Here is a 72,089-nt window from a genome sequence, read left to right as displayed (position 1 = left end):
TCATAAGTTTCATCGAGAGGACAATATGGGGTTTATTCCACGGCAAGAGGCACGCTCCCACTCACTACAGCTAAGGTTATAGAGCTGTATAAAGGTGGTTCTCGGAGTGGTCCTGCTAATTATAGGCCACCTATCTGTTTTTAGCAAAATTTTTCAGAAGGCTATGCTATCTAGGCTTCTTAATTTTCTGGAGGTAAAATAATTTTTGGATGATTTCCAGTTCGGATTCCGAGCGAATCATTCTACAGAGCATGCTTACACAGCTCTCTTGAATTCCATTCATTCGGCAATATATTCTGATCTTATTCCGGCAGCTATATCTTTGGCAGTTAGGAAAGCTTTTGATTCTTTGACACATCGGAATTTTCTCTGGGAACTATCGCATATTGGTATAAGATCAAATACTTTCTCTTGGTTTGAATCGTATCTTTCTGGTAGGCTTATTTCAATTGATCCACTTTTCCGAAGCCCTTCTGAAGTAGATTATGGTGTCCGGGATCTATTCTTGGTCCCGTTTTATTTCTGATTTATGTTAATGATCTGATTTCGGCAGTCAAAAACAACAGGCCTCAAGCATGCTACAATCTGTGTTATTTTGGTGCTCCTTGGTGTTCCAATGCTGCTTCCAATGAAGATGGTCCCGTTGCTTTTGCTGATGATACCATTCTTGGGACCCTTGAGAAGACGGAATGTGATATCACATCTAACCTTGTGGTAATATTCAAGAGAGTAATTTCATGGTTTGATGCGAATTACTTGGCCCTGAATGTTGGTAAGTCCCATTTTCTTATTTTTTCTCGAATGAGTATAGCTTTCCCTCCGCTTACACACCTTTAGGTGTCACAAGGCTCCTTGTGCAGACCAGAGAATCGGGTGGTCCGGCTTCTTGGTATCCTGCTTGATGAAAACCTACCATTTTGTCACCATATAGCCAGGTTAAGGTCTCACGGAATTTGGGTATCATTCAAAAACTCGGACACACGTTTCCTGGATCTATACTGAAGCGTCATATTTTCTGCCTTGTCCAGTCATATGTTTCATATTGCTCCATTGTATGGATGTCTGCTTTTCCTTCTACACTGCGGTCCCTCTCTGTCATGCACAATAAAGTACGGCGTCTGGTTACGGACACTAACCGTTCCTCACCAAAACCGCTCTTGAGCCTAAGAGCCCGTTTACATTATTTTTTGTGCTTCTTTGGTCTTTTATCAGCTTCATGGAAATCTTCCAAAATCTCTTCAAAAATTCCGGTTTTTATTTCTGATTCACCTCCATATAGCCTTCGTTCTTCACATAGTATCTGCATTCCTTCTACCCCTGCTGTATGGTCCGATTTTAATCCCCTCATTGCTTGTCAACAGTTTGTCACTCGTTTGGGATTTTTAAAAGGTGTCTTAAGGACCATTTAGTTAAGAATCAAACAGAATAGAATTTCGTTCTAATTTATATATTTTATTTTTTCCTTTTTCTCTGTGGAGTTGATGTCCCCTGGGTGCTTATTCCATGGTTTATGGTGGTCTTCTCTGCACTTTAACTGCCAGGCCTCAGGTAATCTAATCTTATATGTTAGTTTTTAAATATGTTATGTACGTTTTAAATCTTATACGTTGTTTGGCTATTTCTCTCTTTTATTTGGTTGTTGCTTATACTGTATTTTTTTCCCCCTTGTATCCCTGGCCATTGAGCATTTCGAAGGGGAAAAAGAGTATTGTATTTCCAATCTGTATTTATTGGTTAATAGACTCTGAACAAAAAAAAGATGAATTTTCATGCTTAAAAGTTGCAAAACGTATTTTTTTTGCCCTCTTTCCTTTAGGTTACATGCCCTCTCTTGCGTCTACCCCCCCCCCCCATACCGATCACTATAATGGCAACTAATCGCTATTCACGAAGTATAATCTGGTGAAAATGTGTCCCGTCAAACGCTATGGGTAGCCGAGTCGCATTATTATAACAACATACCACGTGAAACAACGAAGAAAAGGAGATAAAAAGAAAGTAACTTACATTTTTTGAAAAGATTGAGGTAAAGAAACTTGCAACGCCTTTTGAAGACTTTTTCAGAGAGACATCCAATGGCTCGGAAGATTTCAAGGAAGAAGAGGAAGAGGGTGTCTGTTCCCGTCTTGGTGTCAAGAGGCTAAAGCAGAAGAGAACAAGTAGCAAATTAAACCAGTGGTTTAAATTCAGAAAACATTTGGAAGGAGGGGGGGGCAAATTTCATGACTCAACAGCCAATCGGAAGTGACTGGAATTACCTAAACTCCTAACAATGGGAAAATTAAGCCAAATTGAGCAGTAGGCAACTTATGCTTCATGAATAATTAGGTATATACAACAAATCTGCATTCACAAATTTAAATACATAAACATATTAAGTAAAAAGATGATCATAATTTTGTTTGCAGTACAACTCAAGTATAAGTGAAGAGCCACTATTCTAATTGGAAATGCCATTGCTTCTGGGCAGCAACCTTGTTGACGCCATTATTATGTTCAGTCTTTTTGGCTTTTTCTTGCTGAGTTAAACTGACTAATAAATCCCAAAGTCGCTCGTCAGTCATATTTGGTTCGAGATACGGTTCAACCCCCTTAAGCGTTGAAAAGAATCTTTTATTTGAGGCAGTTGAAACAGGCAGTTTTACGGCAATTTAAAAACCACGTGTCATGAAGTTGAAGTGTTTTTTTTTTTTTTTTTTTTTTTTTCATCTCTTATGGGCAGTATGTTTTTCTTTCTTTTTCGTTTTTTGTGCTAAGCCATACCCAAAATAAACATTTTTCTGTCGGTAAAATAGAAAAAATAGAAAAATCAAGCAAATAGACGATACCAGGTTCTGGCAAAGGAGCATTTTGTACATATTAAAGGCAGAATTCCCATAGTAATTCCTAAGTGCTGATTTAACAATATAACATAATCTACATATCAATTATTAGCGGATAATCAGAAACAGATCCTGAGCCGAGGGATCCTTCGAATATTATTTCTGCAGTTTTTCCGACTACATCTAGGGACAGTGTTTCATTTTGTAGACGCGAGGGGTATCAGGTACCTCAGAGAGTGTAAGTTTATTGCCCAAATTGTTGAAATCCCCATGAACTTTAAAATAATCCCAGATGTCCAAAAAGTCTACAGCCAAAGTTTCAAATTTTCAAAAGCGGGACATTTGGTATTTTACCCAAGAATAATGCGTTTTTTCTTTTTTTGCCAGGGATGATCGTCTTGGAGAAATCGTTACAACATATCAGAAGCGGCTCATCTAAATGGAAATTTGAAGTTCTAATAACCATTTTAAGCGACAAAAGCGCCACGGTAAATCGTAAATTGATCCTTTTTCCACAAAGCGTGCCCTAGCCATCTTAACCTTTCTCTCATTACAGCCATAGAAAGCAGGATGCTATCTCAAATTTTGGATTGAAACATTCTGATAAAAAAAATTCTAGCTGTTAATTCCTTCCATATTTTTTTTGCATAGGCTACGATTCCAACTCAAACATAGGCTACTCTTGTAGCATACTTATATTTGAAGAAAGATCTGTTTTCACTTAAGTTGTGATCCTTTTTAAGATCATGAGGGATCCCAACGTGCGACAAATATTTTCGGGAAATCGGAAAATCCGATATATATATATAAATATATATATATATATATATATATATATATATATATATATATATATATATATATATATATATATATATATATATTTTTCTATTCATTTTTACAAGCTAGAAAAAAAATTTCTTAGGAAAACAAGTTAGAAAAACAGTCCCATCCCTCCAAAAATTTCTCCAACACAAAGACGTTTAAAGTATAAAACGTGTGAGATCCAACGTTTAATGTATAAAAAATTTTATGGTCAGGGGAAGTGGGATACGTGAGAGGATGTTTCTATGGGTGAGTTTACCACAGGGAAGAGCATTTTCATGAAGAGTTGCTGGATTTTACAGCATTATTTAAAAAAAAAAAAAACATTTTTGGTTACTTTTTAAGTAACCAAAAAAAAAATCGGAGGGAATCTAGGCCCCCTTCCACGCTCATTTTTCTCCCAAAGTCAACGGATAAAAATTTTGAGATAGCCATTTTGTTCCGCATAGTCGAAAACCATAATAACTATGTCTTTGGGGATGACTTACCATATCTACGTCTTTGGGGAGGGGCTGCAAGTTACAAACTTTGACCAATGTTTACATACAGTAATGGTTATTGGGAAGTGTACCGACATTTTCAGGGGAATTTTTTTGGTTTGGGAGTGGGGTTCAGGGGAGGGGGCTATATAGGAGGATCTTTCCTTGGAAGAATATTTCATTGGGGAAGAGAAATTCAATGAAAATTGTGCATTATTTTCTAGCATTACTATTAAAAAAAAAAAAACAATGAAAATATAAACATGAAAATTTTTTTTAATTGAAAGTAAGGAGAAGCATTAAAACTTAAAACGAACAGAGATTATTACGCATATTAGGGGTTCTAAAAATACTTTAGCACAAAGAGCGAGGTATTTAGGAGGAGATAAATACTTCGCTCTTTATGCTAAATTATTTTTAGTAATTTCAACTATTTATTCTACGGCCTTTCTGATTCAGGGGTTATTCTTAAAGAATTGGGACAAAACTTAAGATTTAGTGTGAAGAGCGAGGTATTAACGAGGGGACAAATCCCCTCATATATATAATCAAAAATATAAGAATATAAAAGTTTGTTACGTAAGTTAATTTTTAAGTTACGTATATGTTTTACAAATAAAAACGTTCGTTAAAAATTAAAAGTTCTAGTTGCCTTTTTAGTAACCGAAAAATTGGAGGGCAACTAGGCCTCCTTCCCCACCCCTCATTTCTCAAAATCCTCTGATCAAACTAAGAGAAAGCCATTTAGCAAAAAAAAAAATTAATATGCAAATTATATTTTAATAATTTATGTATGGAGAGCCAAATTCAGACATGCATCAATTCAAAACTTTCAGAAATTAAATAAAAAAAAAATAAGTTTTTTGAAATGAAAGTAAGGAGCGACATTAAAACTTAAAACGAACAGAAATTACTCCGTATATGAAAGGGACTTTTCCTCCTCAACGCCCCGCTCTTTACGCTAAGGTTTCTTACTGTTTTAAAAAGTAGAGTTAAGAGAAAAGGTCAAACTTCAGCGTAAAGAGCGAGGCATTGAGGAGAAAAAGCCCTTTCATATGCGGAGTAATTTCTGTTCGTTTTAAGTTTTAATGTCGCTCCTTACTTACCGTTACAATAAACTTTTTTTTTTTAATTTAATATTCAATGAGATCCCAGTGGTCGATTCTTCTCGGCGAGTTTATTTATATTTGGTTATATTGATGTTAATGATAGTCGAAGATCACCCCTTTTCACAATGTCAAGTCTATTGCGATCTTTTGATAACATTTGAGAAACACGACTAAATGCCGCTTCAACAAGATAAGACGTAGGAAAAGCAATAACGTAGAACTGCGCTTTATCCCAGAGCAAAGGGTACTTTGTAGCAATGTCGGTTGTTTTCCATATATTGTACTTTTCACCTTTGAATTTTGCATGCATTATTTCATCACTTTGTATTTCGTTGAGGGGCTCATGCAAAGATATGTCTATAAGGAGCAGCATTAAAACCTCGTCATACCTCACTCTTTCCGCTAAAGTATTTTAGTAATTTCAACTATTTATTCTACGGTCTTTGTGTTTCAGAGGTCATTCTTAAGGAATTGGGACACAATCTAAGCTTTAGTGTAAAGAGCGAGGTATCGACGAGTGTTGAACCCCCTCATATACGCAATTAAAACATACGAATATAGAAGTTTGTTACGTAAGTTAATTCCTAAGTTACGTATATTTTTTTACCAATGAAAACGTTTGTAAAAAATTAAAAGTTCTAGTTGCTTTTTTGAGTAGTCAAAAACTTGGAGGGCAACTAGGCCTTCTCCTTCGCTTTTTTTTTCTCAAAATCTTCCGAGTTAATTGCAATTAATTAATATGCAAATTTCGTTTTAATTATTTATGTGCGGAGAGCCAAGATAAAAAAATGCATTAATTCAAAAACGTCCAGAAATTAAATACAAAAAAACAAGTTTTTGTAACGGTAAGTAAGGATCGACATTAAAACTTAAAACGAACCGAAATTACTCCGTATATGAAAGGGACTTTTCCTCCTCAACGCCCCGCTCTTTACGCTAAAGTTTTTTACTGTTTAATAAAGCAGAATTGAGAGAAAGAGTCAAACTTTAGCGTAAAGAGCGGGGCGTTGAGAAGGGAACAGCCCCTGTTATTCACGGACTAATTTCTGCTCGTTTTAACTTTTAATGTGGCTCCTTACTTTCAGTTACTAAAAAATAGTTTTTTTTAATTTAATTAACTTGCAATTCAAATCAAAATATGGCTCATTCTTTTTTATATTTTTTTGGCAGGCCACACGACTCTACACAACTGCTCATTTATTTCATTTAACTGCATAATTACACCATGTGCATCTTTTTCATTGTCCTCTAACGCTTTCAACTTATTTTTTACATGCGATTCCAAGAGCTCTCTTTTAAATGCCTCAATATCTTATCTGTTAAATAATTTCTAATTCGTTTTTCTAAACCTACTTTTCTAAACCCCACATTGTAGAAATTTCTTACTCGTGGGACGCGGTCCTGAAACTGCCCAACCTTCAGCTGAAGCTTAATAGCTCTACGATCAGATCTAACTAAAGCTAATGTTCCCATATTAATTGATTCAGGTACAAATTGCGTTTTAATTAGCGCATAATCTACAACACTAGGAGTTGGTCCCGAAAGGCAAGTAATCATCAGATCACGTTCCCCACAAAGCGCCAGGAGCTTTCTTCACCATATATTTATTTTTGTTTTTTCATCCTTGTTACTTCGTGGTATTCTACAACAAATTGGGACAAAATCACCTAAATCTGGGATCAACACATCTAAGATCTCAGCCTCCATACCGGTATTCGCATTAAAATCCCCCATCAACACGCACTCCAGATCTCTCTAACTTTCTTGCATTAACGATAATTTTTCTTCAATAATTTCCCTAGTATTTTCTCGACTGTACGAACTATTCCGTGCACGTAAATTAATTGCTTTGGGAGTAAACCCAAAATTAATTGCTTCCCATATTCAAAACAATTACACAGTCAAAGCGTTTTCAGATCTACTATTAATTCTCTCACAACTTTCAATAGCAGGTGCTTTGACCAAACCCGAAATGCCACCCTAATATTTATTATTTCTTGATACATTACGCACAAACTTTATTCGTTATCTTTCCGGTCTTGTCGGTTTAAAACCATAACCTGTCATCGGATCTCAAAATGCAACTTAGAAGTCTATTAAAAGTTTAAAAAAAAAACTTGGGTTGGTTTATTTTAAAATACCATTTAAGGCTTGCTGGGGGGAGGGGTTGCAAAAAGAAACCTTAAAAAACAAATGTATTTTTAATACGTCTCTAAATAGTAGCCGAAACTAAAAAACTGAATTTTTATAACAATAGTTTCATCAAAAGAATTGCATTTTAATGCTGATTTTAAATACATAAGTTTTATCAAGTTTAGACTTACCCATCAAAAGTTACGAGTTTGAGAAAATTTACTTTATTTTAGAAAATAGGGGGAAGTACCACTTAAAAGTCATAGAATCTTAACGAAAATCAAACCATCAGATTTAGCGTATCAGAAAACCCTACAGAAGAAGTTTCAAGCTCCTACCTACAAAATGTGGAATTTTGTATATTTTGCCACAAGACAGATCACGGACGTGTGTTTCTCTTTTCTTTTTTTTTTCCCAGGGGTGATCGTATCGACCCAGAAGTCCTAGAATGTTGCGAGAGGGCTCATTCTAACGGAAATTAAATTCTAAGGGAATTAAGTGACCAGAAATATCGGAGGACACCAAGGCTCCCTCCCACGCGAACTTACCTTGGAGTAATTTTTCATGGTGGAAGAAAATTTCCATGAAGGATTTTTTGCATTAAAAAAGAAAAAATAAATATGAAAAAGTTGTTTCAACTGAAAGAGGACCAGCATTAAAACTTAAAATGTTTATGTTAAATTGTAAATGTAAATGTAAAATTGTAAAATTAATTACTTCAAAATAATGTAAAATTAATTAATGTCTTAAAATGTAAAATTATTACGCACATGAGGGGTTCACTTTCTCCTAATACCTTGCTCTTTACGCTAAAGTAATCAACTATTTATTCTACGGCCATTCTGATTCAGGGGCCATTCTTAAGGAATTACGACAACATTTAAGCTTTAGTGTAAAGAGCAAGGTATTGACGAGGGGGCGAACTCCCTCATATACGTATACGAATATAGAAGCTCGTTTCGTAAGTTAATTCGTAAGTTACGAATATTTTTACTAATAAAAATGTTTGTAAAATTAAAAGTTCTAGTTGCCTTTTTAAGTAACCAAAAAACTGGAGGGTAACTAGGTCTACTTCCCCGCTCCTTTCTTCTCAGAATAGTCCAATCAAAACTATGAGAAAATCATTTAGCCAAAAATATAAATTAATATGCAAATTTGTTCTAATTATTCATATGCGGAGAGCCAAAACCAAAACATGCATTAATTCAAAAACGTTCAGAAATTAAATAAAAAATAAGTTATTTTTAACTGAAAGTAAGGAGCGACATTAAAACTTAAAACGAATAGAAATTACTCCGTACATGAAAGGGGCTGTTCCCTGCTCAACACCCCATTCTTTACGTTAAAGTTTTTTTTTACTGTTTTAAAAAATGGAGCTGAGAGAAAGTCAAACTTCTGAAGTTTATTCATGTAAGCCTCCTCGTCTCAAAGCTGCTCAGTCTTCAAATGAGAGCTATATCTTTCAATCTGAACAGGGGCGGATCCAAGGAGGTTATGGGGGTGCAACCCCCATGCCATGGTGTTGGATCTGTGGTTGGAACTGCTTGCTCTAGTTTGGATCTGGACGAAAGTGATCTTTTTTTAAATTGATTTTTAATAGTTGAGTTTTTCATAAATTTGTCAATATTAAGACTGTTTCTTTTTGCAAACAAGTTTGAAACAAGATATTAATCACTTTGTATGGTCTCTGTTAGATTTCACTATTGTTGTATACCCTCAAAAAGTCTTTAATTAAATTTGCGGGTTTTGCGTATTACCGCAAAACCCAACTGCGAGGCAAAAATCTTCATTTCGTAATAACAAGGAGAAATTTAAAATCCTAACTTCTTTAGGCTGTCAAAATGATATTTCAGGATTGCGCTGTCACAACGGGACTGAAAAGCAAAATATTTTCTTCTTTTTATTGTCAAAAATTTGTTTTCGAGTCTTGCTATGGCACTGAGGCAAAGAAATTGATAGGCCTATCATTACTTTTTTGGCAGTCTGTTTTGGATTTTTGGGTTTGCTTTCGTGTGAAGTGTGGTGGCTTTTAAAACAGAGCCTAGTTGTTTTTTAGGGGATTTGTATAATAGAAAGTAACTGTATGAGAAGTGCAAAAATTATTAATTTAAGTTTTGGATTTTTGTGAGGAAACGGTGGCCACTTTACTGCCTATTTTCATCCAATTAAAGATCTGCATTATATGACATATCACCTCCTCTGTTCATCCTAAAACATTAAAATAAAGGCGAAACTCATTTAGCACTTCAGACCATTTCCAATACCTACGACTCATAATTGTCGAGGTTCGCTTTAAATTGCGGGTATTTCTTTGTTCGCAAGTTTATCTAAGTGATCGTAGACCTCTTGAAATGAAACAGATTAACAATAGCTCGTTGTCATTCCCGTTCATTCTACTGAGTTATAGATCTCATTATAAATTCATTTGTTTAGCAACTGAAAACAATCTTTTTTAATTTTAGTGTTGTCTGAGTAATTAATTAAATTTTAGCGATTGCAATTCAAACTTACAATTTGAAAGAGAGAACGGAGAACAATTTTTTCAAAAGGAAGTAAGGACCAACATTGGATTTTAAAACGAACATATATTAGCATATTATGTGAGGGGGGTTGCTCCAAATTGCTCCCTTATAGGGGGGTTGCTCCTAATAGGCTAATAAGCCTAAGCGTTTCTGAAAGTGTTTAAACAATGATTCTATTTTCTGTTCGGGGGGGGGGGGGAGTATTTACACCCAGAAATTACTTCCATGACTCATAGATCTCCAATCACTTTTGACTTTAAGTTCTTCATAAAATTTTCAATAGAGAAAATTTCTGTGAGAGAAATTTTTCATTGGGGAGAGGGGGATTTCCCGAAAATATTTGCCACACATTGGGGTCCCTCGTGATCTTAAAAAGGGTCATAACTTAAGTGAAAACAGGTATTTCTTCAAATATAAGTATGCAAAAGGAGTAGGCTATTTTGAGGTGGAATCGTAGCTTATGCAAAAAAAAATTCTGGAAGAAATCCAACCCTAGAATTTTTTTTATAAGAATGGTCCAATCAAAATTTCGAGAATATTATCCTGCTTTCTATGGCTGTAATGAAAGATTAAGATGGCTAGGGCACGCTTTGCGGAAGAAGGATGACATATTACCGAAGATTGTTATTTTTGACCGACCGTCTAGGGCTAAACAGAAAGCTGGTCATCTGTGGGTGGGGTGGGAGATTTCATAAAGACATATTTAAATGAAATGGGAATTTTCTGGGAGAGTGTAAAGAGGGAAGCTTTGAATAGATTGGGATGGAAGAGGACTGAGCTTAGCCGTGTCGACCTAAGGCGGCTTGGTGCTGCGGTAATTTGTTAGTAATAGAAGTATTATTCTGTTCAGAATAGTTGAAAAGCCAAACAATTATACCTTTCAAGATACCCCGATCCTCCTGGGAATTGGTCTAAGTTACAAAATTTGCCTTTTTGCCTACTTTGTCTATTATAGGGAAGTATACATACATTTTTTGAGTAGGGAGATTTTCTGCTAGTGAAATTTTTCACGGGGAGAATTTCCCATGTGAGGCAAGTTTCTAGGGGGTAAATTTCTCATGAGAAATTTTACAACAGGGGAATTTGCTAGAATTCTTATACAAAGTTTAACCATAAAGAGCGGGGCGTTGAGGGAGGGACAATCCCTTTCATATACATGTTATATGGTTTTAAGATATATTAATTTTGTTTTAAGCATCTGAAATTCATTCATGTAAGCATCTTCACCTCAAAGCAGCCCAGTCTTCAAATAACAGCTAGATCTTTCAATCTGAACAGGGGCGGATCCAATAAGGGCGAGGGGCGCACCCCCATGACATGGTGTTGAATTTGTGGTTGGGACTGCTTGCTCTGGTTTTGGTCAGGACGAAAGTAAATTTTCTTTGTAATTGATTTTTAATAGTTGAGTTTTTCACAAATTTTTCAATATTAAGACCGTTTCTTTTTGAAAAAAAGTTTGAAACAAAACTTTAGTCACTTTTTGTGGTCTTTGTTAGATTCTACTAATGTCACATACCGCCAAAAAGTATTTAATTAAATTTAGGTTTATCAACAGAATCTGTTCCTATTACCGCAAAAGCCAACTGCAAGGCGAAAATCTTCATTTCATAATAACAAGGAGGAGAAATCTAAAATCCTAACTTCTTTAGGCTGTCAAAATGATATTTCAGGATTGTGCTGTCACAATGGGACTGAAAAGGAAAATATTTAGTTCTTTTTACTGTCAAAAAATTTTGTTTTTGAGTCTTGGCACTGAGAAAAAGAAATTGATAGGCCTATCATTACTTTTTTGGCAGTCTGTTTTGGTTTTTTGTGTTGCTTTTTTTTTGCCAAGAGGGGTGGCTTTTACAACATAACCTAGTTGTTTTTTAGGGGATTTGTATATTAGAAAGTAATTGTATGAGAAGTGCAAAAATTATTAATTTAAGTTTTGAATTTTTGTGAGGAAATGGTGGCCACTTTACTGCCCATTTTCATCCAATTAAAGCCCTGCATTATATGACATATCACCTCCTCTTTTCATCCTAAAACATTAAAATAAAGGCGAAACTCTTTAGTACTTTAGACCATTTCCACTACCTACCTACAACACATAATTGTTGATGTTATTTTTAAATTGTGGGTATTTCTTTGTTTGCAAGTTTATCCAAGCAACCTATTATGCGCCCCCTCCCCCCTCCAAAGAAAATCCTGGATCCACTATTTTTTCTCGGAAAATCCAATTTTAAATAGCAAATTTCAAGACATGAAAATGTCTAATCAAACAGTTTGTGGTAACAAACTGTAGTAAGGAGCGACCCGGCTCAATAGAAACCAAAACTCTAAAAAATGGAATTTTGATACCAATAGCTACATCAAAAGAATCGCATTTTAATACTGATTTTAAATATTAACGAGACAAAGAGCCTGAGTCATAGCCAAGATAACAGCGGGGACTGACAGGACGAGAATATGTATTATTGCATAATAACTTTGTCACTAATTTTTCGTATCAACATTTTTATACCATCTTACTTTCAACAGATTTATTTGAACTTTATCCCTCACCCGATTTTAGATTAAATTTACGACCATTTCCACTGCCTACCACGACTCACAATTGTTGAGGCTCCCTTTAAATTGAGGGTATTTCTTTGGGTAGTACCTTTCTTTGTTTATCCAAGCAGCCTATTATGCATCCCCCCGCCCCAAAAAAAATTTCCTGAATCCACTATTTTTTCTCTAAAAATCCAATTTAAAATAACATATTTCTCAAATTTATCCATTTCTCAATTTGAAATAACAAATTTCAAAACATTAAAATGTCTAATAACAAGACAAAGGGCCTGAGTCATAGATCTCAGCAAAGAATGTTTAAACGGGTTTTTTGGAAGTGATCGAGAAATAGCAAGGCTCTGACTTAGATACTGTATTATTGCGTAATATCTTTGTCAATAGGAGAAACTATATGACGAGTATTAGCTGAACTGATAGCTTTTGCTAAATTCAAAAATATGTAGCGCTGTATAAGCAAAACTATTCAAATTAATGACCTGCTTGTTCAAAAAACAGAGACAATTTTAACTGTAGAAAAATCAAATTTCTAGGTGGTATAATAAAGTAGTTATAGTAGATTGAATGTCAAAAAGTGTGAAGAGTGAACAAAGTGACCGAGTACCGGTCGTCTTACTGGTATTATATGGCCATAATTAATATGGCTCAAAATTCTACTCAAATAACAGGAATTGAATTTTCAAAACTAGAGGCAGAGAAAAAGCAACTAGTAACAAAAGATGAAATGTTGTTTTGTCAAAATTTCAATAGGTAAAGACCTGTCATGTAGGCAAATTTCAGGACCCTCTAGAGGGAAAAGGAGCGGAGGTGGTTAATTTAAAATACCTTTGTAGGCCATACTTTAGCCTGTAGACCCATCTGTGAAAGTTTCATTTTCCTAACCTAAACCCTTTCCGAGATAGCAAGAAGTCAATTAACTAGAATTTTACCAGAATTTTATATTGTGTTTCTTTTTGAATAACCCTAGGGCTCAAGGCAGAATACTACCAAAATATATAGTTTGTGCTAGGCTACAGGCCTATATTTACGCATTAGGGGGGGGATAAAGTAATGTGAAGGACTTTCAGGAATGATATAAGTAAATACTATAGAATGTTTTCAGAATTTTACAGTGTTTCCTTTCGAGTGAGCCTAGGCCGACTTAATTAGGCAACTCACTTCTATCTAGACAATCCAGATTGGAAGATTTTTTCAAAATGTTTGCCTTATTAAGAGAGCTACATGATAAACATAAATTAGAGCCGGATTAGAGCTCGCAGCAAAAAATATCGGCTCAAAGTATTAGGATTCTATACATAGAATTTTAAGAAAAATTTGAGCGATAAATCTTATGGTAATTTAAGGAAAGTAAAGAAAGTAAAGAACCCATTAAAGTGTGAATCAGAGAGATGTTAGATAAAGGTTATGAACATAAATGTGATTTGACGGTGTAAAGGGGGGGGAGGGCACTTGCTCGCCAACAAAATCAGAATTTATCAAATAAAGCCGAAAATGAAAAACGATGAGAAATAACGATGAAACGATGACTGGTTAATGTGTTGCCAGTTTCATTCTTTCTAAAACATAAAATTGAACTAAGTTAAGAATACATTTTTAAATTAACTTTCTATTAAATCAGCGAAAATTGTGATAATGCTAGTTATATTGGGAGTTTGACAAGGAAAGGCTATTAATTTAACAATAATTAGAAAACAAGTTCTGCAGCTCTCCCTGGTCTTAAGAGGTGGTAGACGGTAAAGTTCCAGTGGGGGTTGCCAAAGAAACGACAATTTCAAGCCAGGAGAGGTCCAGTCAACAGCCGTGTTGTCTATACCCACAAATAGGTTCAAGGTTGTACCTGATCTGAATCTCATTTGATTGTGTTGGCTGTCAAGTTTTCTGTAGATCTGAAGTATTTCAGGTGAGAAATAACTATGATCTTCGCGGTTATGCTAATGAAGGATATACCACAATAGTTTTTGGGTTCAAATCTGTCGGCCTTTTTGAATACAAGGATGGTAGCAGAGTATTGCCAATCTCGGTGGAATCATTCTTGTCTCGAAATTGTATTTGAAAGACACTGAAGTAAAGGAGCTAAGCTGGGGGATACTTCGAAGATTTCCACTGGATAGAATTAATTATCAGGGCTTTCGGATTTTGAGTCCCAAGGTCTCCCAGGATCTTGCGAAATTGGTGGTTTAATTTCGACATCACTTTAGGGTTATTCTGGCTAGTTCCATCCTATCCAGTAGTTTGATTAGAAGAGCTGTCTACTGACAAAAGTGTTTTTGATGTTGGTGGATTATGATAGAGTTGCAGATGTCTTAGATTTCAGTAAATTTTTAAAGTGAGACATCCATATCTCTGTAATATTGTACCCACATGTGAAACGATGCTGGCAATACCTCTTACCGAAGTTGTGGGATTCTTATACTTACAAAAAGCCTCTTTGAGAAGTTGGTAGAGTTTCCTGAAGTAAAAGTGCCATGCAGCCTTCTCTATATCCGTTGCCATTTTATCTCAATACCTTTAGCGGTATTGGCGAGCGGATTTGTGGTATTTCTTTCTGAGGACCTTGAAGTCATATAATGCCCTTTTGTTGCCCAATCACTGTTTCTTTAATGTCATTTTGATGGTCTAATCAGAGATCCATTTTTTGTTTTAAAGTTTCGTTTTCTTTTCTCAAGAATCTTTCTGGCTACCTATATTATAATTTCTTTGATTGATTTTCATTCATCCTAATTACAGAATCGATTAGAAAGCCCTAAGCAGAATAGTTATATGATTTGTTTGTCTTCAAAACACCTTACATCCTTCCTCTATGGGGGGGGGTAACTTTTCTTGCGCTGCTAGTCTGAGGGTTAGGACTCCACTAGGATGAAAGCTGTAATTCAAGCCAGTGTCAGTGACTCTAAAGGCTCTAAGAATCATGATAGAGCTTGTCTAGCACCCATATATTAGAATGTGGTCAATTTGTAATCGTATTCTTGTATTTCTGGATCTCTAGGTGATCCTGTGCAACATTTTGTGCTTCAAAAAGTATCAGCTATAATTAGGTTTTGCAACTAAGGAGATTCCTTGAGTCTTTTCCCTCATTTGTGTCTATCATAAAATCAAATTTATCTCAAGGTCGTTCAACGTCGAGCTCACGGCTACCGACGCAGACATTGAAATCGCCTGCAATTATCACAAGGTGAAGCCTGCGTATGGATACAACTAGCTTTGTTATATTATCAAAGAACTCATCTATAATGAATTGTTGATCGATTCTCGTGGGGGTACAAGTGACAATAACAGTGATGTTAAATAAGTGGCTCTTAAACCAGGCCACACCCCATTACTAGGAAATATCTTACCAATTTAAGAGGCTTGGTGCGGCTCAGTTATTCTAGAAGAGTGTTAAAAACGGCTTGACCCGAACCGTCGTTGACCGGTAATTAAGAAGTAAAAGGGGTTGTGTCCATTAGGATTAAAGACAAAGTCATTTTCGATGGTTTTGTTCACTCTCATTTCATATAGACCAAGGATATCCTTATCCTAGTGTTTGAATTCACCAGCAATAAATTTTATCATTGTCAAACACTTCATCGAGTAAACATTACTGGGCCACACAATGATGGATTGACGTCGTTTAAATAGAGGGCCATTTTACTGACTTTTCACCGGAGTTGCCTGAGCCTCCAGTGTGTCACTTACCTGGCATTTCATAGATGAGCATTTTCATTACGAATGTCAGCCGTTTGCATAAGATTCATAGGAATATATTAAACCATTTTCGGTTTCCAATTTCGGACGGCACCCTTTCTGCATCTTAGCTGGCAAATGTCAAAGAATAGGTTGACCGAGTGATTGCCACCCTTCTACCACAATGAGGCCACGTAGCTGGATTTCTCGTCGAGGGGCTATGCACAGAAGCATCCCTATGGCTCATGCACACCATGCACAACGACCACAAGGAATCTGCCAGTGAGCCTCAACAGCTGGAATGGCGCACAAAGTAGGACTGTCAACTTAGTTTTATATTTGCTTGATCCGTTTGTACTGTTTATTATGTATTGTGAAAATTCTGTTTTAAATTTTCCCGTGTAGTACTTTGTTAAATAGTAACTTTAAATATATTACCGAAGACTTAGAGCAGGTCCACGCCACTTTTACTTTACTGTTAGTTGTTTGTTAGTTATGCTAGTTTTTTTTTTACTGTTAGTTGTTTGTTATCTATTATAAAATAGTTTCCTAAACTAGCTTTCAGGCAACTTAAAACACGGTTAGGCTTTTATTTTTCAAAAATTTCCAGGGGAGGTCTCCCCGAAACCCATCTTTCCCCTGAAGAGTATCCCAGACTGTGTAGATATGGACCGCGACTCGCTTCTTCCCAGTCAGAATGTTAAAATAATGCCCATTGCCATAGATAAAATTAACAAGCAACTGAAAGATACAGCAAGCAGGAATATTGGTAGGAAACCGCGTTGGCATGTTAAGAAATCGAGAGAAAAGTATCTGTCATCAGTAAAAGCCAAGGCATCTGTAGACATTCCTCCTCTATCCCAATCTATCCAAAGCTTCCTTATGTGCACCCTCTTGAGAAGTTCGTAATTCCTCAAAAAATTTCTTACAACCTCTCCCCATTCCATACGGGGACGACGTACTTTTTCTTTGAGCCTAGTGGATGACCGTAAAGAATGATTCTAGGCATTTGAATGATTCATTTCTTCCTCCTTCTTCTGCAAAACATATTCTACTCATCTCAATCTCTTTTTTGTTATGGCCTAAGAAAGAGGAATTGAATTATATTTTGGTAAGGATATTTAATATTGATATATAAGTTAATATCCGAATTTCTACCTATCTTTTTTCTACTAGACTAGACATTAGAATTCCATAAGAAATAACATATTTCTACCTGGTATCCTGTCTTTTTGTTTCTTTAACTTAAAATAAAATTCATCTTAGCCACTCTCCCAATCAGTTACTTCTGCAGAAGAATATACTACTATGACTAATACCTTAAACTTTGTAGTTGTAAAATGAGAAACTAGGATTCTATTATAGGATTTTATTATGAAGCAAGACTTAGGAGCTTCCTAGTTCATCATGAACCCTACTCCCTGTCTCTACATTTAATCCTTCCCACGCGAGTATATTCTGTATCACCTAATTTTATGTTTCCTTACCCTGGGATATAAATTTCTGAAGCTCATAACAAGCTTAGTTCAAAACGTCTGAATTCGTCTGTCAAAATGTGAATACAATAGATGCTTTTTAACTTAGTAGAGTTCCAATTTGCAAGTTTCACATTACTTTGATTATTGAAAATGGTATAACCTCAGGAAAAGCCAGGGGTTCGATGATTGTGGGTCAGGGACAAATAAATCTTCTCAGCTCTATACAAACCACTTAATCCAGCATAGAACAGGAAAAACAAGAAGTCACACGGACATCCAGTTGGAATTCGAGCCAGTTTGTGTAATTCGAGGACCGTCTTGGTCACTACATTGTTTTCCACTTATGGTGATGCTCCCCTATCAACAATAGTCGACGGCCTGCAGAAGTAGTCTCAAGCCTATTACCTCTGACTCATTACATATTCAGGCCTACAAACATTACACTATATTGTGGAGGCAGCCCATAATAGATGACATAATTAGGAAGAGATTTTTTAACCCCCTAAAAAATCAACAAAACAAGCAAAGCCTAGAAGAGGTATCCCTTAACAATTATTCCGTCCAATGCTGTGGTCATAGTCCTGGTTTTGCAAAATTGTGAAAGGTCCACCCTGACGCCGAAAACCCCTTTTTATTGGCAGCGCATTGGTGCTGCTCATATAAAGAGTGAAGTGGCCTCTATTTTCTTATTATTTTTTGTTACCAAGGCACTTTTGTATGAAAGGAGTTGCCGTAGAAAATTTGGAGGGGCCTCATTTGATTGAAAATTACAAAATCTAGCGACCTCCTTAAGAGTTAAAGGCAGACATGTCTGGTTCGTTTAAACCTTACAAATTTAAATCGAATTATTTGAATTTGGAAAAAAACATTCGCCAAATAAGTGAGCTTGAGATTGAATTCATCATCAAGTATATGTTTAAATATATTAAGTTTCCCTTCCAAGTAAATTGTAACTTCCTCACAAAATTCCATTAATCGTGTAATTACTGTTCCCCTGGATAGCCAGCGAACCTCGATATAAGGAAGAAGAAATGTATCGCGGATACTCATTTCTTCCCAGTTTCTGAAACAAACAGGCTTATAAGGGAGTTAGTATAATTTAATTTACAATGTTCACATCAAGTACTGTTTCTAAAAGAGCAAAAACGTGCGTCCCGAGATTAAGAATTTTCGCTAGATGGCCAGAGCCCAGTCCCATTTGGGTACCACTACCCTAGATCATTTCAGGGATATTACTGATACGCTCTTTTGACAACCTGCATGTACAGAATGTATTTAGATTAAATGCAACATCTCCTAAGTATTTTCCGAAAGCTCCACCTTCCTACTCTTCGCTTTAGCATTAGTAATCGTAATAATAGCGGTAATAGTTGCAGAAGTAGTGGCTGTAGTATTAGCAGCGGTATGTACAGAGTGCCTTTTCGTTAGTTGAATATCTCTCCCAACACGACCTGGGATTTTGAATATAACATTCTTAGCTATTCCTGTGAAATTGCCCATACATCCTTTTCACAACCTGAATGCACACAGTGTGTTTTGATTCAGTTTAATATCCCCCTAAAAATTACCTAAAAGTTACACCTTAATACCTTTAAGCTCAGTAGAAGTAGTAGTTGCAGCAGTCGTAATAGTAGCAATAGGGGTAACACGCACATAGTGCCTTTTTTTTAGTTCAAAATTTTCATCATTCCTTCAAAGTTCAACTTAATAGCCTCAGCTATTCTTGAGTTTCATCTTTTTACAGCCTGTATGTATATAACGTAGTTTGATTTACTGAATTGCTTTCTTCAACATTCTTTTATATCTTTACTCTAATACCTTTGATTTTTTTTTTACAGTAATGGTCAAACATCATTTCTTCCCAATAATCAATACTAAATATTAAAAATCGTTAAATACACAGCTTGTAGCCTTTGGTCTGAGGCACGTGGGGGGGGGGGGTTGACAGCCTCAACATTGCCAGAAACATAGTTTACTGGACCTCTTAACTGGCTGAACAAATCGATATCTGAAAAATTTGATTAGATGTGTTTGGAGACAAAAAGAATTTGGGAGCAGGGAGGCAGTGGGTAATTCGATTTCCCTGAAATTAAAAGATGTCGGTGTTTCACTTTAATTTAGTTTATGTATCAGTCTTTTTTCGCACACTGGACGATTTTGTCGGCACGTGATTCATACCCCCAAACTCAAAATCTGAGCTGCAACTCTGCTAAGGGGGGGGGTCCCTTTAATCACTTTTGACCCTTAAAAAGGAGCACAAGAACTGTTAATTTCCAATCGAATGAGCTCCTTCGGAAATTTCTATCCGAAGGGCCTTGGTAAAACAAAAGTAAAAAAATAAATGATACATTGTGTTCTTATCGCTATTTACTTAGGCGACGCTATTGGGCTGCCAATGGTTAATTTCGCACGACTGCAATTTGTAATTTGGCTCTTGACCACAGCAATAGAGCTTTGCGTCAGTAAAAGCCTTCCGCTACGTTCAAACTGGCAAAAACATATGAAAAAGGCAAGTGTTTTCAAAATCTGGAAATGCAAGGCACCAGAAAATTTTTAGTTTTCCTTGGGTTAGTTTTGAAAATGCTTTCTTTATTAACAAATATTAGCGATAACTCATAAACTAAAAGGGTTTTGGTAAATATTTTGCTGTTTATATTATTGACAAATGAAAGTTCTTAAGCCGAACTGGCCAGACATGACAATAAACAATCAAGAGAGATAAAACTCTACAAAAAGAAAACTTCAAACGAGACGACGGCCAGTCGTCTACTGGCCGTCGTCTCGTTTGAAGTTTTCTTTTTGTAGAGTTTTATCTCTCTTGATTGTTTATATTATTGACATGAATAAAGTGAACATACCACTTGATGCCTGTTTTAGGCTATGCTCTTTTTAAAATACAAATCACTTTTGCTGCAAATGAGTTTTACCCTAACCCTATACATACCGATTCAGATATATATATATATATATATATATATATATATATATATATATGTATATGTGTATATATATATATATATATATATATATATATATATATATATATATATATATATATATATATATATATACATATATATATATATATATATATTTACACTTTAGGGTGGGGGTAAAGTTTAAGCTTACCTCTCATTTCCATAAAAAAAGAACTTTACACCCCCCCCCCCAATTTGCAAATACATACCCTGAATTGGTATATAAAGGGATATTTCAATTTCATATTACAATAGTTTTTAAAGGTCATCAAAGGACACTGTCCTTTGAAGGGAAAAGAAGCAGAGGTAGGTACTTCAAAATACCTTCCCAGAACATTCTTTAGTCTGTAGACTTATCCCTGATAAGTCTAGGGGCTTCTTGCAATCATGAGAAGTGGTTGAGTCAGGTGAATGATATTATTGGGGATATATCCAGAGCCTTAATGATCTTCTGGGCAATGGTATAATTTCATCAAAATCCTAGGGGGGGGGGGGGTAAAGTTGGAGCCAGTTTCCTCAAATCAAGTGAAAACAACAGTCAAAACTAAAAAAAATGAGCCATTTGGTACAATGAAAGTACTGTAAAGATACTTTGTAATGTTATAACATGATGACTGTGAAATATGGTTGTGTGTAGAGTTCTTGGAAATGTCAAAATCAGACTACAAACTTCTCATCAAAATGAGTCATTACCTAGGGTCAACATGGTAGCCTACTGCCCCATTTGCAAACAAAAAGATCAGGAAACTACTCTTGAGGTTATTAGGAAGATTGTAATTGAATCTCTTGCTAAATTCAAAACAAATTTGCAAAACAATCTGGAACTCAAATTTCAAGCTCTACTGAAACTAGCTGTGAAAAAATCTCAAAATTAGATGCAGAAATTGCAGATAAATGCTCAAAAGGCAAAGTAAAAGTCACAGTTATTCTGGAAATTTCAAAAGTGAAGGAAAGCCTACATAAAAATCCCTCAAGCACCCAAGTAAAGGCTTATACATATTCCACTCTAGCAATGCAATATGAGCTCTGTGACAAAAGCAGTGTGTATGAGCTCAAGAGCAGTGGCCTTTTCATCCCCAAGCCAAATTGTAGTGATCCACTTTTGGTGCTTTACACTAATGCAGATTGTCTCTCCTCCAAATGGGTAGAGTTTAGTGAGTTAGAGGTATAGAAACCACATGTAGTCACTGTTATGGAAGTTTTACTGAAACATTTCTGTGATGCATCTATTTTTGCTCAGTAGTTACCATTTCAAAGTTTAGTGTTTAAGAAATCAGCTAAAAGGGGGATCTGTGTTTATATTCAGGAATCTATAAAGTTTTCTATGGTAATTGGTCTATTGGTAGATTCAGTATCAGAATGTGTTTGGATTGATATCATGCTATCTTCTCAAAGTAGTTATATGCATATTGCTATTTAATTATCTGAGTCCTACATCCAGTCTTACAAGCCCTGTTAACAATGCTAATATTCTTGCATGTCTTTCTTGTCTTGGATAATGTTGTTCCAAATTACTTATTATGGGTGACTTTAACTTACCATGCATAGATTGGTGTGTCCATAGTACAAGTCAGACAAGTCTGTGTTATGAACAGCAATTTTTAGATAGAGTGGATGATCTTTACTTGTACCAGCATATTGATAGGCCAACTTGAGCCAGAAAGAATGCTGCTCCATGTATTTTGGACCTTCTTATTAGTAAACCTGTAGATGATGTTTTAAACATAGATTTTAGACCACCTTTTGCTAAAAGTCATCATGTTGTATTTGAAGTTTATATGAATACTAATGTTCAGAGAAAGGGGGTTGACACTTTGAGGTATAATTATATTAATGCAGATTATGAATCTATGAAGAATTTTGTTTTGTCTCTTAATATCATGTGTGAGTTAAAAACTGGTCAGGTGTCTCTAGATTCAGCTTTTGAATATCTGAAAGAAGTTTTAAAGCAGCTTAGAGAGAAATTTGTTCCATTGATGAGTAAATGGTTCTGACCACAGAAGAAAGCTTAAGCTTCCATGTCAAGTACTCCAAGTAATTTGTGAAAAAAAACAATCTTTTGTAGTCTTATATTAAATTGCATAATAGCAAAAATAAGCCACAACAGTTACAAAGCCAACTGCAAAATAAGATAAATGGTTGTTTTACAAAAGAGCAAGAAATAGGCTTACTAAGCTTCTTAGAGTCAGTTGTGAAGAGATTGAGATGTACATCATTTAATCTAGTACTACATCACTAAAAATATATTGGAAGTATATAAATAGAAATAAACCAAACCTGGCAACCTCTATATCCACATTCACACATCCATCTACAAAACTAACAATTGATAATAATTTTGAAAAGGCCCAAATTTTTAGTGAGAATTTTGCTTTTGTTTTGTTAAGCCAATACCAGTACCCTCATGTTTTGAAATACCCATAACATCCCCTGAAACTACTTCATCCTTTAAGTATTCAGATTTTTCAGTAATTGAAGTGTTTGATACTCTTGAAAAATTAGACACATGAAAATCACCAGATGTAGACATATTTCAAATGAAATGATTAAAAAAATAGCTGCAGAAATTGCAGAGCCACTTACTTTCATATTTAATTTATCTTTTGCACATGGGTTGTGTCCCTCTGGCTGGAAGAATTCATTAGTAAAACCCCTTCATAAAAAAGGTTCCAAATTAGATTTTACAAATTATTGGTCAATTTCTATCACATCTATTTTTTGTTGTGATGGACAAATTGATTGTAGAGCAATTTCAGAAGTACTTTGATGACAATAGTCTTTGGAGTCCTGCTCAACATGGTTTTCGAAAATGAAGATATTGTACCCAACTTCTTGAGGTAATTGTTGACTTTCAGAGCTTTGCAGACCTAGGTATAGCATTTGATTGTGTTTATGTTGAATTTTTCAAAGGCTTTTGATAAAGTATTGATACCCTTACTTCTTTGTAAATGTGTTATACATAACCTAGGACCAAGAACAGTTTCATTCATAGACGATTATCTAGAAGAGCATACTCAACAGTTAGTTGTTGAGGAGGTGATATCATCTCTGATTGAAGTAATAAGTGGAGTGCCCCAGGGCTCTTGCCTAGGACCTGTTCTATTCTATTCTTTTGTTAATGGCTTGCCCTCTTCTACCCATTACTCATTTTCAAAGCTGTTTGCTGACAACATGAAAGTCTATTTACCCATAAAAGATCTAACAGATGTACAACTTATGCAAGAGGACCTGGATTCTCTGACTCAGTGATGTGAATTCAATTCCATGTTTATAAATCTGTCTAAGCATGTTATTTTACCTAATGTCATAGGATACCTCCCAATTACATATATCTTTTGTCTGGTACAAATGTTCCTTCTGAAGAAATTGTAATAAACCTTGTGGACTACCATCTATTATCTTTGAAGAGAAGTTTCAGAAAATTCAATCTTCGAAATTTCTGTTTACTTTAAAAGTCTATTGTTTGCCCACTTCTTGAGTATAACATTTCCATTTGGTTTCATTTAAATGTAATGGATGAGTTTTGTGTAGAAAAGGTACAAAGGAGGGCGTCAAGGATGATTCCTTACCTTTGCCTTCTTCCCTACAAAGAGTAACTCTCTAGGCTTGGTATTTGTCATTACATTTCAGACAGTGTTGTGGTGACCTTATCAATGTGTTCTCTATTATTAAAGGTATAGACAATGTAGATTTTGATTCATTTTTCAAACACAGTCACTATCACACAAACCACCAACATCATTACAAACTGTACCCTCTAAAATTAAATAAGGAAATAGGGCAATGTTCATTTTCTAGTAGGGCTGTTTCACCTTGGAATAGTCTACCTCTTGAAGTAATGGAAGCCAGGAATGTGCAGATACTTAAATGTTCTTTAGTGGAGACATCTTTCTATTTGGGAGTTTTTGATGTTTAGTTATTAGTTATAAGTTGATCTTTTGGTTATGAGTTTTTGTCTGAGTTTATGAGTCATGAGTTTTGGATATGAGTTGCTTTTCCCTGCCCCATAGCAAATTACACCCCTGCTTCTGGGCAGGTATTTTGAAGTCACTCCCTCTCCTTTCCAGAGGGCAACAACCTCTGGTGACCTTTTTTTCAATTTTGGTGCTATAAAAGTGAAAATCCCTGCAAAATAGATATTCTCCTCAGATGAGGCACAAGAAAAGTCATACAAGTCATAAATTTTCTCAATCCCAATTCACTAGGTTTTAACAATCTGTAAATCCATTTTTAAAATTTAAGAATTAACAGTTGATATAGCTAAAAAATTCTTCTGAAACAACAGAAACTATATTTTCAAATACTAAAGCCAATGACAGAGAGATTGGAAACACAAAATTAAGCCAATTTTTTTCTTATCAGAATTTCTATAGGCAATAGATATGTCATGTAGGCTATGTAATCTTTTAAGCCCTAGTTATAAAAACAAGGGTTGCTTGTCTATTATATAATACACACTCAAGAATATGTATGAGATAATACTTAATTTTCATTCTGTCTTTACCAGGTAATTACCTTTGGCTTGTTGCAAAACTACATTATAGCTATATTTTAAATAAATATTTAGTTGGTATTTTGGTTAGGTTACATATTTAATATAATGCACTCTGGGTGGCCCTTTCCATAATTCTTTGTGGTAGTTTTCATAATTCTATTACTGAAGTATTGTATTTTCATCATATTTAGTTTATTTCATTAGTATTCATCAAACTTCACTTCTCAAATTTTTATTGTATAATAGACATCAAAGCTAGGCATAGGCCCATAGATTCATTGCTTAAAGTTTTATTCACCTGACTCAACTAGGCTACTTACCAAGATAGTAAAAAGCTCCTACTAGAACTTTACCAAAAGTTATTTGATATAATTAGGCTATTCTTTGTTTAGAATGCAATTAGCCTACATAAAACTTGTTCTGGCAGAAGTAGGAACAGTGTACAAGTCTTATTTTCCTTTTATATATTTAAATAACTCTATGCAAATCAACCTGTAGTTAAAATGGTAATGCAAGTTGTATTCCATAACAACAGTTTCTAGTGAAAGCAGTAGCATACCAATACCTCATTTATGATTTGAAGGTGAAATCTGTTGATTATGTCAGGGATCTTGGCTTTATCTTAAATAATCAGCTGAAGTTTGATAAACAAGCATAAGCTGTGTAATATAAAGTAAACTACACTTCGTCTTGCATTTAAAGTATATTCAGATGGTATAATCCACAAAGCTTTAGGTTACTACGCTGCATAAGGCAATAGCAAAACCTGTTGTTGAATACTGCTCATCTGCATGATATTCAACAAGTAAATTCTAGAAAAAGGTCATTGAAAACTACAAAGATGAACTTCCGAATTTGTCAGCTATTTGAAATATTTTCCTTATGAGCAAAAGTTAGTTAGTCTGAGCCTGTTCTCTCTGCTTCAGGAGGGATAAATTAGATTTGGTCAAAACTTTTTGAATTGTTAATGGCATTGATGATTTTGAGAGAGAGAGAAAACATTTATTATTAAACCAAAACAAAAACAGTAATAGCAGCCACCCCAAGAAGTAAAAAATTTGTCCAAGTGGGTGGCAAAAATACATTAGAAAATAATACAGGACAAAGAATTTTTTTTTATAAAACCAACAGGTTTAAAACCAATATGGCCTAATCAGTACCATAAGCCTTACAACAAACAAATTCAATAATACTTATAAAATCATAACCCTAGAGGCCAAAATAAGTTACTTAATTATTTATTTGACCCCCCTAAAAAAAAAAAAACAAGAGCTAAAATTCATGCTTAGTAAAAAGGATTTCTTTTATTTCTCTCTTGAAAAAAGAAATATCACTATTATTTTTTAAATTCTGGTCTAGATTATTTCAACTTCTAATCCCCCTATGAAGCACAGAAAACATCAAACATCAACTATGTCAAAACAATCAGTGGAATGTTAATCTCTTTAGAAGATCGAGTGTCATAATTGTGGATCATGGATCTCAAATTAACTAAACTGTCAAAACATGAAAGATTTGTATCCTGATGTAGAGTAAAAATAAACAAAAGTGTATTTCTTCTCTTGTAGTCCAGAGGCTGATAGTATCCTTTTTCGCGTGTAGACTTTCCGCACCGAATCCCAGGGTTGTAGGCCAACCAACAAAAAAGAGCATTATTTTGAAGAACTTGTACAGGCTAGACAGCAGAAGCAAATATACCAAGCCAAACGCTACTACTATACAGACTATATGGATGGATAAGGGAAATATAAAGGAGGCAAAGGACATATGTAGGGAAAAAATGCTTAAGTTTTCTCATTTTATCTAAGTTACAAGACAAAATTTTACTCACAGACTGTGCATGAAATTAGAATGATAAAATCTCATCAATGTAAACCCCCAGGTACTTAATTGATAATACACACTTTAAAATCCAAACATTTTTGACAATTTCATTAATCCAAGGATAAAAAACGGGACATCAAGAAAAAATGACAAATTTTGACTTACCAAGATTAAGCTTAAGCCTATTTACCCTCAACCAAGAATGTAACCTATCCACTTTTTCTTTCATTGATGTCAGGAGTAATCTTTGCAGCACTGATAGCCACCGTGTCATCCACAAATAATGACACAGTTTCATTCTGGAGACTTTTAGTCATGTCACTAACGCTAAAACAACAATTACGGATTCAATTAGGCATTTCATTAATAAACAAAAGAAAAAGAATCAGGCCAATAACAGATCTCTGGTGGACATCACAACTGACTAGGCGCAATTCAGATTTTAAGCAATTCATCTCTACGAACTTGTACTGGTTACTCAGGAAACTCCATTGAAGATCAAACTTTGCACTTTTCATAGAGTAGACCATGGTAAGCTGTATCAAAAGCCTTTATTGAGTCTAGAAATACTGCACCAACCTTCAATCCTTTGTCTAATGCCACATTAATAATGTTTGTCAAAAATATCAATGCATCCCCTGTCTTCCTATTCTTCTGGAATCCAAACTGATTAATATTCAAAAGATGAAGCTTCCCAAGAAATGTGGTTAACCAAGAAATAAAACATTTTTCAATCAGAAGAGAAATAACCAGCAAAACTGATAGTGGGTGATAATTACCAAATTTCTGTCACCACCTTTATAAACTGGTGTCACTCTTGCATACTTTAAACAATCTGGAAACTTACCTTGTCTGAAACAATAATTGATTAATGATGTTAGACTACTTGATGTAGATGGAAGAATATATTTCAGAATTTTTAAACTCGTCAAGTCACTACCAGACGAACTATTTTTCATGGCATACATAGTATCCCTTAGCTTGTCCATGCTAATCCTCTTTAGATGCAACAATACATCTATAGGGGGGTGGTAAAGTGGATCTAAAAGGTGAATTTTCCGGAAATGGAAATCCTTTCAGCTATTTTTGGACCTACTGAAATAAAATGATTCATTACAAATTGTAAAATCGTCTGTAGTTATTGCCTCATTTACCATCACTTCAGATAGTAGTATGTTAGGACTCTGACCTATAACACTGCGGATTATTTGCCAGGTCTTCAATGGGTTTCCTTCAGCTTCCTTAAATTTCAAGCTAAAATACCTTTTTTTAGCCTCACAGAGAAAGATGATTTATTTCAGATCAGCCATTATTCACCCAAATGGCAGAACTCATTAAAATTATATCAGTCAAGGGACTTATCAAGGAAAGTTAGAGTCTCTTTGCAGATTCTTCTATTAAATCATGGAATATGTTGTGTCAACAAAGAGCATTGCAGCTTTTAAAGCAGCGTTGATTTGTACCTCTTCCTGCAATAATCTGCACTTAGAACCAAAATCTAATGGTCTTAGTATGGTTTATTGTTTCATTTTGAAATATTAGCTTTGTTTTTGTACTGCACCAAGCTTATGGAATATGTTATTCATTGTACCAATCAAAACATTATAAACCAGTCCCTGTTTATTGTGTTTAGCATTTACTATAAAGTTCCTTTTTGTGATCTTATTAAAGCTATGTCTCTATTTTCCATTGTCTTGTAATGTGACAGGCCTATGGGATTGTAAAATTTGTGGTTTTGTTGCCAGTATCTCCCTATTATTATTTTAACAGAGCTTACTCTGTTTTGCAAAAAAAAAAAAAAATGAATAAATAAAAATAAACAGTTAGTCTCTGTCATCAGTCTACTAGGACAGCATCAGCGAAAAAATATTTGTAGAATTCTAGATTCAGGTCTTTTTACTGTTGTGAAAAATTGATGCAGTAGATCTAGTGACCTAACAGGTTGAAAGTGGTATAAGTGGCTGCATAAATAGTAGACCTTAATTTTCATATTGCCTTCAGAGGACTTGAAACTGTTAAGCATCTCATTCACCAGGTCAGTTTAATTTCCAGCTCCCTCCCTCCTCAATATAGGCAAAGCATAATCTTATCATGAGCCTTTATGGACTGTTTCATTAGACCCAGTTTGATATGCAATGAAAGAAAGCTTATTTTTGCTCAGTAACGATATTCTTTCTCCAATATCCATCTTTTCTCTTTTAGACCTCTCATTTTCCAACTCAGTGAATATATTTTGTCCCTTATGTCCTAGAGGCCCTAGAAGCCATAGTCATATATAGTCTAAATCAGAATAAGGCAACTGGTAGTGGTTCTTCAGAGTGATGTCAGTAATATTTACTAGGTAGAAATAATACTCATTAAAGGGATCTTTGGGTCCTCTCCAGGCCATTGTTACTCCAAATTTTAGGCTTTTTCTTTTCCCAGTAATCTACTATGGTACTGCAAGTGCTCTTTACACGTTTTGCATTCAATATACAGTGCCCAGGCTTGATTCTGATCATTGACACTTACTCCAAAATCTCCAAGACAAGCGTGCTTTACAATATAGATGACCTTATAAGGTCATCATAAGACCAAACCTTGACTTTGGAAACTGCATAGCCGCTCCCAAATATAAAGGCGACACGAGACTTCTTGAGGGCGTGCAGAGGCGTGCCACCAAGGTTATAAATGGGCTGAAAGACCTCTTCTACAATGAAAGACTAAAAAAACTCAAATTACTCACTCTGGTGTACCACCGCAGACGAGGTGACATGCTGCTTACCCATAAACTCTCTAATGACACATCTAGTCTCCTTAACCTGAATATGTCCCACCAATCCCATACAAGAGGCCATTCAAAGAAACTTCCTAAATGCCATGTGAACACAAGAATGCGTCAAAACTTCTTCTCCGAAAGAATTGTCAATGACTGGAATTCCCTCTCCAAGTCTACAGTGTCAGCAACCTCACCTATAACTTTCAAGAAGTCAATGGATAGCGAGTGGTCATGCAGGAACTGGAAATACTGCTGGCAAGATCCAGATCAATAACAGATGTCAGTCATTATCACTCACAGAGTAACACAGATCCATTGGACCTTATCGCTCTGAAGTGCGAATTAAGGTAATATCATCAACAGTTTTTTTCTGTTTTCTATTACTGTTTATTCCCTGCATATATCACAAAAACATCAGAACGCAGTTCACAGTCTTTTTTAATTAAACACATTTTATTTCTATGAAATAACACAAATATAATGGATAGTTTTATTCACATAAATAGGTTCCAAGAAACACTAGCTATATATAATATACAAAAACAAAGGACCATAAAAAATGAACACCAAATGACAAAGTAACTACAAGGATAAAGAGGAAACAAAAACTTGCCAGATACCTTTGTAGTGAGCATATTTTCATGATCCCTGCTAATAATGACCTAATAAAAGAGATTCAATGTATTTCCCTTCTTGTTACAATAAGGATGGATTACTTGTTTCATCCAAAACAAAGTGATAGATGGGTGCAAAGCATCTTCACCTGAAAAAAAATTCTAGACAAAATATTTTTTTTTTAAATAGTAACAATTTAGATCATACATATTTTTATTTAAGTTCAATTGTCACGAAAAAGACTGATAAAAGGGCAAATATACAAAAACATATCCTTGTATGATGTTTACGTCATTCATACTTGAAATTTTTGATAGAAAAAAACATAGGTCAATAATGAATTAATCTAAAAAATAGAGCTAATAGAGAAACATTGATTTTGCATTTAGATTCAAAAGCACAAACATAGTTAAAATCAGTTCCAAATCCTAAGTACAAAAATCTAAAAAAAATTTTTAGGCCTTTATAACAGGTGCTATATTTGAAAGCAAAGTAACATATGCTTAGCTTGTAATTTTCCATGATTTAATTTACAAATAAAAATATAGATTAGGATAGAATCTGCATGTATGCTTGGTGCATTTTAAAAGTAACAGCACTGGGTGGCAGGATTTAGAAAAAAAAAGTTTGTTCTAAGTAGAAAGTACATATATTACTACTTCCTTTATTGAATATGCCATAATTTTTTTTTTCTTTTTTAATAAAAGATTCTTCTTGGGTCATAATATTTAAAATTTTTGGGAGATTGGCAATAAGAGGGTCTAACTGATGTGAAGAAACAAAACTAAAGTGCTGTTGCTGCAACACTTTTGCTGGTAAAGCTGGCCAAAACTTGTTTAAACACTTTAATCGCCTGAGCAATATAAATGCAACTTCAGGTTTGAATAGGTTATTTGTTATAATTTATGTTTGTTTTAGATTGTTCTATTCATTTACAGTAGTTGTAGTTTGTTTCATTTTTTTCTGCATAATGATTTTTTATCTTAATAAGGGGCCAACAATAGGAGAAGGCTTTAGCTAGAAACAAAAGGTCTAATAAAAGTGATGAAAAGACAGAAATTGGGCTATTTATGTAAGATTTTTTTATTATGGTTATTGTTTTTTTTTTTTTTTTTTTTTACATTCACTTTGGTTACACATTCATGTTTTTCAAATTTTTCTCTGTAGTTTAAAGTTGGAAATTGATGAAGCAACAGCTTTAAATTAGGCATTATCTACCAAGAGTGTTGCTTGTTTATCAAACTTAGCTATTATAGTGGGAAGTAGTGACTGAAAAGTTTTTCAGACGAAGGTGGTTAATGTGGATTCTTTGATTCTTGTCCATGAGCATAGGAGGATAAATTAGTCCTAAGGTTTGTCCAAAGGATATGCTTTCCCAGAAAACAAATCTGGCTTAGTCTTGTGGCTACTAGTATTTCAGCCCCTTTCCTACATCAACCCCTTTCCCCACAAAAATAATCATCCAACCTATTGAAAAGTATATTTACTACCTGTGATTAAAAATAACTAAAAAGATTATACAAAACCATACCATTTTGAAAAGATGATTCATATCTTCACTTCAAGTTTGCAATTTTGGATTTGGTTTAATGTTGGTCTTATAATTCTAATTTTTGTATTATTTTTGTTTTTAATGCAAAAGATGGCTATTGCATAGTTGTTAAAAAAAATGTTAAAAAGAGAGTGGTGAACTTATAAAGGTTAAGACTCCAGTAGGTTCTAGATTGCCTACTGGATAAGATATACAATTTAGGTTGCTAGCAGTTTCTAATTGCTGTTCCATCATTGTTGAAATTCCAGAGATTCCCTTGTATTTAGTTTTTAATTTTTTTCATTAGGTATTAATCGTAGATTTTCACTATATAACAGAGAAAAAAAAACAACTCAAACTCGACTTTGTTCATTACTGATTGAACAACTATATTGTTCTTTTGTCTAAAAAATAAATTAGTTACTTTTTCTTAGTTGTAGGTCATTTAATTTTCTTGTTTTTTTTTCAAATTCTCAAATTCCACTGTAGGTCGCAAGTCCCTTCAAGAGGATGCTGTCAACAAAAAGTGAAAAATATAGACAAGGTTCTAATTGCCAACAGAGGCGAAATAGCATGCAGAGTCATAAGAAGTGCAAAAAAACTTGGCATAAAAACTGTGGCTGTTTACAGTGAGGCTGATCAGAATTCTTTACATGTTGCCATGGTAAATAAAAATTTTAATTTGTGTATAGTATTGCATGTTGAATTTATCATACCATCTTTTTAAGCGTTCTATTTAGTGCGTTGTTTGCTGCCTTTTGAGCATTTCACAGTATGAGGAGTATAAACCTTCCTTAATTATTCTTACAGACATAGATAAGCACACTGGCTCAACTAGGAGGGAGGGGAGGTGTCGGTTATGATCATCGAAGAAATGGGATTAGGCTATTCTAGAGTATTTTAGGCTAGCTTTTGAGCCTGAGACTTAGTGTAGCGGTTCAAAATGTACCATAAATGCCCCTCACTAAGTTCTTATAGTGATAGAGACAGAAGCTTGTTCAAATATAATTATGTGTTTGAGTTCCCCCCTCCCAACCCTTCCATTGCTACAGCATAATTTTGAACTACACCTAAAATCTTTGAATGCTTAGATAGCTTAACTTCTACTATTTTCTGTGAATACCAAGTCATGTTATTTGGAATGAACTCTATTGACTCAAAACATTTTATTTCTATTATAGCTTTTCCTAAAAAATAGATTCTAGTCTATGATAGCCATATGAATGCACCTCTGTGTTATTAATGGGGATGGTTTATCATGATTATTGTGTTTGCCTACAATTGGAATGCAGTAATGTTCTATCTGATCATCATAAACTGTTCATGAAACAAATCATGCTTGCATTTTTTTTTCATCCACTTCAAAGCCACCATTACTACTTGTGAATCAGTTTAATACTCATCTTTATTTTGTTTTAAATTCACGAGTGTAACAAATATGGTTATTGCATAATTACAAGTGTTTTGTTTGATTGTCTTTTCAAACATCTGAATTGGACTTGCAATTGCTTTTTCAGAACAATGTTTACAGAAAAAACACCCATTTAATGTACTTGCTTTTCGAAATCAAGGGCCGTTTTCTAAAAAACGTCATCTCTGCGCTAAAAGAACAGCTTTTGCCCCCTCAGTATCCATACTGCACAGTTCATTCCATGTTCATTCATATTTATGTTCTTTCTAATGAAAGAAGATCAGAAGTTGAAACTGTAATTCTCTGAATGCTCAGTTAATTCATATGAAGTACCTGTCATTAAAATTTGGAAGTCCGGGTCTAAAACGCTTTTTTGGGACCTTAGATACCATCTCCCTATAAAATAATATTTGAATCAACACCCTAATAGTGGTGTGCAACTATGCAATGCTAAATACCGTTAAGTGTTGTTGATAAATAGTATGTAATAATGGTTCATTTTTTATAGACCGCATGTATATTGAGGGATAAGTTGTATACCGTACGATAGTTTTGATTCTGAAAGAGGGAGGTTAAACAAATACTCTTTCAATAGTTCTCAGAATCATGTTCAATAGCATTTTGTCCCTTGTGTTAACAGGCCAAAATGCGACACTTTCCTGTGACGTGATCTCTTTTGTTGCTTAATAAAAGGGATCTCTTGTGTTACTTAGGGAAAAAACACTGACATGCCTGACCACACTTTTATGGAAAAATAGGAAATTTTATATTTTTCAGGTAATGGATTTAGGCTTCTCAAGGCTATTGGATTTCATTGTTTAACATTTTTAAGATTACATTCCTTTTTGGAGGAGTTTAACTCCTTTCTTATATTTGTACAAATTTTCATTTGTTAATAGGTTATGATGAGCAACTTTGAATTTAGTAAATTTTTAGTATTTAGAATAAGTATAAATAGCAGATTTTGCTGTTGCATAATTAAAACTTTTACGTAAAATTGTTTAGATAGATAATTTTTTATTTGCAACAATTAAATAAATAAATATGACAAACCAGTGCACATGCCTGGTGGCATACTTTAGCACTGATAATGTTACAATGTTACATTCACTACGAAAATAAAAACTAGCACTGGCAATTTTACATACATTAGCACTGACAAAATAAAAATGAATCAAGCCAAAGTAAATACAAGCCTAGAGCATCAGCAGTTTACAAAGCTTTATTTTGATTGTTGGTTTCTTTTGACAGGAATTACTCTCTACTTAGAGTTTATTACTATAAACAGTTTGACTACCAGTCTCTCTTTCAACGCTCATTTTTGTATTTTGGTTTAATGCTTGCATAAAAATGCGTTAAGGATGATGATCATTTATCCTTGACAAAGTACAAATCCATGACAGAGTACACATCCATGACGAAGTACATATCCATGACAAAGTACACATTCATGACAAAGTACACCCCTTTAAATATTTCTCAGGAGGGAAGAGGGTTCTGAAATCTCAAGGAGGGATTTTAGGGTCATCATTCTCATGGTTTTCAAGAGGATTAAAAAAAACTATTTTGATAGAGATGTTCCCCTTAATGCCGACAGGTAGATCCCTAGCTAATGCTTAAAGTAATAGACTTTTTTCGTAAGCATTTGAAGCTACTATTTAAACATAATTTTCGTTGATTATTTGGTTTTTATATTTTGTTACTTTTGTAATATGTTTGTGTACAGCACTGGATAGATCCAATACTAATAAACTGCAGTAGAAAAATAAGTTTCATAAGTTTTTTAGTCTTTCAAAAACCATGAAAAAGACTAGGATACAAATAGAAAAGTTGACGTCCAAGTAGAAATGATAATAAAGACCGTTTAGAAAAAGACTAAATGCAAAATAAGTTGGAAAAATGTGTAGGCTGCTTGAGCTCACTCTAAAATCTTGAAAAATTTATTCGCTTTGGTTGCATTAAGATAAAACCTAAGAAACCTTTTATTTTTAGTATTTTTTTTTTATCAAGAATGTTGTCTTAAAAAAATGATCGTAGTAACATTTTGACTTTCGGTTAAAAATGTGGAAATTCCGATACGAGCTTTGTAATCTAATTTGTTGATTCAGTAATGGTTTTTGTATCGTTTTAATCCGTAAGCTCTTGTCGACTTGTAATTTAATGAATAAAATACCCATAAATAGTGATTTTTTTTTTCTATGAAAGAGGGAGTGATTCATTTATGTTTTTTCTTACTGTTGATCAATGCTGACCAACAAATATCAAAAATGATAATCCCATGTTTTTTATTCTGCACAGAAATTGTAAAGTTAAACTTTTTCCCAGGCTGATGAAGCTTTTCTGGTTGGTCCTGCCCCGTCTCAGCAAAGCTACTTACAAAAGGACAAGATTATTGAGATAGCTAAGATCAGTGGAGCCCAAGCTATTCATCCTGGTTATGGTTTCCTTTCTGAAAATACTGAATTTGCTCAGTTATGTGAAGAAAAAGGTATGGCTTTTATCGGGCCACCTGCCACTGCAATAAGAGACATGGGGATTAAAAGGTATACTTATTAAATATATTTTATGTCACGTTTTAACTCCAAAACTTTGACTCAAAAGCTTGAGTCACAACTGTATTGATCATCTTTAACACATTTTGCATGTAACTAAACTTTATCTTCACTTATTTCAGCGTTTTCCCAATTTTTCTAAGAAATTCATCAAGTTTTGCAATAGCCCTTGTTTAATTTTGAAAAGTCTGCTAAATGCAACTCTGTCAACTCAGGATTCTGGCCGTTTTTCTGAAATAAGGCGCTATCAATTTTTTTTTTCATAGAATTGTCTTCAATCAATTGACTTTTCTTATGAATTCTGTGTTGATGCAACTGCAATTATTTTAACGTCCTCTACAAGCAAATTTTGTGAGGGGTGCTCTGTTTCAGGGATAATTCAAAACTGAAGAAAAGTTGTTGAAAAAATGATAAATATAATAGGAAAATTGGAAAACCACTGAAAAAAGTAAAGATAAAGGTTAGCTGCATGCAAAATGTGTTAACTGTGATTATTCTGCATATTATGAAGTAAGGATTGTTTTCTTGACGTGTTTCCTTCTCTATGGGCTCATACCAAAACCTTCGATTGAGAAATCTAATAGTGTTAATCTAGAAATTGTCAAGCTATGGCGATTATAAGGTACAATAGCTCTACCCTATTTTATTTATGTCTTTATATGTGATCAACTCCCCCTTTTTATTTAAATTGCCTTTCATCGCTTTATCAGTTTCTATCTTTACTAAAGGTCAAATAAAAATTATTTTCAAGCTGCAGTATCTTGGATTACCTAACTTTTATGCGTATTTTGGGGTGCTTATGCTAGCCTATAATTTTCTATACTTCTTTCAACACCTTAGGGATGAGATCACCATATGTTTTTAAAGGAGGTGAAGAATGCCTTTGCCTGATGATTTTCTTAGCTTGGGTTGAAGATTTAACCCGCAGAAAGTTGAATTTGGAATGGTTAGGGTACTTTAAAGGTTGACAAAGACACTGATATATTTCCATTTTATCACTGACTAATTTTTTTCTTTTCTGTGATTTTGTAAATACAATTCTTAACCGTTCTTAAAAGCAGATGATTATTGCGCACAGCCGTCAAATCTGACTGTTTGGCTACAGAAATTCAAAAGGGACTGTCATTCGTTTGAATGACCGTATAGTGACTAATTAATGGTACGAAAAGACGTGGTTAAATCAAATATTCTAGGGCTATTATGAAACCATGGTTAATATGATTATCTTTTTTTTGCGGACGAGTTATGATTTTTGTCAAAAAACCGGATATTTGACAACCTTGTTGGGGCCAAACGAGAAGCAGGTCGTACCTGAATGGATTTTAATGGAAGTAGGAACTTCATTAGATGAAGTAAAGAGTGAGGCTTTGACCAGGATAGGACAGAAAAGGAACTTTTTCAAGTATAATAGCCTCCGGTGGCTTGGTTCTATGACGAGTTGTCAGTCCTACTATTACTACTACTGTTAATAATTCACTGCAGCACTAAGCCGCCTTAAGCCAACACAGCTATGCATGCTTGTTATCCATCCCTATCTATTAAAAGCCTCCCTCTTTTCACCCTCCCAAGAAGTTCTAATTTCTATTCCTTCCGAACTCCTCCCACTGTACTTGGGGATGACCTTCCTTAGTTTGATTCTAGATGGTTGGCCGGAAAGAAGGATCATTGCCAATTTGTCATCCTCCATCTACAGAACTTTTCCTAGCCACCTCAACCTTTATTTCATTATAACCATAGAAAGTAGGATAGAACAGGATTTTTCGTACAGCTTGCTTTTTGAAATACAGTCAGTCAGACGAGTACCCAAAAGAATCCGTAGACAGTCACTCTGGACCACATCAATACAGTCCTCCTCGTATTTCGGAGTGCCCACGTTTCAGAACCATTCTTGACCACTGTCATCACTGTTTCTCCCAATGTTCTAATTTTGGTGGTATACCATGCAAGGATAGGACCTTTGTTTAAGCTCTTATATCGACTGAATCAAGCACTTGCTCATAATGTTTGAAACTCAAGACTAAAGGGGCCTGATTATTCAGGCACTTTTCAATTATTAATCTAAGAGGGAAAATTTGGTCAACTTATCCTCTCCCTTCCTCAAAACAGTTCTTCCCTTGATGTTCTGTCTTTGCTATCTCCAAGTCTAACAGGTATTACCATTCTAGAGTTAATTCATTCTTCTTTTCTAATGTTTAAGCTCTTTATCATGCTTTTGATTTTGTTCGTTATTTTTCTTACAGCGGGTTTGTTTGGAGGAGCAGCCATAAATTTCTTCTTCTTCCTAGTTTATGTTCTCAAAATTATGCCAAAGCTGATTACCCCACATTTTGTTTACTTAGCCACAGCTACTTTTTACAAGGATACACGGCATCTTTAAATAAATACCCGGTGTCACCGTGAAATAAAATAATTAAAAATAAAATTTTACAATACCGTATCTTGTTTTTAAAGGATCTACCTATAGTAACTAAACCTTAGTTCCCCTCCTTGTTTTCATTGTCACAAACATCGTATGATATTTTCGTCGCTTTGTTCTCGAGCCTCCTTTAAATCAACTTTAGGGTATCAATTTGGCCATAGTGCGGGCTATTTTGGGTTTTATCCCTGCCAGGAACAATTTAAATTGCGCTTTTGGTGTTTTTTTTTTTCAATTTGCCAGTCTATGGAGAATAATGTCCCCTCCCCTGTATTTTAGTAGTAATTTCTGTCGTTTCATTTTGATCTCCTGTTATTTAATACTGTTTCCTCTCTTCTTCCAGTTCTCCATGTTTGTTATCTTTTGATCTCTCATTTCTTCTTAACGTCCGCACCTCCCCCTGCCTTCCCTTCTCTCTTTTTGTTATTGCATCCCTTTTCCGTCTTTCTTTTTTTCTATCTTTTGCACGTGTAAATTTCTTTCAACTTAAGACTGAAATATTTTAGAAAGCAGATTGCAAGGTATTTTAAAAAACACACCTTTTAAAGGCTACAAGGTTCCACGATGGTTCGTAGCATCGTGGAACAAGCTGACCTGGGCAAATAATAAATCCTATCTCCACGGCATTATATCTGTCTCACTCTTTCAGTTTATTTCTATCTTCCTCTCTCTCTCTATCTCTCTCTCTCTTTCTTTATCTCGCCCCCCTCTCATCTATCTCTGTCCGTGTGAGGGTAAGCCCAGTTTCGCTTCACCTCAAGTGGTTGCTTATTGGGCATTACATTTTTATAATTTTCATTTTCTAACTTCTTTGTAATAAATTGCTTGAGTGGTTGAAGTCAATCTGGTGAAAGTAGAATACCTGTAGGCTGGAGATTGGATCAAAACTCTCCAGGAAAATAATACTTGAAATTCCGAGTTTCAGCGCACATTTATTGGGTTTTTAGCCCTCACCTTAAAAAATCCCTCGTTATTTTTCTGCCTTGTAATAAAATATATAATATGTGCTTGATCTTTTTTTTGTCTTACAGCACATCCAAGTATATAATGGCTGCAGCTGGAGTACCAGTTATTCAAGGGTACCATGGAGAAGATCAGTCAGACGCCGTACTTAAAGCCGAAGCTGAAAAAATTGGATATCCAGTAATGATTAAGGCTGTTAGAGGAGGCGGTGGCAAGGTAAATTTTATACCTTGCCTCTTAACAGGGTAGAAGGGCTAGGGGGGATTCCCTCCGAAACTGGTTCAAAGGACATCAGGCAAATTGGCCGATTTTGGGCCTTTGTGAGCAATTTTGATGCCTTCAACTTCGCCTCATAACAAAGGTTTTCTGATCTTCTGGTAAACACTTAGCCTATGTTTGACGGGGATCATTACAAGCTTTGAAAATTGGAAGTACCCCCCTCCCCCCCCCGATAGGTGGCACTGGATTTTTTTTATAGACAGGATTTGAGTTTTGGATGGTGGAAATTTGGCTCAACATTTTGACAACATTTTTGACTCCCCTTTAGTGGCAATGACTGGAATGTAAATTATTACTGTGCTAAAAAAAATGCCTCTCCCCTTTTCTGATAAATTTAGACATCTTGGTCTAAACGTTCAAAATCTGTAGAATCAATACTAGAGATGGATGATGCCAAAATTTTTGACTCCATTCCGACATCTCTTCACAGTCCTAGTTCTGGCACGATTCGTTATTCTGACTCTTGACAAAATCGTATGCCCTTCATTATCAGTTTAAATTGTCTACAGCTAGTGGGGGGAGGGAGGGAATCAGGGATGTTTCAGTCCCTCTTTAATAAACGATAGTTTCTATCATTTTAATGGTTTATTTTATCCAAGTCACAATTATTATTTTATTTCTATATTATTTTCTTCCCCCGTGACTTTGGATGTCTTTGGGAATCCCCATGGCCTTAGATCGAGATTTTGACAGTCTTTTGACTCAGAAGGGTTGAAAGGTAAACGAAAATTTACTTTTAGTCTGGATATGACTCACGTATTCCCAGAGCCTTAGATCCTCCTGTGTCTCCAGAGGCGCTTAGGGCATCCAAGAAGAGTCACCAGTCATCTCTCATCGCTATGGCCGCCCATACATCTTCCCATTCAGGTTCGATTGAGGCATTGAAATTTGTGAGGTCAGCCCGGTAGCTGCATCGTAGGGTGTTTTGGGGCGTCTTCTTCTGGTACCAGGTGGCTGCCACTGAAGGGCGACCTTCGGTAGTCGAGTCTCGGGTATGGGGATCGCATGACCGAGGTATCTCCACTTCCTATATTTGATCATTTCAATTATCAGTGGCTGAGGCGTTTTCTGTCGTACAGTAGCTTTCATTTCTTTTTGAGACCAGTTTTCTGTTGTACAGTAGCTTTCATTTCTTTTTGAGACCAGTGGATATTTAGAATGCGCTTTAAATACATGTTTTCGAATATGATGAATTTCTTTTAAAGTTGTTGATGTAGGTGACAAGTTTCAGAACCTTAGCAATGAGTTGAGAGGACATTGCGTTTGGACAGCTTCAACTTGAGTTGGAGAGAGTACTTCTGGCTGAGCCAAATTTGAGACAGTTTCCTGAAGGATCCATTAGCTTGGCCGATTTTTAGCTTGACTTCTTTCTGACACGATCTTGAATTGTGGATGGCACTTCCTAAGTACTAGAACTCCACGATTTGCTCTATCGTCTGGTTATTGCATCGTAGGTCAAATGGAGTTCCAATGTTCGCCAAACTTTTTGTTCTTTTGGCTTCAGGCCAAAAGGTTTGGCAGTGTCTCTGAATCGGTTAAGGTATTGCTAGAGCTGTCGTTTGCAGGACTCTAGAAGGTTGTATCGTCAGTGACATTAACATCTCCAACTCTCTTATTATCCAAGTGGATTCCGTGTCTGTCACAGGTCCGGATAATATAATCAATGATAAAGATAAATGACAGTGGTGATAGCACACAATCTTGCCTCCCCCCTTTCATGATGCTAAGGTAACGGGTGCTCCTATCACTTGTCTTCACTCAGCATTCTGTGTTTTGTTGAAGGCCTCGATGATGCGGATGAGCTTATCGGGAATAGCGTAGAATTGGAGGACCATACAAAGCATTTGGCAATCTACCAAGTCCAAAGCTTTCTCGAAGTCTATGAAGACGAAGTACAGCTTATTGCACTATTCATTCGCTTCTTGTAGCAGCATTCTGAGAGTAAATACAAGATCGTTGCACGATCGGTTTGGCCAGAATCCGTGCTGCTCTTCCCGGAGTTGTTCGTTCAAAGCTGGTTGGATCTTGTTAAGGAGCATAGTCACCAATAGTTGCTAGATATTAAGACAAGGCTGATATCTCTCCAGTTTTCACACTTAGCAGCGTTGCCTTTTTTGAACATTTGGACGAGAGTGCTTTTTGTCAAATTCTTAGGAATTTCTTCTGTTCTCCAAATTATAGAGAAAAACGTTGTCCACACAGTTGTGCATGCAGCTGCTGAGTATTTAATTATTTTAGCTACAATACGATCTTCCCCCGGGGACTTCACGGACTTCAGCTTCTCAGCGGCCTTTAGTACCTCGTACAAGAGGGTACTTCGGTATTGTCGGCTTGGTTTGGAAATGGGGAGTCTAGTATATCTGGAGGCAGCAGATAGTGCTCTGTTTAACAACTTTTCAAAATGTGTCTCCTAGGCTTCGTTCACTTTGTTAGGGTCAGTAAGAAGTCACCAAGACTCATCTTTGACGGGTCCATCTGTCTTCGAACGTTTTACAACTATCTCATAGGTGATGCGGTACACTGACCGAGAGTCTCCCCGTCTAGCTGCTTCTTCAGCCTGCTTGGATTTCTGTTCAAAGCTACGACGTTTATCAGCGTGGACGCTCCTTCTTATAGCCTTATCAAGCATAGCATACTTTAATTCAAGGTATTGGCTCGCATCAGCTCGCAGTAAATGAAGGGCTTCAAACCTGTCGGTCAGTTTCAAGGTAAACTGTGGCCAGATCTCTCAGTCATTCAGTTTTTCGCAGTCGTAGGGCTATTGTCCTCTTAGTTGTCCTCATCTTAGTCAAGGCTAACAGATTTACTCTGATTTTGGCAACCACCAGGCTATGGTCAGAGAAGATATCAGTGCCTCTAAATGCGCGCACATTACACAGCAATGTCTGCCTCATCTTACTAATAATAAATTGGTCGATCTGGTTTTTTTTATGTGTCCATCAGGTGAAGTGTATATCTTTCTGGGCGGAGAGAGTGCTGCCGGCAACTAAGTCAAAGGAATGAGCCACTTCAATGAGGAACTCACCATTTTCGTCGCGTTCTCTAAGACCGTGGTTGCCCAGGACTTCAACACAATAATCCCCGTCGTTTCCAGCCTTCGAATTGAAATCCCTCACGACATATAGGACGTCATGTTTGGGTACACATTTAAGGACAGATATCAGTCAATTGTGAAACGTCTCTTATTGATCGTCTGTGGCTTTGTTAGTGGGTGTATAGCACGTAACCAGGGTCATTTTGGCATGCTTCCCATGGAATTTAGCAGTCATAATGCCGTTGCTTACGGTCTCCAACTAATCAGTGATTTTGCCACAGGTTTTGTAATGACTACGGCCACTCCAGTTTTGCGTCGTATTGCATGGCCACTGAAGATTAAGGTGTTTCCACCGCTGATCTTACCATTTCCCGGCCATCGCACTTCCGAGAGGACGATGATGTCTAGTCAATAGCGGGTCATTTCTTTCTCTAGTTTTTCTACCCTCGACAGCTGTGCTAGCGTTTGAACGTTTCAAAATCCGGTTTTCAGTGCTATTTTTGCATTCAAAAATCTTGTCTGTTGTCCGGGTGCAGGGGTTGTCATTAAAAAGAGAATTCCTGTGATTTTGTTCTTGGGTGTTTCTTTTGCGATTTGTTTTTCCTCAGGGAGTTTACTCCATGCTTCTGGGAGTGGGTTGCAAGTCTGCTGCCTGCCCTTCTCCTTTGGGCTTGGGTTGTCAACAGCCGAACATAGGTTCGAGCTGCAGGTAAAGTTAAGGCCCAAATTATGAAAATACCCATTCCCCACATATCCATTTAGTATAAAAGGTGGGCATGCTGTACCTTGTTGAAACATAATTCATGCAACAATTTAAAAACTTTAGGAATGGAGGCAAACATTGAACTTGTTAAATCTCCTACACCCCCATCGCCCCCATCCAGCGCCAACATTTTAGCAGAAAGATAGGCATATTGTACTTGTTTAAACAGGAATCATGCAAAGATTTTTTTGACAATAAAATAAATCCTGTTTCACCTTCCTTACTTTATTTATATTCATTCTTTTTTTATGTGTTTTTACTTAATTATTTACTTTTTGTTTGATTTGATGTTTTACTTCATTGGTGATTACAGTCGAAACCTTGATTAAACAGAAAATGTTTGGTAAATGACGACTTATACTTACTGACGACACGACTGCCTGTCCATGGATTATTCTTTATGGTTGATTGTGCATGGCTATGCTGTTTGACCTATGTGATTGTATGGATGGGTAGGGTTAAGGCCTCATTCAAGTGCTGATCTACATTAATCACTAATGTAGGAAAACAGTCTTCCTTTTCTCCTTCTGTCTTTTTTTTTTTTTTTTTAATGTGTTTGTGCTGTTGCATTGGTGATTTCTCTTTTCATTACAATTATGAAATTTTTGTTACAGTACTAGGCAGTTTCGTAAACCAAGCTTTGGGTCAGTTTATTATTTATGATTACAAAGGAATATGAAAGCAGACGTTGGGAGAAATCCGAACTCGGAACTCGCAGGTCACTATTTCGACATCAAACACTTCTGACCTTAAGACTACCAAATATTTAGTAGTGATTAGTCACGATGGCCTGTTAGATTACTTTGGCAGTAATTCGACTCATTCGAACAAAACAACGCAAGAAGACAGAATTTTCATAAGAAATTTGTGAACTATAACTTGTCATTCTTATATTCTTATATTAATTCTTATATTCTATTAATTATATATAATTCTATTAATTCTTATATTAATTCTTCTTATATTAATTAATTCTTATATTAGTTCTTATATTAATTATATATTCTATTAATTCTTATATTCTTATATTGTGCTACTGGGATACGATTTATTGACATAATGACTATCTTGGATAAAAACTTACCGAAACAGACTTGTCAAACCAAAATAACCTTCCATAAAATCGCTAACGGTAAAAATATACATTGCAGCAGCTCCATGTCCTTCGTCAAAAGTTTTGTGTAATAGTAGATTCTGTTAAAGTTTATTACTTTTGAGCTTTTGAAGAAAACTTTGATTGCAATGCAAATTTATGCTGCTTAAGAAGGACCTCATTTTATCTTTTTCGCAATTAATTGTATCTTACAATTTACACTTTTTTTAGGGGATGAGAATTGCCATGTCTCCAGAAGAATTTGAAACCCAATTAGATTCGGCCAGACGAGAGGCAGTAAAATCTTTTGGCGACGATGTGATGCTTATTGAGCGTTTCGTTCAAAGGCCAAGACATGTGGAAGTTCAAGTTTTTGGTGACAAATATGGCAATTGTGTTTATCTTTTTGAGAGAGATTGTAGCGTCCAAAGGCGACATCAGAAAATTATCGAGGAAGCCCCTGCTGTAAGATTCCTGTAGTACCCATTTCAGTGGGAAGGGCTCGAACACGATAAAGGGGATTTTGTTTCCTCTGTCTGTTCAAAAGTGCATACTTGTGTTTAATCTTTCATATTTCACGGAAAATAGGCCAAACTGGTCGCCCCACGATCGGATTTTGTGTAAGATATAGGAATATGATGTTGTGGAGGGTGAAGGACCTCTACTGGTACATTTGCCCCCCCCCTTTTTTCCGTCTATTGGATATTTACAAAAGCTCTAAAGATCACGATAAAGACACCGGAAAAGATTTCTCGTATTACTACTAATAGGAACTCCCAGCAGATTCTTATTTTTGGGGGAAACTCTACTCTTCTAAGCATACAAAGAAACATACTAAACTATAGAAAAGAGACATGGATATATCAAGGGAATGCATTACCTAAAATTATTATTGTCGTCTTGCCACGAAAACGATTTCCACCGAATTCTATTCAAAATAAAACATTTGCTGCAAAAAGTAGAAAAAAGGAAGTTTCTGGCCCTCCCTAAATCCTCATTTCTAGTTGACATCATACATCGCTGCCGCGCCTATGGGTCGTACATGATATTTCGAAACTTATGAAATAATTTCTGAAAACAGTTGCATCGTGTTAGAGCGGTTTTTTTCGTATCTACACTCATGTCGATGTAACGAAAAGAGTTTTGGGAAATTTCGATCTTTTTATAGCCTTCCAGATATACTGTTCAGCAATGTTTTACACCCAAAAAATGGACAAATCTCAATCGAAACATTCCAGTTTTAAAGAGAGATTTTTTAGAAAATTGTGGCCGTATTCACTAAATGACCTACACATGCGACACTCCCGCCCCAGCTCTTGGGTTCCAGCTGGTAGTTACGACAAAACGGCTCTCAAGCGTCGAACACCTAGTCAGGCTCCGATACGACGAAACAGCTTTTTCGTTATTATCAATTTCAGTATTTATCAACTTCAGAAAAAAACATATAAATAAAGAACAGAAAATGAAACTAAATTTCCTTCATTTCTTATTTTCTGTCAGTCTTTTACTTTCTACTCTTGGTCTCTACGCTGCATCTTCAGTGGGGCAATCCTGTTTGGAGAATTCCTGACAGAGCTTGATGAGTCTCCCCGTGTTTGATACCCCATGCTTCCGAAATAAGCTCCTACAAACCAGCATTAAAGAAAAAGGGGCAAACGGAAAGGAGAATCAGAAAATGAATGAATAAAGAACAAATAGTAAAGATAAATTAAGCGTTTTCTTTTCTTTTTGGTGCAACGTATCCGAGGAGTTTCATATTACTAGACAATAAATGACACTCATTTTGCTTATTATTAAATGACACTAACTAAACGGCAAGCAATGTACTATCTATATAAATAAATGAAAAATACAAGGAAAACAAAAGGTATAATTATTTGCGTTTGTTTTTCTCCAAAAGCTTAATAAATAATAAACGTTGACTCATTCTGAAAAATGTTTTATTGTTCATTCGAAAATATTTTAGTTTTTTTTCCATCATTTAGTTTTTGTGTAACAATTTTTTGAAACCAACTTGTTTTGCTGAATTAGTATATGGCGACTTAGAAGAAAAAAATGCATTAAATATTGATAAATTCACTAATAGAAATTTCCAAAAGCTTAACAAATAATAAACGTTGACTCAGTCTGAAAAATGTTTCATGGTTCATTCGAAAGTATGTTTAGTTTTTTTCCATCATTTACGGTTTTTGTGTAGCAATTTTTTGAAACCGACTTGTTTTGCTAAATTAGTATATCCCGACCTAGAGGAAAAAAAAATGCATTAAATATTGATAAATTCACTAATAGAAATTTTTATGCTGATTTCAGTATGTAATAACTATCTTCTTTAGAACCCAGGGCTTTTGTAATTTTGAAGGTTCTTTGTCTGGAATACCAAAATTCTGGAAAGAAGTTTCAAGAATCTTTTGTTAAAAACAAAGGATTGATCGGAAAATTATCACTATATTTAGTTTTATTAAAAGCATATAAGAGGTAGGAAAGTGGGCTATTGACTTAAGGGCTGATTTTTGCCTCTAAGAGAAAACAAAATATATATAAGAGAATGTAAGAAAAATGAGGCCCATACTAATCCCCAGAGTGTGGATGTTTAAAAAAAAGGTTTTATTTGATATTTGAGTGTGAAACATTGAAGGATTTGAGAGATAACCTCTTTGAGTATGTGAACTATGATCATAGTGGCTAAAAACTGTGTTTGAGATTGAATGTTATGAACCTATTAAGTGGTATGAAAGATTTCATAAGTAAGGTAAACGTTAAGAAGCTAGATTTTAGGCTCGTTATTTCGCTAATTTTTTATATGATATTGCTTGTTACCATTGCCGAATTTTTTTCGTAGTAAATATAATAAAATATTGCATGTTTTCTCTCTTGAGTAAAAAGTGTAATATCCTTCCTAATTATAATTGGAAATCCTCTATAGTTTAAATTACTTTTAATCTCCATGGTCTTTTATAATACTAAATATCAAAACGCATGTGTTATGCCTGAACATCTATATAAATTGGATATTTCGAACATAACATCAAATATAAATCTTCTTAAACTCATTTTTGTCTCGGCATTTAAAACCGGTAAATTGTAGTTTTGGTATTTGGAAACAAAAAACCATAAATTTCAACTCTTAAGTTTTCCTCACAAGTGAGTCAGATACTTTAAGTATAGGAATTTTTAATAAGTCAAATTTCACCCGTATTGATGTGTATTCGTAGCAAGTTAAACCATTAAGCTTGTTTAGTTACTTTCGGTTTCTCCTATTAACCTACAATAATTAGGTAAAATTCATTTTGAATATGATTCTAATTGCTGTGTACAAAAACCTTGAAGTTTTTGTAATGCCCTTAAGGTTTGATTATCGAAAGTCTAACCAGGGTTGTTTAGTCCATACCAGTTTACTATTAAATGGGTCTCAACGTGAGTTTTGTCACAGAGCAGTGTACTTTAAGTTTAGTTATTTCCTTTTTTTTAATTAAACCCGATTGAACCTAACCTTGAACCTAATGGGCCGCAGCTGATAAAATCTAGCAGTTTGGTGCAATGGAGTCTGGAGTTAGAGTTTGGAGGGCAAGTAAAAAAAAATTAAACTAATTCATGAACAATCATCCTGAATAAATTACGCTCTAGATAAATGTTTTGACTACCACTCAATGATATCAAAAAGTTGGGTTCCATTTTTGGCATCTAACTAGACCGGTCGAATTCGGTACTCCTTAGATCCCAAGACCGAGAGTTAGAGTCAGAAGCTGTGCAATTCTTAGCGCTTACTGCCTTTTCGATTATTTTCCAACTCCAGAGGGCTGGTTTTACTGTATAGATACTGATAGGAAAACATATTATTACTTTTGCAATATTTTAGCTTTTTTTTCAGCCGGGTTTGTCCATGGAGACGCGGCGACAGCTTGGTGAAGCAGCAGTAAAAGCAGCAAAAGCAGTTAACTATGTTGGTGCAGGTACAGTGGAGTTTATTTACGATTCTAAAACCGGTGAATTTTTCTTCATGGAGATGAATACAAGACTCCAGGTTGAACATCCAATTACAGAAATGGTAACTGGCACAGACTTGGTTGAATGGCAATTGAAGGTAGTTTTGAACGAAAATTATACTTATTGGTTTTACTAGGACTAGGATAAAAGGTATGGGACCTTACTACAAATAAAGCTAATGGAATCGTTCGGGAGATTCTGTTTTGTTTACATATGTAAGAGTGTGTTTGAGACCAAGATTGTGTCTAGAATATTACAGGCTAGATGAACGCATCTATGGTTAGATTTAGTTCTGTTGACTAGAATACAAACGAGGTAGTGTTTCTTTGTAAGATTCTAGAGCAATTTTGGAAAAAAAAAGCAAAATTAAGTACTATTTTCATGCTAGTTCAATTTTTCTTAAAAAAAAAAAATCGGAAAAAAAGTTTTTGGAAAAAATGAAATCATGACTGGACAGCGAATAGAATCTCGTAGTATATCCGTTAGTGCTTGTTTAGTTAAGCAACCTCAGTAAAACCCTTTTCTACGCGAGTTTCTTTTCTTACCCATTATTTCCAGTGATTGCTGAGATTATTTGTCCTCCCACTTGTTCTTTCTGTAGTGAATAATTACTAATTAACACATAGTCAGCCTGGGTATAGTTGTGATGATTGGGACAAAAAGTAATGAATCCTTGTTATATCGCTAGGGGGTTCAGATTTTTGGATCTTCCAGATTTCTCCTTTTCTACATCTTTAGAAAATGATACTCCTACCAAAACTGTCAAAACCAAGTGTTTTTCGTTGTGTCGAAACTATGAAAATGCTATATACATTATTTTTTCAGGAAAGCAAAACGAGAAAATACAGATGAAAATAAAACCAGAATCCACGAAAAAAGATGCTGATAGTTTAAATAGCAGGATAGAGTAAGGCCAATAGAAATGAAATGCGTTTTAATAGATACTGTTACAAAAGCGCAAGCGCACTTCAGTGGGGTGGACCGATTGTTCAGAAGCAAATACTAGTATGTAAAAATTAAGCAAACCATTAACAAGTATTGAAGAACATGCTAAGTTGTGACTACTAAGTGTAGGCAGTCTATGGGAGATCATAAAAAGTAAAAAAAAAAAACAACTACATTATGTAAAATAATATTATATATATATATATATATATATATATATATATATATATATATATATATATATATATATATATATATATATATGTATATATGTATTACTTTAAAAATTCTGTTTTTATGTTCGGTTAATATTGACTTATCGATCTATGCTTATAGGTAACCACCTTGAATGATATTATATATAAGCTTCTTTTAATTTCATAATACTGTACATCCAAAATGTTCTTGAACATCATTGGTTTTCATACTATGCAATTATACTTTAAAATTTTAGATCGCTGCCGGGGAAAGACTTCCTATGCTACAAGATCAAATAACACTAACTGGACACGCTTTTGAAGCAAGAATTTACGCTGAAGACCCTGCAGGCGGCTTCCTTCCAGGTGCTGGTCCACTGCGTTATTTGAATACACCGCCTTCGGCCTCTGACGTACGGATTGAAACAGGCGTAAGACAAGGGGATGAAGTATCTGTGCATTATGACCCAATGATTGCCAAACTTGTTGTTTGGGGTGACGATAGAAGTAGTGCCTTGAGGAAATTAAGATCTCGTCTCTCTGAGTATAACGTGAGTAATTTTTGGTGCTGCAGTTTAACACTTTATATTATATAATAATGTTTTATAATAGTGTTAAATTTTTATTTTGATGCCAAGACTAGCATACAGAGTAGAAGTTAGGGTTGAAAAAACGCTTTGGAATTATAGTCCTCCTAGGTCAAGCTGGTCTGACTTAACTATATGACTATCGTAATATTTTAAGTGTCTATGTTTGAAGAGATGGACGAAATTTTCTATTCATAACCGATGCAATCCTGGCCCAAAATTCTAGTCACAGTTAGGTCTTCTAAGGTTGCTATATAATTGAAAATTAGCCTGTTGCAAAGTGTTAGTGAACATGCTATTAGTGGTCACACCACTTTTATAATGATAATAAACAATGATGATGTAATTTCAAGCAAGAAAACTTGCATGGGTATTGCAAAATGATTGACAATACGCCTATATATATATATATATATATATATATATATATATATATATATATATATATATATATATATATATATATATATATATATATATATATATATATATATATATATATATATATATATACGCCTATATATATATATATATATATATATATATATATATATATATATATATATATATATATATATATATATATATACATATACATATATATACATATATATATACGCATATACAGACAAGAGTTATAGAACCACAGAGCAAGATAACTAAACGTAAAGAAGCAATTTTATAGGTCCATCCGATATAGGTAAAAACATTCTGCGTTTTAGTACGTATGCAATACTTGCTTTCTGTCTAATCGATCGCCCAACCCTCCAAATGAGCCTTCCCCTTGATTAATTTTTTCGTCCAATTTTTAGCTATTGCAATTGCGAATAAAGTATCCGGTGTCCTCGCTTTATTCCTACACATAAGAAGAAAATTTGAACCCCACACTTTTGGCTACATCATGGTAACTGGGACCAAGTAGGCTTAAAAACTGTCTTGGGCTCAAGCTATGTCAGTTCTGTGTAAAGACCATAACAATTCTGTGTAAAGACCAAACTTAAAACTGAAGAATTAGCAGACAGATACATAAGTATGTTGGTAAATATTAAATAAAAAACCTCATAATTAACCAATTAAGTTTTGTGCCACTAATTGAGAGGATGCAGCGTTTGTCTTTGCAAACAAGTAGGTTAAACTAAAAAAAAAAAAGAAAAAAAAAGAAAGCAAGCAACCTGCACTAACAAAAGTGAGAAAAAGGTCAGACACGAAGAATTAAATGAAGTTAGGGCTAAGGGAAGGTATTTCACTTGCTGAAGATAGCTGGTATATTAGGAGAAGGATGGTCCAAAGTTAGTTTATGAGCAAGATTTCTGTTTGTTATTCAGACCATTAGCACCGTGATAAAAGATGGTTTACATATTTCATTTTGTGCATCATGCATCAACAAGGAAAAAACAATTTAATTCTAAGAATAAATTCATAGAATAAACAATATGAATTCCTAGAATAAATTCTAAGACGTGAATTCTAAGATTAAATCGTAAGGAACTCAATCCTAGCATTATTCACTTCATAACCCAGGAAGTTCTATAATACATCAGTCGGCATAAACTTGACTTGAAACACTGTTACTTCATATTTGTTCATTTTGAGTCTGAAGAATAAAATAATTCCGATTTTGGAAAACTGAAATCTTCAGCAATATTTTTGGACCTAGTTTTCTTCAGTCCTATTTTAATCATTTATCTTCTTATGTTTTTTTTACTTCATTCAGCTGATATCGACATGATCCATAACTATTCTGATCTGTCATTGCTTCAGGTTTACAGCGTTTTGAGCCATTCTGATGTATTGAGAACCCTGGGTGTAGTTGGTGTTTTGACAATTTGTATTATATCATTGCTTTCTACAGCATTTGAAAGGCCAATTGTCAGAAAAATTCAAAACCTAGGATCATAGTCTTCCTGATGGCAGCTTACTTTTGGAAAGTTTTTGATGAGGTTTCAAAACCTCTCTTAGTGCTAAATGTGTTCTTAAAATAGAGGAAAAAAAAATTAAAATAGTTTCATTTATCCCTGAATTTTGGTCTAATTGAGCTCAACAATATGTTAGAAATTTTCCTCTCTAGCTTTTGGTTTGATTCTCAATGTCAATTGTGTAGTTTGATAAAATTGTGTAGTTTGATAAAATCGTCAATACATCAGCTCCATTTTGGTCAAAATATTTAGCCTGATTGTTCCTGCTTATTTGTACTTTGGTGCTTCCATGGAGTGCCTTCATATATTTTTTTTGATATACGAAAAATTAAGACAGTTCAAGTATGTCTAACCAGTAAATTTAATCAGGGATGGTGACCTGTTTTTTTTTGTCGTTTTTTTTTTAAATAAATATAGTATTTTATTTTTGCTAGAAACCATTTTCTAATCTGAATTTATAGAGATGACATGTCTGTTCTACTAGGGAGCTTTGGTATCTTTTCTGTGATTACAGTTTTGCCGTATTTTGGAACTTTATTAAGATGTTAGTTTTATTTTATTTTTCTTTTGTTTTTTTCTTGTGTTTTGTTTTTCGTCTTTTTCTTTAGATGATTTAACTATCCTCTCTCTTTGTTCTTCTTTTCCTGTTGATTAAGGCTCTCAGATGTGGAATTGAAATATTTGAATATTTTTTATTAATTATCTTTTTCCTTTCATTGTCACTGCTTTATTTAAACTAAACCCGTTTTTCTCTTTTGAAGTATACTAAATATCCAAGGAAAAAGGGCAATATTCATTTAGTATTAAAGTTATTGAACCGCATAAGGCGTTGCCTCCTTCGGCTGTTGAAGAAGTCAGTGTTGAATCATTTAAACATCTTTTCCTATTTTTACCAGCCTCATGCAATCATAGGCCTAAATGATATGTTCTATTTATGAAACTATTTATTTAATAATTTTCTCGTAGATAAGTGGATTAAGCACCAACATAAACTTCTTGTTAGATCTGTCTGCCCATCCTAGTTTTACCTCGGCTGATGTACATACCGACTTCATTCCTGAGCATTACAACACTTTGTTTCCCACGAAGGTTGTCTCAGATGAGCTCCTTTGCAAAGCAGCTGTATCACTTATACTTGAAGAACAGGCAGCTGCAAGACAGGCACAGCTGCAAACTGCTGATCCATTTAGTCCGTTTATCAGTCATCCCGGTTTCGCTGTTAATATGCTATTGAGTAGACGGATTGAATTGAAAATTGGTGAAACAGGTAAATGTTTTTATCTCTCTGTGATAAATTTGATTTTCGGTTTTTGTCGGCCTTTTAACAAGTTCCACTACTAGGGTAACTAACCCTTTTCTAGAGGCCCTTGATATGAGATATTACCCAGTAAATAATTTTTAGTTACAAATCTACGAAAAAAAACATGTGAATGTATGTATGGATGCACTGGTGGCGGTTTCACGCAAAATAACCCTGCTCATACTCCTCGTCTTGATTCAATTTTGAAAGTGAACTTATTCGTAAAAAATATATGGGGCTGGTATATAATGGAGTTTTTTGGTAAGGAGAGTGATATTATTTTGAATGGAAGGTTGGGAAGAATGGAGTTTTTTGGTAAGGAGAGTGATATTATTTTGAATGGAAGGTTGGGAAGAATGAGATTGTGGGAAGCTTTAGGTTTTTTTCAAGAAGATCTCCAAGCGTTATTGACGATATTGTGAGAAATACGCCTCTTTTACGCTTTTGTATGGATTTCGAGGTTTGGTCGGTGCCGGGTTTGATCACATGCCCGATAGGTTTTCGTTAAGACTATTAAATAGGAACCAGGATGAGTCAGAAGAAAGGGTGTATAAAGGATTGTTGATTCCGTGATACGGAAGGAGGTGGTAAAAAAGGCGTTGAAGCTAGAACATAATATAGAGAATATATTTTATTAGATGAATTCCAGCTGGAACTGGAACAAGTAGCAACAATAGGAAAATAAGGAAAAATAGAAGATTTCCTAGATAGAACCGCTAAAACTACGTATGTTGGAGATCAGAAAATAGCAAAAGGCGGATAGAGGGAGTTAGGGTTTTTTTTGACGAGGAATGCACTTCTCAGAGGGAGTGCCTTGAACTCGTAGTGGAAAAATCGAAGATGCGCTGCCTGAAAGAGAATGGTAAGCTATACTCTGATTTTAAATGAATGAGAAGAGAGTACGAAAGATTGATTAAAAGGAAAAAGAGAGCATTTAAAGCTGCGAACAGAACAACTTAGACAAGGATTCTATCTTAGCAATAATTGAGAAATACGGCAGCTTCTCACGAAAAATTTAGGAAACCAGAAATCAGCTCAATTAAAACTAGTGGTGGAAAGTTATCGAGAATAAATGAAAAACAAAGAACATAAAGGCTAGGATAGAGTGCAGATTCGACAATAGAAATTAAGCGGATATTAGAGGTGTATCAGACCCTTCTAGTACCGCTTAACCAAGATGATCTGGAGGTTGTAAAAATATCTCAAAGAAGGAAATTTGGAAGGAGTTGAGGAACATGAAGGTATCTCCGGCACCTGGAACGGTGTCGGAGATACCCTCGTCTTTGGACCAAGATTTTCACTCGTCTCTGGACTTGAAGGATAACTTAGATGCTTTCATATATATCTACATACACAATTTTTTCTGGTATTTTTTAAAAGCTTCATTGACATTTGGAATAGTCAACCTCATTTGTTGTACCGATTTTTTTTCAATAAGTGATTCGTACTAACATCGAAGGTATAGAAGTACTGACTTGGGTAACAGTGTGATTAAGTGCTTTTGTAAGATTCTATTTAGAAAATCACATGTTTGGTTAGAAAAAGGGAGAACATTAATTGAAATCTGGGGAGAATTTAGGAGGTATTGAACTGCGTTTGATGAAATTTTATAGTGAATTTATTTCTTGCTCAATTTGACGCGGTCCTTTCTCTATTGTTTGCTGATGACTTTGTCCTGTTGGATTCAGAAAAAAACCTACAGTTGCTTTTATTTATTTTAGAAGTAGCCTATATGTACAAAATAAAAAAAAATAGTACTTAATGTTAGTGAATGAGCGGTTTCGGGTTTGGGAAAAGTAAGAAGGGGGAGAAGTAGGAGTTCAGGTTTGAGGGTGAAAATTTACCTGTTTTGAATGAGTTTATTCACTTTGGGTGTAAATTAATATAGGCGGTTTGCACAGATAAAAAAAGGAAAGAAATAATTGGATATTCAATGAAAATGGAACACACGACAGCAAAAATAAATAAGAAGAAAATTAATAGACGGAAGGTTAATCACTACACCACAGCAGACCCCTCACCCGCCGATACATAAAAACATTTCCAACCATCAATGGGGCAAGAAGAGGGAAATCAAGACCCGAGATAAACACCCATAAAAAAAGAAAACAATAAAAAACTAATAACTATGCAAAACGAAATATTTTATCTTATTTTTAAAATTACAAACAGTACATTAAAATTGAAATTAGACTCGTGCCGGTTCCATGCAGCAACCACACTATTTCGTGGAGTTAAAAGGAATAATGGCTGATGTAGTTTGCCTATATTGGGAGTTTAATGTGTTGATTTCATAGCAACTGGGAAAAAGTCAAAAGAAAAGAAATGTGTAAGAAGTGGCCGGAGATTATGTTTAACCTTGAATACTAACAAATCAAGAGTAACTGCCAGTTCAAAAGGAAGAATATTCAGCAAACAATATAAACTCTTTACAGAGGAAAAGAGGCTGGGGACAGAAGAAAACTTTTTAAAATGCGAAGCGTCTTATTTTGTTGCATCGGAAGTAAATTTAAATGGGAGCTGAAAGTATTCGAATAAATAAGTGGACAGCTATCTAGATAAAGATGAACAAGAGTAAAATAAATAGAGCGCGCAGCTTTGAGCGGCAAAATGAATTATACCGCGCATAATACCCACGTTCCCCCAAAGCTTCAGTCTTACTCTATTAATATGTGACTTCCAACCTAAATTTGAGTCTATTAGCAAACCTAGGCAATGAATAGTATCAACGCGTGATGTCTCTGAACTTGACACAGAAGACGATCAAATATGGACATGGTAGTCCATGGTACGGACTACCATGGATATGGTAGTCCGTAGTGTGCGCGAATATATCGTACATTCTGTTTTAAAGAGTAAAGAGCTAGCCTATTTGCCCTGAACAGGCTACTAGTCTCTCGAACATAAAAGTCGAATGATGTTTGACACGGTCTTCGTCAATTCCAGAAACGGTACTGTCTGTGTCATCAGCGAAGAAAACGGTCAGCGCTATGTCTACATCTGAATTACCAATATTATTGACATAAATTAAAAACAACAGAGGGCCTAAAATTGAATATTGGGATATTCTGACTTTATTTGACTGGTTTGAAGACATTGATATAGCATCGCTCCTATTAATGCAGCATACTCTGTTACTTAAATAAGGTAATATTATCGATTTAGCCCGACTACATATACCAAAATTTAAGAAATTTTCATTGAAAAATTATATGGCAAATAACGCTTTTCGTATATCCACGGAAACAAAAATGGGGAGTTCATCCAAAAATGGGGAGTTCATCCAAGGTATCATCTATAAACTGGGCTACTCCCAAAATCGCGTGCTCTGTAGAATGGCATCACCAAACCCTAATTGAACTTACTAATCATATTCGTCGCCAAAATTAACGATTCTTTTTTTTAATCGTTTTTTCTATTGTTTTGATTGTTTTAACTGTTTTTTTTTTTTGTTCTTCTTATTTTCTTCATTTTTTTTTGTTTTTCTGGCCATGACCCTGCGGGTTTATATATATATATATATATATATATATATATATATATATATATATATATATATATATACTAGCTGTTGGGGTGGCGCTTCGCGCCACCCCAACAGCCGTTACGCGCCATATTAGTTACGCGCCATTGTAGTTGTGTCCCTGTGTCCCACCTGTGAATAGAGATAATGTTTTTAACTACGTAAAACATGCGAATATACAACATTCTTCGCTGTCCCATTGTCTGTGCATATAAATAGATTGTCAGGTTTACTGACTCTTGAACATGCAACATATAATTGTCCATGGGAAAAACAATCCGTATTCAGATCTATACCTCATTATTCTTATGATGTGTCCCTGTGTCCCGGTCGTCATTTATATTCCCTGTGTCCCGGTATCCCAGTTTGTAATTCCTCTTTGAGTGTCCCGGTCGTCATTTATATTCCCTGTGTCCCGGTTTCCCGGTCGTCATTTGTGTCCCGGTCTGTAATTTCTATTCGAACAATCCCTGTGTCCCGGTCGTTATTTATATATCCCGCCTGTGCCCCCGGCGTCCCCGTGGTCGTCATTTATATTCCCTGTGTCCCGGTCGTGATTTGTGTCCGGGTGTCCCAGTCTGTAATTTCTCTTTGAGGTTCCCTGTCGTCATTTATATTCCCTGTGTCCCGGTCGTCATTTGTGTCCCGGTGTCCCGGTATGTAATTTCATCAGTTGACAAACATGACGTCAGTCGACAAACAACTTCATGACGCATACAGCTCAATCCTTATAATGACGTCAGTCGACAAACATGACGTCAGTCGACACACAGACATGACGTCACTCGACACACACACACAGACAACTTATTTTTATATATATAGATATACTAGCTGTTGGGGTGGCGCTTCGCGCCACGCCAATACCTAGTTGGTGGGGCGCTTCGCGCCCCCCAAGCCCCCCCCACGTGCGTAACTCGTTACGCGCCATATTAGTTACGCGCCATTGAAAAAAAAATGAAAAATAAAGGAGAAAAACAAAACTAAAAACCTAAAAAAAGTAAAAACCAAAAAAAAACTAAAAAGAAAAAAAAGGGGAAAAATACAAAAATTTATTTCATCATATAGCCTACCATTTCAAAAACGAATGTATATACAGACCGGACACCGGGATACAAATGACGACCGGGACACAGGGAATATAAATGACGACCGGGACACAGGGACACAACTACAACGGGGACGCCGGGGGGCACAGGGGGATATATAAATGACGACGGGGACACAGGGAATGTTCGATTAGCAATCACCGTCAACAAAGCTCAAGGGTAATCATTAGAATCATGAGGTATAACTAAAAAAACTAAAAAAAAGGTAAAAAACTAAAAAAAGACCAATTCAAAAACGAACGAGAAATGATGTTGCAGCGCCATTTATTTTGAATTGTGTTTCTAATTTAGCGGATTTTTTTAAAAATTAGCCACATGGTAAAGATGAATTCTATAATTGTTTAGTTCTTTCAGGTTTTTTGCAATGTGTTAATATTTGTGATTTGGTAAAATTTATTATATTTAGTTTACCTATTGTTGCTAAAAAGAGGGATATATTAAAAGGATAAGTTTGTTTTGGTGTTACTTGGTTGTTTTACATTTGCTGTTGTTTTTTTTTTCTTTCATAGGCATGTATTTTGGGGGTGATACCTGACACGGGGATGCCATGGATATTCTGTGGTAGCCACAACACTTGGCTAGGTAGAGAATTTAAAGTGGCGAAACCCTATAGGCCAGTGTATTCTCCTGATGAGCCCTTGTGTGGGGTTGTTGCCTCTGAATTATTTGTCTTTATTATTTTTTCTATTGTTTGGTAAATGACGACTTATACTTATTGACGACATTACTGCCTGTCCATGGATTATTCTTTATGGTTGATTGTGTATGGCTATGCTGTTTGACCTATGTGATTGTATGGATGAGTAGGGTTAAGGCCTCATTCAAGTGCTGGTCTATATTAATCACTAATTTAGGAAAAAAGTCTTCCTTTTCTCCTTCTGTCTCTCTCTTTTTTTTTTTCTTTTTTTTTCTTTTTTTTTGTGTGTGTTTGCGCTGTTGCATTGGTGATTTCTCTTTTCATGATATATATATATATATATACTAGCTGTTGGGGTGGCGCTTCGCGCCACCCCAACACCTAGTTGGTGGGGGCGCTTCGCGCCCCCCCAAGCCCCCCCGCGCGCGTAAGTCGTTACGCGCCATATTAGTTACGCGCCATTGTAGTTGTGTCCCTATGTCCCACCTGTGAATATAGATAGATATATATATATATATATATATATATATATATATATATATATATATATATATATATATATATGTTTTTAACTACGTAAAACTTGCGAATATACAACATTCTTTGCTGTCCTATTGTCTCTGCATATAAATAGATTGTCAGGTTTACCGACTCTTGAACATGCAACATATAATGGTCCATGGGAAAACAATCCGTATTCAGATCTATACCTCATGATTCTAATGATTGCCCTTGAGCTTTGTTGATGGTGATTGCTAATCGACCATTCCCTGAGTCGCCATCGTCATTTATATATCCCCCTGTGCACCCCGGCGTCCCCTTTGTAGTTATGTCCCTGTGTCCCGGTCGTCATTTATATTCCCTGTGTCCCGGTCGTCATTTGTGTCCCGGTGTTCCAGTCTGTGATTTCTCTTTGAGTGTCCCGGGCGTCATTTATATTCCTTGTGTCCCGGTGTCCCGGTCGTCATTTATATCCCCCTGTGCCCCCCGGCGTCCCCATTGTAGTTGTGTCCCTGTGTCCCGGTCGTCATTTATATTCCCTGTGTCCCGGTCGTCATTTGTATCCCGGTGTCCCGGTCTGTATATACATTCGTTTTTTAGTTTTGTTTTTCTCCTTTATTTTTTTCCTTTTTTCTTTTTTTTCTTTTTTAGTTTATTTAGATTTTTAGATTTTTTAGTTTTTTTATTAGTTTTTTAGTTTTTTTGTAGTTTTTACCATTTTTTTAGTTTTTTTAGTTTTTTTTTTTACTTATGTCCTGGTCGTCATTTATACTCCCTGTGTCCCGGTCGTCATTTGTGTCTTGGTGCTTTGTTGATTGCTAATTTATATTATATTTATATTTATATTTTTTATATTTATTAATATTCTTTTAGTTTTCTTTTTCTCTTATTTTTCAGTTTTTTCCTTTTTTTTTAGTTTTTTCTTTTTTAGTTTTTAGTTTTTTTTTGTTTTTTACCTTTTTTTAGTTTTTTTAGTTTTTTTAGTTTTTTAGCTTTTTTAGTTTTTTTATTAGTTTTTAGTTTTTTTTTAGTTTTTGCCTTTTTTTAGTTTTTTCAGTTTTTTTAGTTTTTAGTTTTTTACCTTTTTTTAGTTTTTTTTTAGTTTTTTAGCTTTTTTAGTTTTTTTCTTTTTAGTTTTTTTTGTAGTTTTTACCTTTTTTAGTTTTTTTTCTTCTTTTGTATTAGTGTGAAATAATTCAGACGTCATATGCGGACAAACACGACGTCACTCGACAGACAGACAGACAAACATAACCCACAAACAACTTATTTTTATATATATTTATTCATATTTTTTTAGTTTTCTTTTCCTCTTTTATTTTTCAGTTTTTTCCTTTTTTTTAGTTTTTTTTCTTTTTTAGTTTTTTTTAGTTTTTTACCTTTTTTTAGTTTTTTTTAGTTTTTTTAGTTTTTTAGCTTTTTTAGTTTTTTTATTAGTTTTTGTTTTTTTTTGTAGTTTTTGCCTTTTTTTATTTTTTTCAGTTTTTTTTTAGTTATTATATTTTTACCTTTTTTTAGTTTTTTTTTAGTTTTTAATATTTTTTTAGTTTTCTTTTTCTCTTATTTTTCAGTTTTTTCCTTTTTTTAGTTTTTTCTTTTTTAGTTTTTAGTTTTTTACCTTTTTTTAGTTTTTTTAGTTTTTTTAGTTTTTTAGCTTTTTTAGTTTTTTTATTAGTTTTTAGTTTTTTTTAGTTTTTGCCTTTTTTTAGTTTTTTCAGTTTTTTTAGTTTTTAGTTTTTTACCTTTTTTTAGTTTTTTTTAGTTTTTTAGCATTTTTAGTTTTTTTTCTTTTTAGTTTTTTTTTGTAGTTTTTACCTTTTTTAGTTTTTTTTCTTCTTTTGTATTAGTGTGAAATAATTCAGACGTCATATGCGGACAAACACGACGTCACTCGACAGACAGACAGACAGACATAACCCGCAAACAACTTATTTTTATATATATTTATTCATATTTTTTTAGTTTTCTTTTTCTCTTTTATTTTTCAGTTTTTTCCTTTTTTTTAGTTTTTTTCTTTTTTAGTTTTTAGTTTTTTTTAGTTTTTTAGCTTTTTTAGTTTTTTTAGTTTTTTAGCTTTTTTAGTTTTTTTTTCTTTTTAGTTTTTTTTGTAGTTTTTACCTTTTTTAGTTTTTTTCTTCTTTTGTATTAGTGTGAAATAATTCAGACGTCATATGCGAACAAACATGACGTCACCTGATCCACAGATCCACACAAAGACAACTTATTTTTATATATATAGATATATATATATATATATATATATATATATATATATATATATATATATATATATTTTGCGACTCAGAGTGACCTTCGGTGAATAATTTCTATTAAACTGATCTTCAACATTTAAACTACCTTTTTTCTTCATATGAATAAAAAAAACCTGTCAAGCAGTATGAATAAAACTAGTAATTAAAGAGTAATCAATTTTACGTAAAATGAATGCTAAGTGAATTACGTTAAGTTATTTACTGGAAATACAATCTTTAGGATGTCAATTAGTGGTTAGTCTTGATGAGCGTCTCGTTTCTTTACTATTGGCAGTATTTAAAAAATGTTTGCTATTAAATTTCATATTTTGTAAGGGAATCTATGTGTAAGAGAGTGTACTGTCAAAAATGATCATTTTTAAGGTTTTATTGAAAGTTCTATACATACAGTCTTTCTTCATAACCATTGATGATAGTGAGAAAAAATGGGTCAGTAAATAAGAAGTCATCAAGTGAAATAGCCTGACTGAAATATTGTCAATTATGACGAATTGCTGCATTCTTTAAGATAATACCACATAGATTGCTAGAGTTTTGGCTCATTTGCTACAAAGAACACGAGAATTAACCTATGGAATGAAAGTAACGTATATAAACAGGCTGTTCACCATACCTCTACGTTTCAGAAACTTTCGATGCTAATCCTTACCCATTGCTAGAAAGATTGGGAAGGTGATATCAAAACAGAAAGAAAATTATGAAGCAAATACTTAGGAAATACCCTTAATTGGCAATATTTCCAATACGTTTTTGAGTCATGAGCCGTTTGTCAGTGCGAAAAAAAAACCCATTAGAACTGATTTTCTGATGAAAAAATTGTTAGAAATTCATGAAAACCACAAACTCTACAACATTAACGATTATCCTTTGGCAAGTAATCTAGGCAAAGATAGCTAAAAAAGTCCTCTGCTATGTCAATAGCGGTAATATATTGGGGAGGATAGCAAGGGGGCTCACCGTACCCCTTTGTTCTGTTGGAGAGGGATGCCAAATGGATCCTGAGAATTTATTTTTTTAACATATTTGTTTTATCAGACATAAAGTTTGACCTGAATCTCTGCTTTATCCCAAAAACCAGAATAGAATTTCATAGAAATGCAGTAAGGTAGCAACTAATTGTAATATTGCTGTATGTGTTTCTAGAGGTATTAAGGGGACACAAATAAAGGGGCGGTCTCAGGAGGAGGATGGGTGCGATTTGTTCACTGCGCCACTTTCCAATAGAATAACATAACATATATTTTTATACATGAGTTTTTCATGATGTCAAGACTTGTCTAATGATTCAGGTACTGAAAAGTTTATATTCCAGCATATACAGTTGAAGTTCAGCATAAACCAGATGGCTCGTTCTTTGTTGTGCTTCCTTCTGGGAAGGACTGCCATGTTAAAGCACAACTACATCGACAAGGAAACGTAACTCACTTAAAAGCGGAAATATCGGGCCACATTTCGCAGTCAACGGTCTTAGTGACCGACAGTGGCGTTACGCTGTTTGAGGAGGTAAGCATTTGTTATATCTTAAAGCTAAAAAGTGGGGGAAATGTTTTTTTTCGATATAATTTTTCCAGAGATTGAAAAATATAAGAACATTCATTATGATTAGCCACCCATAGCCACAATAGGCCTAAAAATTTAAACATGTTTCGCCCAAGCTTTGGAATTCATGGAGAAGCATAATATGGAATGCGTATACTACTCTGTCTAATAAGTACTAATTTGTTGAAGATTGATGCAATAAAATTCACCAAAGAATTGTACAGTTAAGAGCAGGTGGATGAAGCGCCCCAATCTTGCGATTTTGGACAGATCAACTATGATAAAATAATTTTTTTGCCCTTAGGTTTTAAAATTTATGACTTCAGGAAGTTTTTTTTAGTGATTAGGGAACATCCTGACGATCAGTAAGCTATACCTAATTTTGACACACCTCCGGAAACAGCTGCCTTAGAAAAGTGATTTTAGTGTTTAGTAGTATGTATATATATTATGTATAGTAAGATATGCCTAACTTGCTTTTTGAGAACCTGTGCTTGATCAAATCCTAGGTTTATAATCTATGAATAGGCATTTGATTCAGTCGATGCAAAATCTTTTGAAGTCCTATCCTTGCATGGTATACTATATAGGCCGTTAATTAAAAATTCTTATTGTGGGAATGTTATCTCCTCCCCCCCCCTCCAACATTCTTTAGCTTGGTAAAGCCGAACTCTAGGTAGCCTATTTATTTTCTCCCAAAATTTTACATTCTAATCAATCTAACACTCCTTAAAGTGGAAAGCCCCAAATCTCCTTTCAGTACCACTGAAATAAATGAATTTTTCAAGCCTAAAATTATCTTAAAATATCTCAGCTAAACTACTTCTAACTTAGCTGCTTTAGCATAATCCCAAACCTCAGATCCCCAATGAGGACTAGAAGCTACTTTTGTCTGGAACACTCTTTTCTGGATCTTCATGTCAGCTAGCTGACCTAAATTACTTCTTAGAATTATACTTATTAGCCTATTACCCCTTAAATTACAATCATCTACATGCCTAGAAATCCCACTTTACGCACTAAACTTAACACCCAAATAAAAAAATTCTTCTTTAACGTCTAACATCGCTCCTCCAAAATTAAACTAAACCTCGGAATCAACATCCCCTTTAATCGTAAATATTAATGCTACTGACTTCTTAGTGTTCAACTCTAAATCCTTCTTTCCTAAATATTTTTTTATTATATCTAATTGTTTCTGAAGATTATCTCTACTATCCGCCACTAGAGCTATGTCATCCACGAATAACATACATGATAGCCTAAACCAATCCAGAGATACAGAAGGGGCTCCTTTACTTGTCATAAAACTATCTAAATCATTAACAAACAAGGAGAAAAGCTTAGGAAATAAAGTACATCCTTGTTTCAAACCCACATGAGGCGTAACCAGCCTAGAAAATTTTCCCATAACCTTCACAACAAACTTCACCCTCTGATACGTATCTCCTATTAGTGCTACAAAACAAGACGGCAAGCCTGTTTCTAACAGAACTTCAATTAACAACCTCCTATTTACCGAGTCAAAAGCACTTTTTAGGTCTAAAAGTGCTACGAGTAGTCGACCATTTTTCCCTGTAGTATATTTCCTTCTCAGTATACCCAAAGTAAAAATATTGTCAACAGTGCTGAATGTCGATCTGAATCCCACTTGCACCGGGCTAAGCATTTCCTCCTTATCTAACCAATCTCTTAGCCTAAATTCCAGAACCTTACAAAACAATTTACTTACCACATTTCCCATAAAAATATATCTAAAGTTTTCACGTAACTTCTTATTACCTTTATTAAAAGAGGTACTGCTAGTGAAATGTCCTATGAGCGTGGCCAACAAGCTTTCTCCTCCACAAAAGAGAAAATTGTGGCCAACATGTGTATTAAAGTTGTCCTTCCTAACTTCAGGGCCTTTGTAGATCTACCATTTGTTCCTGGACATGAATTACAATCCATCTTTTTCAACTGATCCCAAATTTCTTGTTGAGATACAGGCCTAATTAAATCGTTATCATTCTGTCTTATGTTACCATCCCTAGACCTAACTCTCTATCCTCTGAACCATTCGACTCATTCGCCCTGACATATTTTGACTCCCTATTCTCAAACGAATCTGGCCGCGTGTCAACTGGCGGGACGTTTCCTCTTATTCTCGGGCCCTGTATTGAACATTTAACTACCGACCGAAACTGTGTAGGGTTATTCACACCATAAGCTCTCTTAATTTCTTCATTAATCTTCATCTGCCTCTCTATCTTTTTAAATCTTTTAATCTTATTATAATCTGACGTTAGTTTCCTATGTTCAGCTAGCCTGCGCAAATTCATTTCCTGATCCAGTGGGTCTTTTGCTTTTAAGTAACCAGAAATCCCTAATTACCTCTTCCCGTTTTGCCTACATTCCTCATTGAAAAAACCCTCATCTTTTCTGGCCGGACGTTTCCTATCATGAGATAAAGGATTGATGCTCTCATCATTCTATCTGCAGTTATTACTACGAGGCTGTTATATGTACGAAAAGTGATTTAGCATCAGGTATAATAGAAGTTAAGAAAGGGAAATCGCCTAGTTTTGATGGGATTGTGGCAGAATACCTTCGTGATGGTTCTGATATACTTGTTGAGACTTTTAATTGGCTGCTCAAGATGTGCCTTGATACAAGTACATCCCCAAATCACTGTGGTTTGCGTTGTTACAGATATTTCAGTCACCAAAGCCCCATTTTGGCTCTCTTATCAAAATGTGGCTCCCTAAAGACTGAAATTCCTTGGTTGGTTCTGGTTCAAACAAGGTGTAGCATGGATACTGTGCTGCTGAAAGGAGATGTTGAGAAAGCCGAAGGGGGACGTTGGAGGGACTATGTTGCAGATTGACAGATTGAAAATCCCTGTTTTGTTCCCCTTGGAGCAATGTCGAACCCACCTAAAAGTGGGCATGTAGAAGGAGGAGGCTTTTAATTGGTTATAGACTTGTCACAAATCATACAGATCAAAAATGCTCTGGTTAAGAGAAGGGGATTCTTGCCCCGAGACTCCACCGGACATTTTGTGGCACATACTTTATAAACGTTGTATTTAAGGTATCTTCTAATCCGTTCTGTAACTTAAAAAGAGCTCTACTCTCAGTGCCATCTGGGAGTTCTCTCTCAGCTTTCTATGATCTTTCTTTTTGTGTAATGTAATCAGAAGAAGAAGATGAAAAAAGGACATAAAAGACGCGATAGATGTCGTTTTATGAGGTCAACGCTGTTGCGTTGTGTTTATTTATTATACAAGTTATTTATTTATGTGAAATTGTAAACTACTATGAACACTATTTACTGAAGTTATAAACTGCGGGGACCACCTTTTAAATGTTTATAAAAGGATATCAAGTCTGTGCCTTAATAATTTTTCTCCATGTAATCGAGTGTAGAGTTATTTTTTTTATTTTTTTGATAAAGGACTATATGGGTGGTGGCCCGTTTTTAGGAGATTTTTTTGAACAAGGAATAGAATTTTGGATACGTTTGTGGGTAGGGATTTGTGTCTTCAGGATGTGTTTTGGTGGGGATCCGCGTTTAAACTGCAGATTTGGGAGACGAGCTGCATGAGCGTCTTACAACAGTGTTTTTACAGTGCTTATAACAAGGGTTTACAACAGTAATATTGAAGTGGTCTGTGTTTTGCCTCCAGGTGAGTAAGAATGTACTACTTTGGTAGACATCTGTTTGGTGGGGATCCGTATTCGACATGCAGATATGGGAGACGAGCTGCATGAGTGTCTTACAACAGTGTCTATATTACATTGTTTGTATTGTATTATATATAATATTGTTTATATTACAGTGTTTTTACAGTGCTTATAACAAGGATTTACAACAGTGAAAAAAAAAAGCATTCCGAAGAAGTGTTTTCCAGTCTAAAGGACACAGTCGGCTAACAAATGTGTTTGTGATGTGTTGTCTTGTCAGGATTGTGTGGTAGTGAGTAGCGTTACATAAATATATAAATATAGGTACTTAAGAAATTTTTATAGTATTTAAAAGTATATTTGAATGTTTCTTTAGTAAATTGTTTTTAGATACTACTTAAGTACTGTGTATTGACTCAATACTATGGATTTCTGATTTCTAACTGATTTTTTTTTTTTTTTTTTATCTTGGTAGAGATATTTCATTTTGCAGAAAATTTGGAAGAGACGAAACCTTCAAATTTGGTTTGCACCATAGACTGGACTGTTATAGAATCCCTGTTATTGTGGAAGAGAAAACCGAAAACTTCGAAGTTCTTCAGTGAGTTGAAGTCCGAATCGTCAGCAGTATTGTTAGGCTTTGAGAGAAGACTTGATCTATTCTTCAAAATGAACGTACAGGATACTTTTTTGCAAACTTGCTTTGGCAAGCATCATCCTTTTTTTCAAAACCAGGTGGACTCCAACAGCTGTAGAGCCCCTACCATCTGGAGATAAAAATGGACCAACTACGAATGGAAAAATTTTGAAAATTGCTTCTGATAAATTTTCTCTGCTCTGGTCTTTTTATGATGGACTTGGTTTAATGGATGAGAGTGACGCTGCCTAAAATTGCTCTGCTGCTGTGTCAGGTGAGTATCCACAATGATTCATTTGCCGATGTCGGTAAGAAAGACCGTTATTGTGGTGCAACTGTTGAATTTTTTCAATGATGGAAACAGAGAGTTGAGTAATCTAGGGTTTTATTCCATTATGAAAGGTCTTTTCTGCACTTTTAGCACTGCTGCACCATCATATGCACCAGTGGAAAGACTTTTCTCGACGTAGAGGTGGGACACATTTTCTCTGTGAAGAGCAACCTATTGGGTGACAAAATATAGAGAATTTGAAGTACTAAACAGTTTAATACTCATCTTCATGTGTATCATAGACCGCGATACCATACTCTGTCGGAAGCTGTACCAATGTCGAGTGACAATAACCTGATGTCGTATCCTTTTCACATAAGTCCGATCTACTCCTGGTGCTGCACCATTAAGCAGTCAAGTGCTGAACGCTTAACCGGCGGAATTTATATTGGCGATCGCCTAGAAAACTTTCCTAGTGCGGGAGAGGAGGCTGATAAGACGCTCATTGGCTTAGGTACAAGAATGAAATAGGCAGATTTCCATGAGTGGAAAGGTTCCAGAGGAAAAATACAGCCGAAAAAGCAATGACCAAGCTCCTGCCAATTTAACACTGCAGGTCTTTAAGGCCTTTTCAAACTGGCTAATTTACTTTTGTTTCCTGTTGCTGTTTTTTTTTGTAATACGTAGGCTTTTTAACCATATGTTGACAGAATTGAATAAGACACATTTTAAAATAGTGTAGATTCAATTTTGTCAAAGTTGCCTACAACTTTGAAATTTTCAGGATGGATCTCACACATTTTGTCTGCCTGAATTGAAATACATGGCTGAAAAATCTAAAGCCCTAATGAGTGAAGGGGATGCGGTTGCTCCAATGCCTGGTGTTGTTGAAAAACTCCTGGTTTCGGAGGGCCAATATGTAAAGGCTGGTGATCCTCTGGTTGTCCTCATAGCCATGAAAATGGAGGTTTGTAATCTTTGAATGCTTTAGATACCTGTCTTCTCTTTTAGGGAATCCCAAATAACCGTGGAAAACTGAAGGGGAGAGGGGGATAGATGTAGCCTCTAAAATTTTCATAGAGATGAATACACAATGCCCGTTATGCAAATTACAATACCAGTACACTTTACATATCTAATTACTATGAAATACGTGTTTGTCGTTCCCTCTCCTCCAAGAAATGGCGAAGTTCAATTCAGGTGTCGTGTGGAAATTATAAGCTACACATTTTACGATTCTCTGAAAAGAATATAGCCATCAAGTGCTACAATAATATGTATGCTGTAAAACTATTGTTTGTTTTTAATTGATTTCCTTCCACATTTCAAGATAATATGTATTTCTTTGATTTAGCACTGCAGTTTTCATCTTTTTCGCTTTTTTTGAGTTTTTGCGTGATAGTCATTTTAAAAAACCGGTTAATGGTTCAAGGATTTATTCATTGAAAACGCAAGACCAGTATAGTTTTGTGGAAATTGAGAGTTCACGAAACTTCCACGTTTGACTTATTGATTTTCACTAAAATCGGTGGCGGTGGTCTTTGGTATCTAAAGTCTGGGAACAATTTGCTAATTTCAGGACCCAGAGATATGTTAAGTCAGAATTGCAATTTGCTAGTTCCGGTATGCTAAGAAATCTAAAAATTTGGGTTTTGGCTCTGATCCTGTTTTCAATTGGGGCTCGAGTGAGGATACACAATTTTTATAGTAGTCCTATATATTTTTGGTTACAGCAGCTATGGATATTTTATAGCACGCACAAATTTTGTATTATTGTGACCTTACATTTATGGTTCTTGGATGGAGGGGTATGGAGGCGCAACATCAACTAATGTTTGTTCCCGTTTTTTTTTATCTATATAATACACTTGTTATTTTCAAGCATAGTTCTTTAGCCGTGTCGATGCCCATCAAATGTTTCTCTTTCTAAAGCAGTCGGGAAAAAAAGAGAGGAAGGAAAAAATATTTTATACATTTATGTTGATGCTTGATTTACCTCTTATTTTGACAAAATTCTGATTTTATTTTTGTTTTGATAAATACGGACCAGACTGTTCAGAATACACAGGCTCGCATCATTAAGTAGGTAAAAAGGTAAGGTAAAGAATGCGGCATTAGACTTTACAGTCCCTACCGGCGGTGGTGATCTCTGTTTCTTGACCCTTCAGCCAGGAAGTGCAATGAGGGACTGGAGACCAACCATCCTGTGCTTTCGTACACCCTTCCTGTTTACCTTCCCCAGATTTCTCCAGGTACCCATTAAGAGCTGGGTCGACTCTGTCTGAGCTTACAGAGTCACGCCACTGACCCCGTCCCAAACTAAACAATTGGGTATACTAGGATTCGAACCCTCGCCCTCTCAGACAAAGAATCCTGAAACCAGCCTGAAACCATTATTAAATAGGAATGGTACTCAAGCTCTTTAGAAGGTCTGAGACAGGGTGGGGCAGCCTATTTTTGGCTGCTTATTGCCATTTCGGTTGTTAATATTTTTAAACTAGGGTTGATTTAATTTTTGCTGTTGTGTTGCTGATGATTTTAGTACGAATAAAAAATACCCACTAAAAATGCAAGTCATTTTCAGTTAAGCGCAAATGATGATATGGCTTTTGATGGTTTTAGGGGTTGGGACGGTTGCCCTGCTTATATTTGTGGTAATTTTTGTTGGTTGTAAGTTTGGTTCGATTGTTCGATGTAGTTTCTGTTCGTTTTGGGATCTGACTATTCATCCATACCAGTATCTGGTATATTTTGATGCGACTAATCATATCAGTTTCTATTCTGTTTGGGTTTATGACTCCCCTAGTTGAAGTACCTCCGGTTTTCTTCATGAATCTAATCTATTCCTAGTTTTTTCTTAGGGTGGTTACTGTTGTAGGTCGCCAGGGCACTATTTATCTGTTTTTGTTGATCAGGGATTGTATTTTCTCGGGGAAGCTCTTTGTACTTTTGAAGTTTACCCATAATCATTCGACAGACAAACCCCGTTATTGCTGGGATGTTTTTTGGCTGGGATAAATATTTTTGGGAAATTTTTATTTTAAGAATCAGCTTACATCACATTGAGGTATCCCGTTTTAAAAATACAAACTGGCAATATCAAAATATCTTACTTTAGTGGTAAGAGATAGTTGTAGGTTGTATAAGAAAGTCGAGCAATATTTTGGAAATAAAATTTTTGGAAATCCCAGCATTATTTAAAGATTCACCAGAGAATCTTGCATGTTCCAGAACTAAAAACTTTACCTGTTTATAATTTTGTAAGAATTGTGCTTCGTTTTCACAAGATTTTGAAGTGAAAATTCGGTTTATTTTGCATTTTTAAATAAGAATCCTTTTTTAGCTGTATCATTGTCAAAATGTAAAAACCTTAAAAAGTTAGTCGTTTGTTGGTTAAAAAATATTCTACCGATTGTCCTTTTGTATAACCGCCTTCTACGAGTCAACATCGTGGGTTCGGTCCTCAGTTAGTTATACTTTCTAACGTATCATACATATCAAAAAATATTAGCAATGTTTTATTTTGTTTGTAGTACGTCATTCGTGCCCCTAAGGATGGATTGGTGAAGCAAATTCTATACAATCCTGGAGCCAGTGTTGGCAAGAACAAGCCTCTTGTGCATTTTGAGGAGTAATTTGTTTTGTTCTTTTTGTAGTGTTTTATTAACGTACAAAAGTGATTTATTTACGAGCTGTTGTATTCTCTTGTATCCACTAATTAAAATAGTATTTGATTTTTAGTCACCTGTAGGGGGTCTGGTTTTAAAACCAACGAATGCCAAAGAAGCAAGTTACTGTAACTCGACGCACTCTTTTTTAGACCCCTTAGAACCCTGACAATTTTTTCCTGTGGTAGATCTGGTGACATTTTGGCAAAAATAGGGGGAAATAAATTGAACAAATTTCAAGGAAGTATGCTCTTCTTCAGAAAGAAAATTGGGTGTTTTCTTATTACCATAGCAGCTGGTGCAGTTCTGAAACTACTGTAAGAATTAGGGATTCTTATAAATTAGCTGAAAATTGGTTTTAGATAACTTGTTTGAGTAAAAATTATCCAAAGATTTTTAGTCAATATGATTAGAGTCAAAAGGTGGGTCCATGGACCACGAAAATAATCCTCTCGCTCACATTTTTTTTGCAGAAATGAAACCATCCTTCTCTTCATTTAAAGCAGAATCACCCAAAGATTTTTTACATTTTTCATTGGAGGTATAAAGCTATTCCATGGCCCCTGCGACATACTTCCGCCTGGTTTCTAGCTGAAAGGTAGATATGCTTAATTTTGCTGGGATCGAAATCACAACGATTTTTAATCAGTCTAGTGTCTGAAAATGAGCTGAGTCTTATTTTTGTGTAAAATAGAGCTGAGTCTCGACTTGTTGTAAAAGTTAGCAAACTCCAAGTTGCAGTAATTTGTTGATTTGGTGTAAAAACGAACTAAGTTCTCACTTTTTGTGAAAACAATCGAAGTCTAAGCTGCGGAATTCTGGCATCGAGGTTGCAAGCTGAGGATGGACTTTGTGGGCCTGTTGCATCTTGTTTAAAACCGAATCGCACATATATTTTCCATCTTTACGAATGGAGAACTTAAGTGTACCAGTGGGATCCAACACCTCCCAACCCCACAAGACTTGAACCAACCTTTGAGCAAACAGGTAGGCATGTTGCACTTTGTCTTAACCAGAATCGTAAAAGGATCCCCAATCAGT

At 35.1% G+C, this 72,089-nt stretch overlaps 1 protein-coding gene and 1 long non-coding RNA gene across 3 annotated transcripts in view; one reads left to right on the top strand and one right to left on the bottom strand.

The window, feature by feature from the left end:
- The window catches only part of LOC136037202 (uncharacterized), a 16,036-nt gene extending 12,729 nt beyond the window's left edge, over positions 1-3,307 (bottom strand). The window contains exon 1 of the long non-coding RNA XR_010619884.1: positions 2,008-3,307. This is a non-coding gene — a long non-coding RNA (uncharacterized LOC136037202). The remainder of the gene's footprint in view (positions 1-2,007) is intronic.
- A 16,776-nt stretch (positions 3,308-20,083) lies between these two features.
- On the top strand, positions 20,084-71,120 carry LOC136037200 (methylcrotonoyl-CoA carboxylase subunit alpha, mitochondrial-like). Of its 2 annotated transcripts, none has more exons than XM_065719776.1 (11): positions 20,084-20,151; positions 32,275-32,449; positions 35,522-35,739; positions 39,196-39,343; positions 44,528-44,761; positions 48,165-48,377; positions 49,680-49,973; positions 52,892-53,192; positions 62,581-62,771; positions 68,165-68,347; positions 70,914-71,120. In XM_065719776.1, exons 1-11 carry the CDS (start codon positions 20,117-20,119, stop codon positions 71,013-71,015), a joined length of 2,094 nt encoding a protein of 697 aa, XP_065575848.1. In that variant the 5' UTR covers positions 20,084-20,116; the 3' UTR covers positions 71,016-71,120. The 2 variants fall into 2 exon arrangements, with proteins under 2 accessions (XP_065575848.1, XP_065575847.1); XM_065719775.1 differs by lacking the exon at positions 20,084-20,151 and adding an exon at positions 29,856-29,986.
- Positions 71,121-72,089: the final 969 nt, after the last annotated feature.

This window comes from Artemia franciscana, chromosome 16 (assembly GCF_032884065.1).
Source record: "Artemia franciscana chromosome 16, ASM3288406v1, whole genome shotgun sequence".
NCBI lineage: Eukaryota > Metazoa > Arthropoda > Branchiopoda > Anostraca > Artemiidae > Artemia > Artemia franciscana.
The sequence above is the reverse complement of the archived record's forward strand: the minus strand, read 5'-3'. Positions and strand labels throughout refer to the sequence as shown.

What these genes read in the sequence shown, in the direction of transcription:
- LOC136037200 (XM_065719775.1), top strand. Translation starts at nt 29,871, where the DNA reads ATGCAGGAACTGGAAATACTGCTGGCAAGATCCAGATCAATAACAGAT. An exon ending in TTAGAGGAGGCGGTGGCAAG is followed by an intron (nt 39,344 to 44,527) that starts GTAAATTTTATA and finishes CACTTTTTTTAG; the next exon opens with GGGATGAGAATTGCCATGTC. An exon ending in TCATAGCCATGAAAATGGAG is followed by an intron (nt 68,348 to 70,913) that starts GTTTGTAATCTT and finishes TTTTGTTTGTAG; the next exon opens with TACGTCATTCGTGCCCCTAA.